The sequence below is a fragment of the Chenopodium album genome, chromosome 2, assembly GCF_948465745.1.
Source record: "Chenopodium album chromosome 2, dcCheAlbu1.1, whole genome shotgun sequence".
NCBI classification, from domain to species: Eukaryota; Viridiplantae; Streptophyta; class Magnoliopsida; order Caryophyllales; family Amaranthaceae; genus Chenopodium; species Chenopodium album.
The window spans coordinates 32,258,394-32,330,482 of NC_137835.1; the positions used below are offsets into that span (position 1 = coordinate 32,258,394).

A 72,089-nucleotide genomic window follows, 5' to 3' on the forward strand; every position below is an offset into this window, starting at 1 on the left:
AAGTTTATAAGGAACTTGTAAACCGTTCACGGATCATAAAAGGTAAACACGAATAAAGGGACAACGAAAGGCAACAACGATTGACCCGTGAAGGTTACACCCCATTCATAATCCATGAGATTACTAACTCCATATGGTTCGGAACCACGAAAGGAGGATCGGGGATGATGGTACGAAGTGAGTCATGGAGTCACATTCGCCCGTATTGGCCTCTTCTCGATTCTTCTACAACCTTTAAAAGTGAGAAGTTGAGAAAGATTAGGAGTTTTGGCAAAAATTATTGAAAATTAGTGAAAGGAATAGTGCATATACAATATTTTTCTCATACTTTGTTGGTAATTGCAAAAATGCTATCAAACCCTTTATTTTTGTTGACTTTCATCACTTTTTGATGACTTTTTTGACCTTTTTATCAAAAATAAGTTGTGAAATGTCCAAAATTAACTCCTTGTTTGTTGGTTATTGCAAATTTGCCATCAAGTTTTGTTGATTTTTTTTTACTTTTAATACTTTATTGAATTCATTAGTATAATTGTGGTTTATGTATTTTAATTAATATTAAGTGATGAGGTGTACATAGCTTTGTTTTTTTAATTAGTTTAATTTAATAACATAAAGTATTTAGCTTTTAGCTTGTTTTAAGGCATGTGTTTTTTAAGTGGGTTAGGTTTTTGTTTGTTTGTTTATATATATATATATATATATATATATATATATATATATATATATATATATATATATATATATATATATATGTAAAACTTCATTGTGAGATAACTTAAACACAACTACTGGAGCTTTTTCGATTGCAAAATTTCAAGTAATAGAAGTTATTTCAATTATCAAGCTATTTAACGAAAAAAACAGGTAATTTTGCATTCATCCATTAATTTAGAAGTTGATTAGTGCATGATTCTTGCAATTTGTATGGTAATTAATCGGTGAAATTTAGTGTGATTAATAGTTCTATATGATTTTAGTGTGTAAGTTCACTTGCACGTATAATTTTTTTGTTTTATTTTGATTTTGATGATAGTGTTTAATTGATTTTTTGAATGTAAGGAAATTTATGATTTTAAAATTTAAGAATTATGTTATGTGTTCGATTTTGATGTGTGAGTTTAGTTGCATATATTGTTTGTCTATTTGATTTTGATGTTTTAATATGGTTTTATTTAATATGAGATGCTAATTAATTTACTGATTTATTGCATGCATTTTAGATTGATGACATATATGTGTATGTTATTATTTGTTTGCATTTATTTTGTGTGATTTGGTTAGAATTTATTTGTGACACTAAGTTTATTCTTAATTTGTGCATGCATTTAGATTGGTTGATCAGTTATTAAGATAGAGGAACAGAAGAACAATATGCAAGTAATTTTGCAAGCATCCATTAATTTAGAAGTTGATTAGTGCATGATTCTTGCATTTTGTATGGTAATGAATCGGTGAAATTTAGTGTGATTAATAGTTCTATATGATTTTAGTGTGTAAGTTCACTTGCACGTATTATTTTCTTGTTTGATTTTGATTTTGATGATGGTGTTTAATTGATTTTTCGCATGCAAGGAAATTTTTGAGCTTAAAATTTAAGAATTATGTTATGTGTGCGATTTTGATGTGTGAGTTTAGTTTCATATATTGTTTGTCTATTTGATTTTGATGTTTTAATATGGTTTTATTTAATTTGAGATGCTAAATAATTTTCTGATTTATTGCATGCATTTTAGATTGATGACATATATGTATATGTTATTATTTGTTTGCATTTATTTTGTGTGATTTGGTTAGAATCTATTTGTGACACTAAGTTTATTCTTAATTTGTGCATGCATTTAGATTGGTTGATCAATTATTAAGATAGAGGAACAAAAGAACAATGTGCATGCATTTTTGGTTGTTTTTGTTTTTGAATGACTTGAGCCTATCTCTATTCTGAATATAATTCCTGAGGTTTAAAAGTTTGCATGCATGTATGTGGTTGAAAGTTTTAGTTTAAATTCTTTTTGAGATTGTAGTGTGATAGTGTTTTGAGTATAAGTTCTGTGTTCAGAGAGAAATTTTAGTGAGAGTGACACGAGTTTTTGGTTTTTTATTTTGTACTGGTTTATATTGACAAAGGCTTGAAATGGTTTACAAGTCTATAATTGTTGCATGCAGTTTGTGTGAAGATCGTGGATATTATTGAGATTAACATTATGTATTAGAAATTTAAAATTAACATTGTTTATTGGTCTATTGGTAGTAGGTTTATATGGTCTTAGTGTCAAGTGTTTGATTTTTGGTGTCTGTAGTTGTATTTGTTTTGGGCGGAATTTAGTCTGAAGTTAATTGATTGTACGTGAATTACATGTTATGGATGCTCCGCTCACACAAGTAGTGATATCATTTCGTCCTTTGTTGAAGCAAATTACCGAATGCTTGGATTTCCCTGATCCATAATACCAATATCTCAATCTCCGAAAAAGCATTGCTTGGGTGGCTGTTAGGAGCGAGAGTAGTGTTGTTACTACTGTTTATCTTGTGAAATTGCGGCTAAAAAGGCTATGTATGATCTTATAAAAAGATATGAAATAGTTGTTGAAGATGTAACTGCTTTACATAAGCAAATGTATGAATGTTGTGGTCGATTGTATGGATACAAGAAAGAGGAGTTGGAGGCAATTGAGAAAGGCAAATCAAAGGTTTATTTTGATGGAGATATTTCTACTGGAATTGGACACAATCAGAGGAAAGTTGTTATTGATTTCCTTGAGGTGTTGAGGTCTATTTTGAGTTGTGTTGATGTAAAGTGCACTCCAATTAAAATTATTGAACAATTTCCGAATCAATATGTTTCTTGGTTTACCATCATTCACCATAGGAACAATTTAGGATTTAAGTGTTTGTTTAGTGAATATTGTTTGAGTCAAGCTGCAGCTAAGCAAGATCTAGCTAGGAAAGCTGTTGATTATCTCATTGATGTGTGTAATCTTGAAATAGTGGATGCTAATTATAGGGCAACGACGTGTAGGTTTGATGCTTTGCTATGTGTTTTGGAGAGGGAAAGTTATTTAAGTGTGAAGGAACGTGTGTTGGGAGTTAAAGAACAATTGGAACCTTCTTCAGGTGTTGTAGAACAAGACTGTGTAGTTCCTGTTGGTGGGGAATTTCAGGTTTCAATATCTAATCCACCTGTTATAGCTTTCAGTAAGATTGAACTAAAATATCAAGTTCCAAAATCATTTGTTATTTCTAATTCCAGAATTGAAGAAATCCCAAAGGGGGAAGACTCAGAACATTTACATGGACGTTTTAAGCGTGTAAGGCTTTTAAAGGATTAGATGACTTGGGTTTAAGTTGGTATTGAAGAAGTTTTAACTGCTTGATGTGTGGTCTTTTGTTGCTTGTTGCTTCAACTGGGTTAGTTTTTTGTTGGATCATGTATTTGAAGTTGCTTGGCTTATGTATGTTGCACAAGATAGTTTTTTGTGATGCTTGTGCATTGAACTCTTTTAAGTAAATACAAAGATTAGAGTTCGAAGTAGATATTTTGGTTATGTAATGGTTGTAATGGATTATATGTAATAGTGATAATGAACACTTTTTGGTTGTTGCTATAATTTTCTTTTTTGAACTTTCTTGCAGTTTGTTATCTAATTTTGTGGATTTTTAAAGCTTATGGTATGTCTTGCTATGAAAATTATGATTACTTAGAACACAAGTTACGTGTAGAAAAAAAAAGGTTGCTTGATACAATGACACATGCAAGGGAGACGTATTGTGGAATTTGCAAAGAACAATAGAAAATGGGTGAGTTTTTTCATGTATCTAACAATGAAGATTTAGGGAAGTTTTTTTTATAGTGAAGTGATTTTAGGACAATAGTTTGTAAAATTAATGTTAATCACTGATTATGTAGATCGATTATTACGAGCACCAACGACATCATATAAATACAGGACTAAACGTCAAAGAGGGTTGGAAAGTGAAAGTAATGAAATAGAGGCTGTCAATGGGTCTAAAAAGAAAACAAGAAAAGGAATTCAAGTGCCGAGTAATTTCAAAACTCTCATTTGTAGTAAACATATTTTATATTGAATTGAATTGAGATGGAGATAATTGCTTATGAATTTGTTATTTATGTTTAATAAGAACCTTCATCAACAAGGAAAAACACTAATAACCACCTTGTAGATTTGGAGAGAAGATGTACTGAACAAATGCAAAGGTACTCAAAGGTTGAATACTTCGGTATTAGAGAAAAATTTATTATACTTTGTTATGTTACTGTTATTAATTTTTGTTTTAAAATTTAAACTGAATTTGTGTTTTTGTAATTTTGTAAAAAGGTTACAGGAGCAGCTTCATGAAAATTCAGGAAAAGAAAAAGGCAGCATAATTGAAGTTTCAAGTAATTTTAGTGTCTTCTTAGAGAATTCCTACATGTGTTTAAGAATAATAAAAATTATTAATGTCAACAAATCAGAATTAAAAATTTCATTAATCACATTTTTCATAGGGGTTCTTGATGCAGTAACTGGTGAAAGAGTTATTGTTCAGGTTTTTGCGCTACCTGCAATTCAAGTGACAAGTAATTTCAGTGACTTATTCTTGGTGTTGCATCTTGTATATACAGCTAATTTGAAGATTCTATTTTTTGATTTTGATGTTTACAATTATAAGCAGCTTCGACAGCAAAAGGTTACAAAAATAAACGTCGTACAAACGTGGAGGGTGAATGTAGTGATCAAATTCAAAGGTTATTTGAGACTTAATGGTATATTGTTGATATTTGATTTTAATAGGAAAAAATTATCGAATTTGTGTTTGAATCCTATTTAAAAGGTTACAGGATCAACCCAATGGAAATTTTCAGGAAAAGGAAATCAGCAAAGTCCTAGCGACAAGTAATTTTAGAGTTTTCTTTTTTGGTATTACATTTTTTCAATAAATATTTGTATTACAAATACTTTGTAATGATCATTGTTCATATTTTTCACAGAGGGATGTGATGCTCTAATTGGAAAAAAAAATTCCTACTAAGTCTTATCTGCTTCCTGCACCTACCTACTGTCATAAGTGTATGGCCAAGAAATTTGCTTTTGAATCACTTCACTTCTGCTGTGGTGATGGAGAAATCAAGATTGCTGCTAATGATTACCCTTCACAACTTGTGTGGTTATTAACTTCTAAAGATGAAGAAGCAAAAAATTCCAGGAAGTATGTGCGATTGTATAATAATTTGTTCGCTTTCACTTCATTGGGTGGTGATCATAAAGCTGAAACAAAGAATGGAATCTATGTTTTTAAGTTACATGGACAGATTTATCATAATATTCCCAGTTTAGTTCCTGGAGAAAAAGGGCTACAGTATATGCAATTGTACTTTTATGATGGAAAATAAGAATTAGCTAATCGTTTAAAGTGTTTTTCTACATTAAGAGAAAATATTTTGGCTATGTTGATGGAGATTACAAATCTAAATCCGTATGCCAGATTTTTTCGATGTTTGAGGGAGTTTTAATTAGTGATTTAACACAGATTTTACTGAATAAGACTACAGTTCCAGATCAGCGTGTTTATAATGCTCCAACTACAGATGAGGTTGCTGTTATTTGGCCAGAGAATACTTCTTCCAGTGAGTCTGAAAGTCTACACATATTGGTTACTGGTGTAGATGATTCTTTTCATATGATCCAACACTATTATGGTTGTTATGATCCTTTACAGTATCCTTTGCTATTTCCATATGGTGATTGTGGGTGGACTCAAGGACTAAAGAATATGTCTATGGGTGGAATACAACAGTTACAGTCTCATACAGATCCAGTTTCTTCATGTAGTATACATACTACTAAAAAGTTGTTAGATGAGGAAGCTAGGCGTATGAGTTCATATCTCTTATTTCTAATTAATAAAGTATATTTGATTTTATATATGTCATATACATGCTTTTATTGCTAATTTTATCCTTCTTTTTCCAAATATTGATTTGTAGGTGCAAATGGAGGTTCATCTAAGGCAGATAAACATATTTCGGCTCGAGAATATTGTGCATATAGGCTTCAGTGTCGTCTGGGAAATTACTTGCTCAGAGTTGGAAGATGTTTTCAACAATATATCGTTGACATGTATGTCAAGGTAGAGAATACACGCTTGGATTTCTTTCGAAGGAACCAACAGACAATAAGGGCTGATCTTTATCAGGGACTTCTTGATACTATAGATTGTGGAGAAGAATGTGCAGCAAATGTTGGAAGACGAGTTATATTGTCTGCAACGTTTATAGGTGGCCCTCAAGATTTGAAGAAGAGATATCTCAATGCGATGTCATTAGTTCAAAGGTTTGGCAAGCCTGATTTATTTATAAGAATGACATACAATCCTAATTAGCCTAAAATAAAACAAGAACTTGCTGTTGGAGAAGAAGCACAAAATAGGCCAGATATTGTTTCAAGAGTTTTTAGGACAAAGGTATTTGCTTTAAAACATTTAATTAGGAAGAAGCAATTATTTGGAGAAGTGGCTGCAATGATTTATGTTATGGAATTCCAAAAAAAGAGGTTTACCTCATGCTCATTTTCTCATTATTTTGAAATCAGAATTCAAAATAAAGACTCCTGATGACTTTGATAAGTTTCTTTGTGCTGAAATTCCATCTTCTGAAAATGGATATTTAAGAGAGATTGTGATCAAGCATATGATGCATGGTCCATGTGGTTATCTTAATCCAGAATGCCCTTGTATGAAACATAAAGAACAACGTGGACATTGTAAGTATGGTTATCCAAAGAAAAATTGTGAAGAGACAAAAAGTAACAGTGATGGATATCCTTTGTATCGAAGGAGAGCTACGTGTGATACTGTCAAAGTTCGGGGTGTTGAAATGGATAATTTATGGGTGATTCCGTATAATCCATATCTTGTAGCTTATTTCAATTGTCACTTAAATGTTGAAGTTTGTTCAACTATTGAAGCAGTGAAGTATCTGTATAAGTATGTTTATAAAGGCCATGACAAGATATCTTTCAATATTGACCAAACAAAAGATGGAGTTCCCATGCAAGATGAAATTGAACAGTATCAGTCAGGTCGATGGGTTTCACCCTGTGAGGCTGCGTGGCGTCTTTTTGGTTTCGATTTATATGAAATGTATCCTTTAGTTTTACCTCTTCCTGTTCACTTGCCTAATTCCCAGCTGATACAGATGAGACCTCACGAACAACTGACATCAATTGTTTCAGATGCTAACCGTACTAGAACCTGTTTAACAGAGTTTTTTCAAAATGAATTGTAAATCATCTTTGGGAACAGGATGGCTATATAGTGAATTTTCAGAGCACTATTGGTGGAATGCATCAGATAAACTGTGGAAGAAAAGAAAGAATAAAAAAATCCTGATTGGAAGGTTAGCATTTGTTAGACCTTCTGAACGTGAAAGATACTATTTGCGGTTGCTGCTTCACAATGTAAGAAGTCCGAAGTCGTTTGAAGATCTACGTACAGCCAATGGACACATTTATGCCACTTTTCAGCAGGCGGCACTGAAGTTAGGATTAATGGAAGAAGATAATGCAATTGAATTGTGCTTGACTAAAGGATGTGCCATCCAAATGCCTCATGTTATTCGAAGATGGTTTGCCACGGTACTTATCTTCTGCAACCTAGCGATCCTCTGTCTTTGTGGACAAAATACTATGATTCTTTTTCAGAGGATTACCGATATAAATATCTTACAGATGCTGCAAGAGTGAAACATTTAACCGTAAGATCGATTGAGCAATTAATTGAGTCAATAGGAAGTTCGTTGAAGGCTTTTAGGTTAGATAATTTAGTAGAAGATGATGGTTATGCTATACATGTTACGAAAGATATAGAAGATACATTGAATGCTCCGATACCAGAAGAGTGTTTAGAATGTAAAGAAAAGTTAAATCAGGCTCAACGAGTTGCATTCGATGTCATAACGGATCATGTTACAAAGGGGAAGCGTGGTGCCTTTTTCATAGATGGTCCTGGTGGAACGGGGAAAACTTTTTTTATATAATGCTCTTTATGCAGAAATCAGATCAATGAATAAGATTGTTTTACCAACAACAACTTCGGGTATTGCTGCAGCCAGTATTCCTTCTGGTAGAACTGCGCATTCACGGTTTAAAATCCCTTTAGACCCTTCGGGCTCACTTGCTTGTAATGTTCCTAAGCAGGGAAGTTTAGCTGCGCTTTTAAGGGAAACAACGTTGATTATTTGGGATGAAGCTTCTATGGCTAAGAAGGAAAATATTGAAAACCTCGATTCAATACTTAGAGATATTTGCAATTCAAGTGTATTATTTGGAGGCAAATTAGTAGTTTTTGGTGGGGAATTTAGACAAGTTCTTCCAATTGTTCCACATAAATCACAGAGAGAAGCAGTTGCTGCAAGTTTAGTTAGTTCTTCTATGTGGCCACAACTGCGGAAGTTCAGGCTTACTGAAAACTTAAGGGCTAAAGATGATCATGTATATGCAGCTTTTCTGTTGGCACTAGGAAATGGTGAATTGCAAAAAACGGAGGATGCGTTTGTTGAGCTGCCATCAGATATTGTTAAGCTTTGTTGTACTGGACTAGCTGATGATGTACATCTAACAGCTGTAGCATTTCCCGAAATGATATGTTTCCATTAAGTTCAGACATTTTTACTACAAGAGCTATATTGACACCGATGAATGAGGATGTTGATGTCATAAATTCAAGTTTGATTTGCAAATTCCCGGGTGAATCAGTAGTGTATAAAAGTTATGACACTATGATTAATGAATATTTTGTCGTACATCCTACTGAATTTCTAAAAAAACTTTGCCCTGGTGGTATGAGTCCTCATGAGCTTGAGCTGAAAGTTAATAGTCCTGTTATTCTATTAAGAAACCTTCTGCCAGCATCTGGTTTGTGTAATGGAACAAGACTCATATGCAAGCGGTTTTTCCGTAATCTCATTGAGTGTGTTATTACTGTTGGACATAATAAAGGTCAGCACATGTTGGTTCCAAGAATATCATTACGTCCATCAGATTCAGAAGGCTATCCTTTTCAGTTTTAGAGAAAACAGTTTCCTTTGAAACTTAGTTTTGCAATGACAATCAATAAAGCTCAAGGACAAACACTTAGTCACGTTGTGGTTTTTTTACCGCGATCCTGTTTTTCACATGGACAATTATATGTCGCACTTTCTCGAGCTCGCAAATCAGCTAATGTCAGTGTAATAACTAAAGCTAGCACTAAGCAACGGAAGGCGACAGAAGTGAAAAATATAGTATCTTATGATATTCTTCGTTTGGCAGGAATCATTTAGAGTGGCAAAAGATGTAAGTTATCATCATTCTTTTTCATTCATATTGGTTTTGAGAGTGTGTATATTTTCTTAAAAGCAATAATTTCTACACCATTACAATGAGTAAGCTTATTTTTATTTTTTAATAACTTTTATCTGTTTTCCTATGCGTTTGCAGTGATGGAACAACTAGGAATTTAATCTAAATAATTCATTTGTAACTTATTTTTCATTTTAAGTCATGTACATGAACATATTTGTAGTTCAAAATATAGATTTTAAAATCAGGAGAAATTCCACAAAAATGTAAATGTAAATAGTAGAAAATTAGATATATTAATCTTATTTTCATTATCAGAGGAAAAAAAAGAAAAAAAAAAGGAGAAAAAGGAGGAGACAAGAACACTATTACATGTTGAGATAGTTCATGTATTCATTTGTAAGTTATTTTTCATTTTAAGTCATGTACATGAACATATTTGTAGTTCAAAATATAGATTTTAAAATCAGGAGAAATGCCACAAAAATGTAAATGTAAATAGTAGAAAATTAGATATATTAATCTTATTTTCATTATCAGAGGAAAAAAAAAGAAAAAAAAAAGGAGAAAAAGGAGGAGACAAGAACACTATTACATGCTGAGATAGTTCATGCATGCAATCTCTTTTGGAAGGGGGTTGGAAATTTTTGTTATCAACTTTTGCATGCATTCTTTTCCCATCTATTTTTTCACGATATAAGCAATGTTTAGCATCATTTGTATTCTCTAAAAAACCAACTAATTCTAAACTTATGCTATACATAAAAAAAATTTCAAATACATAAACGATTGGTTAAGTTGTACTAGGTTCAGCACACAACAATAAGTCATCAACTACTTCGTAGGTATGATCAATCAAAATTTCGTGTTAACATAAATTTTGTTATCACTTCATAGATTTAGATAGATATGCATGTGTTGTTATTTCTTAGTTTATGGCTTTTAAATTGTCTCTGTTATATAAATTGTGCATGCTAAAAATTACTAATTTATGTCTGAGAATCATCTGTTTCAAGCATGCAGTATGAAACATTCAACTTTAAAATCATAACAAGCTTAGATAATTTTAGGGAATTTGCATAATAAAAAGTGTATTTTGAGTATCTACAAATGCATGCACAATTGTCTATCATTTATGTGTTTTGAACATCAATTTAAGGCATGAAAACTGATTTATAAATCATACACATTAGATGTTTTAAAGTAGGAGCAGAAGACTGATGTTATTTTTCATTTCTATCATTCTGCATGCATAGTCTAAGAATCATCTGTTTTAAGTATGCAGTATGAAACTTTTTCCTTTAAAATCATAGCAAGCTTAAATATTTTTAGGGAATTTGCATAATAAAAACTGTATTTTAAGTATTTACAGATGCATGCACAATCATCTTTCATTTATGTATTTTGACATCGGTTTAAGGCATGCAAACTGATTTATGAATCATACATATTAGATGTTGTATAGTAGGAGCATAAGACTGATGTTATTTTTCATTTCTAACATTCTGCATGCATAGCAATTGCTAATTAAAATTTGCAAAACATCTATTTCATACACGTAATGTGTTACTTATACATTAAAAAAAAAAAAAAATCCTTACAGGATTAGAAGTGTATTCTGAATTTGTACATGATGCATGCATAATTATCTCTGATTTTTTTTAAAAAAAAAATTCAGTTAAAAGCATGCAAAATGATTTTAAAATCATATAGATTAGATATTTTGTACAATTAAACAACATACAGGTACTATTTATATTTCAAACATTTTGGATGCATAAACTTGAACAAAAACTCTTTTACTTAAGGCATGCAGTATGAGACAGGTTTGTAGCATTTAAACAAGTTTTCTTTGATCATAATATTTAGTTATTTCAAAATTATCAAACAGAGAACATCTTCATGGGGCCACAACGGAAATTCCTAGATGAAATCAATACAACTACAAAAAATTTCAAGGTCAAAGTAAGGGTTGCCGAGAAGGGTCGTCCCCAAACGTCAGAAAAAAATACACGATATCAGTGTATGTTTTTCAAAGATGACAAGGTATATCGATTTAATTCTACATACATTTTGAAACTCAACATTCAATGTGCACAAATTGATAAAAGCACTTAAAAAATTAACAAATTCTTGCTTGTTACAGAATAACCGGATGAAGATGACACTTTTTGGTGACCAGATTCTGGTATACTGGGATGTTATTAGTTTCAGAGGAAACTATGAGATTGCTGATGCTATAGTAAGGAACTTGGATGCACAATGGAGGGCTAAAGAAGATGACATTCCATTTCATTTGTCATTATGAAGCAAGACTGTTATCCGATCTTTGGATCCTAAAGGAGAATCAATTTACCCTAGATATCAAACACTTGCTTTTATTCCAAGCATCCCTATTGATGATGATAGACATGGTAAACATAGTATATGAATTACATATACAACCATATAATTTGTCAAATACATCAAAGTGGCATAATACAAAATGTTAGTATTTAGTGTGATTTATTTTTTGTGTTTCAGATATACTTGTGTTAGTTCTTTACGTATCAGAAGAACCAAGGAGAATAGTGATATCATCTAACAAAGAGACATCAGTTCGAGATCTTATGGTGATAGATCACAGGTAATTGTTGTTAGAGACTTACTAATATCTTTGAATTCATTTCATTTCATATTATACTAACACAAAGTGAATATTAAAAAACCTCTAATTTCAATACTGATCAGCCAATGAAAGTATGGACTTGGAATGACCTTGTTGGAGAACAGTCTGAATGAATTGTCTCAAACAGTGACTCTTTCAATGTAATTGGTATCACAACTCTACGACCTATTACTCGACAAGGTAAGATAACAACTTAGATCATATTAAAATTTTCAAATAATAAACACATGTAAAATATCTGAATCACAGCATGAGTATTGACATTTTCCAAATAACAAGATTTTCGCTTGAATCAACCATGTCAACTTTCTTTCTGAAGGACCCCCAAGGCGACAAAGCAGAAGCTTTAGCCAAATGGTATAGTTTTGAAGAATTTTCTTTCCTAAATATTGAAAATGTTAGCATAGTAATGTTTTGAACACAGATTCAGAATTCTGAGAGAAACCCAAATTGTAATTTCTGTGATGTGAGTAAAGCATAAATTGATATTCTATTTGTTTGTTTGATATACTAATAATAGTTTGAATGTTGAAGTATTTCACAATATTGTATATACAATAATTTACGAAACCATAAATTTATGACAATTATTTGGTCTTGATTAAAAAGGGCAAAGAGACATCGATGTATGCTAATCTATGAACAGCAAAGAATCAGGGAAGCCTTCAATCTAACAACAGAAAGAACTGTAACAACTATTGGCCGCCTGAAAGCCAAGAAGGTATATTTTTGCAGCATATCTTTAAAATAATTAACAGAATCAATATGCATAGCAAGCACTATTTCAGAATATGTTAATATCGAATATTATAATAACCTTGGTTTATATATTAACAATGCAGTCAGCAAGTACACTTCCACAAGAAGTGTTTTGGTTAAATGTTGTAACTACCGATATAGAGTTTGAAAGATTAAGAGCATATATAGGATGCTCCCACTGTGGAAAGCGAACAGATCTTGCTCTTGGAGCTATCTACAGTTGCAAAGCATGCTCAAGGAAAGACATACATGCTGCCTACAGGTATAAAATTCATCAAAATAGTAAATTCATTATACTTTTCAACGATAATGTTGTTATACACCAAATCACACTAACACTATTGCTTATAATGAGCAGGACAAACATAACTTTCAATGTCTTTGATGGAACTGGATCATTGAAACTCACTGCATTCACTGATGTTTGTGATAAGCTTTTTCAAATGCCAATTCAGGAAATCTATGAAATGAAAACAATGGTATACAACATAATTTTCAATAATTATCATCTCGTTATATAACAATGACCTCACTACATACTACAAATGTGAAAATCTATTTATTTTTCATTTCTATGTGATTAGGAACAACTTGACAAATTCCAGGAGATAGTTTTCAAGTTAGCAACAAAGCATTTCTTGATCAAAGTTGGACCCACAACTGCACTGTAAAAGAACAAGGTCTTGCAATGGGGACTTAAGGGTGTATATATGGTGGTGGAACCAACAGCAGCTACTACTGAACAAGACAGCTCATCAAATGGTGTTTCTAGTTCTGAAAGCAAGAAAGTAGTTACAGACACCAGCACAAAAACTGCAGAGGGTGAAGTGATTCAGAAGACACTACTCAAGTCAGCAAAACATACAAACTCAGCTGACACGAAAGAAACACCACACAAGGATGATCTTAAAGACTCCAGTCAAGAGGAAGAAGATGCTTGTGTTTTTGCTGAAAGTTTGATTGCAGCAAGTGACAACAATAAAGATAGTGCTGAAGATTTTAGCCAGAAGCGAAAGAGATATGGAAATGAAGTAGAATTGGATTTCCACACACCAACGAAAGAAGTGATTGGCATGGCAGCTTAAGACACAGTTGCTAAAATAGTCACTGATAGTTTAATGGAATCAGATCAGGCTTCTTTAGGTGCGAAGGAAGGCAAGGCTATCGGGTCTGAGGAGCAGGTAAATTCTGAATTCAAGTTACGCAAAGTCAAGCAGGAGAGGGTTACTAGGTGCCGAACACTCATATTTCAAGATGATGATCAGGAAGATTCTTAGAATCATGCAACCACTCTCACAAAAGATCAAGTCAGCAGCAGCTTCAACAAGTATTAACAATCTTAAAAATATATTTTATAAATATTTGGTAATGTGTGAAATTAACTAGGAACAAGTACACTAAAATTACCTGTTCCTAAATAACACCACTTATTAAGGGATTAGCCTAAACTAGGCAATTAAATATTTTGCAATCGGCTAGCAACTATAATGATTTTGGGTGTTTAAATTACTGTAAATGCTATATAGTAAGCCATATATGTAAATAGGTAGCAATTTGCAGTATTAAGAAGTAGTTATATAAAAAATAGCAGCTATGTATGTACTATGCTTGAAGATGTAAACCATGTTTTCACTTATATAAAAATATATACTCGGATTATAGTATATCATTTTTTACATGAAATAAATATATATATATTATATAACTATTCAAAGTTGTGTTAGAGTGAAAAGTCTGATCCGCTAAAAACAATCATAACCATTATTATACCCAAAAAAAAAAAAAAAAAAAAAGAAAAAACATCCTAACAACAACAAGGCCATAATCAAGATGGTCATTCCATGGCTTTACATTGAAACTAAATCAACATCAAACACAATAGGGACTCCTTTCCTATATTTAGAAATTGAGAAATTTCACACATTGGGTGTTAAGACCAATATAATAACTATATAGTATGCTATATATGTAAATAGGTAGCAATCTACAATCTCAAGTATTAGTTATATGAAAAATCATCAGCAATGTATATATTATGCTTGAAAATGTAACCCATGTTTTCAGTTATATAAAAATATATAATCGGATTATAGTATATTATTTTCCACTTGAAATAGATATATGTATCATGTAGTTATTCAGATGTGTGGAACAGAAAAGAAAAGTAAGATCCACCAAAAACCATTTATAACCATTATTATATATATATATATATATATATATATATATATATATATAAAAGGGAAACCTAACAACAACAAAGCCTTAATTAAGATGGTCATTCCATAGGTTTACATTGAAACTAGATCAATGTCAAACACAATAGGGACTCCTTTTCTATATTTAACCAAGGCACCTACATCTACTTGAACATTATAGAAATCAATGAACTGACTAACACCATTTCTAATGGAACATTTACTGATAGCTCTGAGTTTCTTCAAGACTTTCAGCTGCACATTGAAATGTGTATCGGCAAGCTGAAGAATGACATCGGTAGTCTCAGAGATATCAATGAAATTCCGTTTAGCAAAATCGAATGGAATATTCTGTCATTGAAAATATAACACAAAATCAAATAATTATGCCAAGAGAAAGAAGAATAGAATGAAAAAAAAATAAACATGAAGATAGCTAACAAAAATCATACTATAATTCCTTGAGCAACATAGGCTGTGGTAAAAGTGAATAAGAAATGATGTTAACGACAGGCAGCTACAAGCTTGGCAAGGAAAGCATTGGTTTTGATCATTTTAGATGAGAGATTTTCAATAGAAGGTTTCCTCCCACGCCTTTTACCTGAAGTACCTGAACTTCCAAAATATCCATTTTCCTCAGCTCTCTTACTTCCCCTTGATCTGCAGATTTCAACATCAAATGAGCTATCCCCTAAATAAGTAAATATCAAAGCATCACCAGCATCTACACCATTATCCTCTACAAAATCAGACCACCCAGCATCAAGATATGTTCCCCATCCACTACCACACTCTTCATGCACTAAAGTAACGAACCATGACTTGTCATTACCATCCACTGACAACCCTATGTTAAAGAAACCATCATTCAGTACATCTCTGAAGCCATCTGGAATACGCTATTTAGAGGTACACAAGAAACACACACCACAGTACAGGTACAAAATCAAAATCCAAAATCAAAATTCCAAAAACTAATCATCAACAAAAATAAATTAAATAGTACACAAAAACAGAAACAAGAATGCATACCAATTTTTCATGTTGCTGAATATCATTTTCATACAGAATGGTAAACGAAAGAGAGATTCTGTCCATGAAAATTTCTAATGTCAGAATACTTAGAACTCGAAACAATTGAATTAAAATGTAATTCTATGTAATAGCTTAACTCAAAATACTCCATACCCTTCACAAAATTATTCAATATATAAGCTAAGTTAAAACTTTAAAACTACAACACCATTAATTAAATTCAAGTCTGAACTAAAACTAACACTTCTACAAGTAACCTTCACAATACAAATAAAGCTTCAGATTCCATTTCACCAATAATAACAACAATAAATTCATAAAGTCAAATAAATGCCACAATAGTCAGCTGCATTTTCATTTAACTTACAATAATTGATAAATGTTTTCTTCTAAATAATCTGTATTCATGGAAAAATTGTGATGTGAGATAGAATCAAATAGCAATCACAACATTCATACAGAGAAGAGCAGGAAGACTCCTTGTCAGCACATTCACACAAAACAATCTAAACAAATATTATCTTCTAAAACTAAGAGTTCTGCACCAAAATAAGAAATCAAATGCTACCGAAATCAGCTCCTTTAAATTATCTACACACTCAACAAACTACTGATGTGTAAAGCAAATTGACTTTACAAATTTGGATCCTTTTTCAAACAGTCTTTTGATTAGGCCTCACACTCCAATTATCAAGCATTCATTTTTAGCATTACCTATCAACAAACTTTTCATTAAGCTTAACACTCTAACCTCCTAGTCTAACTTATAGCTTCTAACTACTGCAATCAGACAACGAAAAAAGGAGCCAAACTTGAAGATATTGACACCTTTGACAAGTAATTTTAAAGATAACTAAACAGTAATGTTTTTAATGTCATTAAAACGACCTAAATGTTTGAAATGCTTTTAATATTTCACTATGTTTTTTTTCCTGATTTGTGCATGCATTTAGATTAATGTCCTATATGTGATTTTACTCATACTTTCTAGCCTTAAACTCTGAAACTAGCAAACTAACAAGGCGCGCGAGTAAAAAATGGTTAATATCGGGTGTTGATATTGTTGAACGTTTTTCTGAATTTAAATTTTTGTATATACTTTGAGAATTTAGTGATTTTTTTTAAATGTAGGAATAATTTGTATTGTACAATTCAGACATTAATTTCCTGATATTATACTATCTAATCACATTTATATATATTTAGCATTTACGAGTTATTTGTCACCACTAGCCAACTCTTCCTTCTTCTCCTAGCTATCTTAATGCAGTGAGTAATAGAAAAATCCTCAATATCTTGATGTTTCATTCTGATTTATCACTACAACCTTCCCTCTATCTATCTCAAAACCTCTTTTTCTCCTAAATCATCACTACATCCATCCTTTTCTTTATCTCACGACCTTTTTTTTTTCCTTTATAAATTTCTTTCTCCCTATATATCTAAATTATACATTTCTTTTTCTGTGAATCTTAAAATAACTCCTGATTATGGACAGAACGATAAATACAACAATATAGGTAGTGAGAATTTGGTACAAGATATATTTGATTAAAGATATAGAAGCAAAAATCTATTGCTAATATTGAACTCATATTGATATCGAAAATCTCAAAAAATAAAACTATTTAATTAATTGTACTGAAGTCATGTAAAACTTAAGCTTTACAAAATTATATAAACAAAAATACCAAAATCATCAAAAATCTAAAATTTATTAAATCATCAAATATGACAAGTTCAACACTTCTGCTTACGATATTAATACATCAGGAATCAACACTCAGTTGTAAATGTATATATAAAACAATAGGATTTCGCTTCAAAAACTCAATTACAGCACCTTCATCAACCTGAACTTGGTATTCATCGATCATTGCATCAACTCCATCCTTAATAAAACATTGCACAATTTTTTCATAAAAGTCTTTATTTTCAATTTAGCTTTGAACTCTGCATCATAAAGCTGCAGCACAACATCAGTCGTTTCCCCAAATCTACGAAAATTCTTTCTAGCAAAATCTAAGGGAATATTCTGCATCGCAAAAATAACGTGTTAATCCAAACTCAAAATATGATTGACAACAAAATAAGCAAACTACATTTTAAATATATTTGTGTTTCAACAACTCATACAATAATTCCATTTGAATGGTAGCACTCAGAAAATACAAAATGAAAATTTGCTTTTACACAACTAGCTGACATTCTATTCGCCCAAGCATTCGCCTCGATCATCGAAGATGACGAACCTTGAATCAGAGGCTTTCGCCCACGCTTTTTTACCATCCTTACCAAAAAATAACACAACACCAAAAAAATATACAGAAGTATTCAATTTATAAACAGGATTTCAACTAACAAGCAAAGAGTTTAGACATCAGTCAAACATGCAATTAATTATAATAACATCTCCAACATAAATATTTGACTTAGGATTCATGCAACCTGATCACACTCATCTAAAGACATAAATGTAGGAGTTTTTGTTTCAAACTTTGTAAATTAACAAAAAAATTAATCAAAAGAACTTAAATTTAGGAAGAAACAAATATTTTTTAAAGGCTGACATTCTATACCAAGCATCAAGTTCCATGGTACCAGCAAAAAAAGTCAAACAATAACATTCTACAAATATTAACCTTTCAAAGCCTTTATAACTTAGTTTCACTAAAAGCATGCATAGCATTAGACAACCTTTGAATTGTGTCACTACCAACATTTCTGATACAATACTTAACAGTGCTCAAATAGTCTAAAATTATTAAACCTTCTACCACTCCGCCGCAATAGTTAATTTAGACGACCTTTGAATTTTGTCACCACCAAAATTCCTGATCCAATACTTAAGAGTGCTCAAATAGTCTAAAATTATTAAAGCTTCTACCACTCCGACACAATAGTTAAGTTAGACCTCATTTTTGATTCCCTCGACACTCTCATCAGTATTTTTAGGATAGTTAATCACAACATAAACTTACTTGAAAAGCAAAACGATCCTAATAAGCCATACAAGTTCGAAACAACAAATCTTTTGAAAGAAAAACAATAGCATTCCATGTCAAAACCAATAACACATCTTAAAATACTATCACAGCACATAATGTTACAAAAGATACATATATTATTTTTAAAACAAAGGAACAGAACAAAACAGAACTCCAAAAACAATAATCTGAATATTAACCATATTTCATTTACTTAGAATTTTCAATTACAACCTACTACCTAATAAAGCTATATAGATTACATCTAATAAACTAAAAAGATACTAACAACTTCAAACTAATACCAAAAACTATAATCTAAACTTCAAAAGCTTGCCCAAACAAAAACCTAAACAAACTATTAAGGCGAGGGAAACCTGTATGCTTCCAAATCTACATCAGAATCCCCGGGAGAGTAGTGATATATGTTACCACCAATTTCATCCTCAGAGTTGATATCCCACTCCCCGGGATCCACTTGTTGTCCCTTTATCATCATCATCCCCTGCCTCTTCTTCAAACACTTCACCCTGCACCTGCTCCTCTTGAGGTTCACCCTCCTAGTTCACCTCATCTTCTTCTTCCTCATTACCTTCCTCATCTTCCTCATCTTCTTCATCATCTTCCTCCTCATCTTCTTCCTTATCTTCTTCTTGCTCCTGTTCTACTTCAGGCTGAACTTGCTCGTGAACCACCGATGGTTCCTATGGTTCTCGATGAACCACAACAATAGCGTGATAAGCACCTTGCACTTGCACTTCCTCAGCGACTCAACGAGGGACCTCTGCAATAAACTAAACATCCTCATCATTTAAGGAAATCTCCATATCAACAACTCCACCCTCGACATTAGCCACCACTCCCGATGTTTCTCCTACAACACCCACAGACCTAGACACCTTTAACTTCTAACCGACTTCAGCCTTACCATCGCTACCACTATCAACTTCTATAACACCAACACAATCACTATCAACCCTAACCCTCTTATGCCCTTTTATTTTTTTTTCAAAACCCTTAAATTGAGACATTTCAGCCTCCAACACATCCAACTCCCGCCGTAAAACTTTACATTTCCGATCAGCCTCTGTACGGACATGCTAATTCACGGCTAAAGAATCTTCAAGTTCAGATTTTCTCCTAGCCAACGACAGAAAATACGTTTTCTGATGTTCGCTCGAATTAGGAGGGAACTTTGACGAAAAATCGCCATTAAAATCAGCCATTTTAAGCAGCAAATGAAATTTCAGAGGAACTCAAAGTTTTTTTCTTTGAAATTGCTTTTGGGAAGTAGAATTTCACAAAGAAATCCACTTATGAAAATAAATAAATAACAAATTAAAACCATTATGTCAATTTCGTGTCTCTTCATCTGCAATTTGCTACAGTGAAATAGTGCAATTGAAATTCGTAATGCATGTATCTTCATATTCTGTTTGTAATAACACTGCAAACGTACTACACAAGAATAATAATAAGAACATTCTAAAAATAGCTAAAAAGCATAAATATACTACTACCTCCGTTACACATTATTTGCAACGATTTGACATAAAGTAGAGAGGAAAAATGTCTAATCGTTGCAAATAATATGTAACGGATGTAGTATATACAATCTGATTAATACCAATAAATTACTTGGTAACAAAACTTTTTTCGTCTTAAAAAAAAGGTACGAAAGTTTCAACTTATAACTAGCAAAACATTTACACACACTTTAAAATCACTCGATTTTTTTTGAATTTATTAAAGTAATAATATTGCGATGAGCATATATGTCGTTTACAATTGAATTAATAATCATTATCTTATATTATTATTCATCATTCTTTCCATTTTCACAAATTTCCCGTTTTTCATAAGGTTATAAATTAAAATATTTTACCTTAATTTCCAAATGTGTATGTAAGTACGGTCTCCCATTCTTCATCCGTTGAGAAATAAATATTACATAGTACTAAATACAATACTAAATTTAAAATCAAAATTCATAATTTTCCACAAGTACAAAAAGAAATTAAATTTACTATAAACAATATCGACAACCGATATTTACCATTTTGGACTATCGCGCGCAAGGCATGCAAACAAAGATTCAATTTGCTCCAAACTATTATTAAACTAAATTGGTTGAATATTAATGCAACATATAATTCTAAAATATTTGTGATCACTTGAATTAATAACAAGATTAAAAAGGAACCGAAACCGATTGTCCAAATTATCTTATTAGGCGTGATTTTCAATAACATATTCCCTTTAACATGCAATGTTGTGAGCAATAAATAATAATAAAATAAACATTAATATTGGAAGCAATTCAACAATAATAAGTTGGTCAAATCCAATAATAATAATAACCCTAATCATGATACTAGCAACAAGAATAAAAATAAGAGTAATTAAGTGATTAATTACTCACTTTCCGCGTTTCCTTGATTTGCTACATCATGAATAAACTGTTAGTAACTTCAATAAAAAATATAAATCAAATGGAAATTAAATTAAATAAATGTAGATTTGATTTGGTCCAAACCCTCAGTTAATTATACCTTTCACGCCTTGGTTAAAGTATAGAACTTCTTTGGGTATTGTACGGACTCCTTGGAGTGCTTAAAGGAAGGAATAGTGAAAGAATGGGAAGGCTAGTGTTTAGGCTAAATAGGGAGAAGAGAATTATTTTGTGACCAAGATTTTTTTATTATTGAAAAAGGGGTGATATGACCTCTATTTATAGAGAAAAAAAAAAAAGGGTCGAAGAATTAAGATAAGATCCGAATTAAATCGGAATAAAACTCGATAGACTACAATTTTTGCGGTTTTTGTTTTTATCATATCTTTTGATTTTGTAATCGGAATAAGATAAATAAGATATCATTGGAAAGATCTTGAAGTCTACTTTATAAAACAATTAAAATCATATTAAAATATTATGTATAATAAAAGATATGGCTGAAATAGTGAGACTGTGTCAGTTTTGGATAGAGTTTGACATTTTATTCATATCTTTTCCGTTGATATTATAATATATCATTGGAAAGATTATTTCAAGGGATATCCAACCATATAAAATTTGGATAAAAACTATGAGGCACGAAAATAATATCTGTCTATCTTTGAATGTCTTTCAATTCAAATAAAATTAGGACTTTCAAAAAAAGGAGTTTTATTCAATTTCAAACTCTTTAATCTTATCTTTTTAAAAAGGATAATAAAGATCTATTAGAAACTTATAGATGCTTCCAATTAATCCTAATTGTTTTAGGAATGGGATTAAATAAATTGGACCCTCCACATGATCATTGGGTTGTAGGTAAGGTGGGCTAAGGTTCGGTTTGGGCTCAATTTAATATTTTGGCCATAACTTATTCAATATAACTCGGATTTGGGCTTATAATATATCGTTGGAAAACTCTTTTACATCCCCATCAAACTATTCAATCATTGTACCCAGATTATGGACCGAAATAAACTGGATTAAACGTTTTTTTTAAAAAGGACACGAAATGCATGATTTTAAAGGACACGAAATGAATTATTTTGGGTTTAAAAGCACGAAAAGAGGATAATAAGTTATGGTTTGGGGAAATGGGATAGAAGTTGGGTTGGTTTGTGAAATATGGATACATGGATTTAAGCACTCCAAGATTAAATATTCAACCCGACCAATAATGGCGGTGAAAGGTTGTTCATCATCGGATTTGGTTTTGGGGGGACATTTTTAGGTGTCTACAGTAAGGATGTTTATCAAGAATCTCCAAGAGAAGTATTCGAATCATTTAAAATATCAACATAATTTGAATATTTTCAAGGCCAACTATGACTTAGGTATTAAAATCGAAGATGACCTTGCAAAGCAAAAAGCTACTAACTATAGTAACAATAGTGGCTGGAAGGGAAAGAAGAACGACAATCCTTCTTCTTACGAAAACGCCTACTCTAGTAACAGTGTTAGTACCTTTGATCTCAATGAAGTCTTAGCTATGGATAATCAAGCATCTAAAAAGAAAACCAAAAGAGAGCTCACACCTATTAGAATGACCTATGACGTTGCTTTCGATCGTCTCTATGGTCGAGGATTAATCAGACCTATCGGCCCTACTGAAGATCCAACGCCCGAAAATCGATCTTCGAGCTGGAATCCCAACTCTTATTGCAAGTACCATCGAGGAAACGGTCATACCACGGATGAATGCTACAGGTTTAAAAATCTCATTCAAGATCTCATAGAAGCAAATAAGATCCCATTGTCTCTAGCTAGCAAGAAGACTGGGTGATGATAAAGTAAACGACACAAGACAAGAGGCGAGCTTCAACAACAAGATTTGATGACCTATTTTTCTATTTCTTTTTCATTTTTTCCTTTCCCCAATAAGTCTAGCATAGTCACTTTTTTTTTACTTCCCTTAGATTTACTTTGTAGATTTTTTCTTTTTCCCTTTTAATAAAATGAGCATTTATTTTCTTGCATATGATCATTTCATTACATCGCTTTAAAAAAAAATTAAAAAAAAAAAAAAAAAAAAAAAAAAAAAACATGTCGAACTAAGAACAAGAAATACCAATGATTTGAGGCACCCCTTGTAGCCACATCATATCTCCTTTCACCTTTCAAATATACAATCCTTTTTGATAAACCACTTTGAGCCCTCATCTAACGATATACCTTTCTTTCTTCAACCCACACATACCTAACCTTGGGATGGGTCAGTGTGCAACTTATGCAATTTAAAAAACATGAGTGATTTCAAAAGATCAAAATAAATAAAAAAGCAATAAAAAAATAATAAAAGTGTTCCGATGTCTTTGATATGAAAATATCTTCGATATGAACACGTCTCAGATTGCGTCTCTTATCGAGTGCTCGGTACCGTGCCTGAGAAACATGAATGCCAAGTGAGTGGTAGACCTCATAATCGAGATTGCCCACACTTAAGAAAGGTTCAAAATAAAAAAAAATGCAAAAGCAAAAAAAGAAAAGAGAGCTGAAAAGAGTTAAAACCCTCAAGCATAAAAATATAAAGATTCAAAAGTAAGGTTGCACACCTTGGGGGTTTATCTAGGGTCTTAATCCCTTTCTTCTATAACCTTTAGCCTAACCACGTTACAACCCTTAAAAAGACCTTTCTGAGGTATACACACACTTGTGCGAGGTTCGGCTAGAGCTACGTTCGGCCTGATTCCTAAAGGATACGTAGGTAACCTTACATCGAGGTGCGGCCGTAATAAAAATGCATTCATATTTACTTTCATAATTGATCATATCCAGGGGATCTCCTATGCTCATCCTTATCCATTTAGAGCTATACTAGGGGGGATTAATCACTACATTATTGGCCTACCCAGCCTAAGAGTCTCCATCATTTGACTTTGTGGCCTAACCTTAGTGTCACTTTCACACACTCCACAGATACATGACCAAATATACTTCCCTTAGGAACCCTTTGTCATGAAATCTTAACACAACGTTGAATCATGCCTTTTCATATCAAGATCAATCATCATTACATCACAAAGTATGAAGTACTTAGCCTCCGCGCCTAAGTTACCTAAATACTTTCATTATCGAGTCAACTATGATAGTCTAAGATGTTACAGTCCTTGTACTGTGAGAGACAACGTTAACGGATTAAGCTCATCAAAATGCACCTTTAAAAACTTCTCTTCTTTCTTTTTTCGCGTCTTTCTTTTTCGGGAGAAAGTCGGTACCCTCCACAAAAATGACGGAAAATTTTTGCTTTTTTGCATTTTCGAGTCGCACGATCACATTACAATGCACACACGAGTCGTGTACACATTGAGTCAACACTATGCACACACGAGTCTCACGAAGTGAGTCATCATTAAGTCAAGTTTATACCTTGAGTCATGTCAAGTCAATGAGTCAAGCAACACTAAGTCTTAGGTCAACCCTAATTACATGAGAAAAGTCCTATAGTCTAAAATATAAATGCAGGTACATTCCAGTGAGCAAGAACATTCCCGGATTTTTTTGAAAAGAGCTTTCCAACCATATATTATAAGCCCAATTTCGATGAATAATGAGGAAGTTATGGCCAAATTACTGAAATGGGTCCGGTTTGATTTTTATATGCGACCCAATGATCTAGAGGAGGGCCTATTATGATTTATCATTCTTAATGCAATTAGGATTGATTGTAGTCTTCTAGAAACTTCTAAAAGGTTCCTTTGAATCCTAATGTCATTAGCATTGATAATTGAGTTTTATGAGTTTTATTTAGAATAAAAGAAGTGTTTTAAGTAAAATTATAGTTTTACCCCTCGTATGCTTAAATTTTATCCAAAATATGAAAACGTGTGAAAAAATTGCCTGCAGCGCCGCACCACAGGCCGTTGCCTAGCGACAGGGCTGTCGTCGCTGCGGCGGCACGTCTGTCGTTCGGCGACAAGCTTTGTCGCGCGGCGACAGAGGCTTTTGCGGCGATAGCGTCGTGTTTTATTCTTTTTGAAACTCTGATTCTTTTTTATCATATTCCGGCTGATTTTCGTTATAAATAGTCTCCTTAAACCTCCGTTTTTAATTACCAACTCTCATCAAGAAATTCTTGAGACTCTCTCTCTCTCTCTCTCTCTTATTCTAAACTAGCTTTTCACAAACAAAATTCCGCATTCACAAGATCTAGACACACCTAGCATAATTCAAAATTAGACATGAAAGGTAATTATTTCTGAGGGTTTGGTCCCAAATCTAGTCTAAACTTTCTTAATCTATATTTTAATTATTTAATTTAATTGTTTGATTTATATTTTCCTTGAAGTTACTAACGTGTGTATTTTGTTATTAGAAAGAGGTACGAGGCATCCAAGTTATTGCTTTAATTGTTTTCATTGTTATTATGATATAGAAATCATGTTTAGATTGTTTTCATTGATTCCTAGTATCATGTTAGGATGTTTTTCTTAGTATGATATTTCGGATGATTTGATTATATCAAGTATGATTTCTATGATGCTTCCTAATTTCTTTCCTAATAGCATGTTAGTATCATGTTAGGGATAAAGCTTTGATTTTTAATGTTTAGTGAGATGCTAGGGTTTGTTATTAATCTTGTTAGTATCATGCCTAGGATCTTGCTATGATTATGCTTTAGCTTTAATATTATTGTGATTATTTGATTATTATTATTATGATGATGATTAAAATTGTTATTATGATGTTGCGTGATTTATCATATTGTTATTGCTTGATCACGCTTTTTATGCATGTTTAAAGGGAATTTGTATTTGTAATCACGCTTAATAAGATAATTAATAATCTTGTTTAGGGTTAATTTGATTATAATTCAAGTGATTGCCAATAATAGCTTTATTTGTGCATTAAATTCAACCAACATAGATTAAGCAGGTTTCGGGTAATCCTATTGATTGCATGTTAGTCAGAAAGCGCGCATGAATACGAGAAGAATAAAGTAGAGGCCTATTATTAGGGAAGGTTTAATCTCTTTTAGGTTGGATTTGTACCTTCATCCCCGAACTTCCAATCATGGTTCCAGACCTATTGGAGTTAACAATCTCTTGGATCGTTAAGGGGTGTAACCTTCACCATGTGAACGGTTTACAAATTCCTAAAACTTGTTGGCGACTCTTTTGCTCTAGCTTCCTTTCCTTTGGACGCCACCATGCTTAAGTGTATGTTCACAGTGGTGTTCAAGTTTGGGGTAATGCTTGAAATATTCCCCACACCCACCCAAATCACCAACAAAATGTTAGGAGGACTATGTCATGGGTTAACACGTTGAGTGACTGATTTGTGCATCGTTACTTGCGATATGGTACCTTTGGACACCCAAGCCTTGACCTTAGAATGACATTGTATGCTTTTACAATCCCTTTTATATGCGTATGTGACTATATGGATATGTGTTGAATTAAATGCTTTGTGTCTAGTCTAATTAATTCCAACTTGTTACCTAGTGATATTAAAAAAAAAATATTCGTATAAACATTATGGTTCGACCAAAAAAAAAAAACCAGAAAAGAAAAAAAATATGTTCTTTTTGCGTTTTTGTAAAAAAAAAAAGATGTGGAACCTACTTGGTAGCACGTGCAACTATCAAGATGGCACGCGCAACTATTAAAGTTCAGCGCACTATCCAAACGCAAATCCAGAAGTTGTGCGCAGCTCTTCCGCACAACTCTGTGTCTTGCGCGCGCCCACTATACAACATTGACTTTGACTCATTACAAGCAATGTTATACAAAGAAAACGATATTACCGTTTCATGGTTAATCGTTAAGTAGGTTCTAATAATATCACTTTTGCTAACAATGTTGTCTAACGTAGTTGTTTTTTTTATAGTTCTTCTTTTCGTTTAAAAAAAATCTTTAATCGTACTTTGTTTTTTTCTTAAAAAAAACAAAACAACATGTCTTTTAATCGTCCTTTTCTTTCTTTCCTTTTTTTCTTTTCAAAAAAAAAAACAAAAATTCTTTTATCATTACTTATGCTTTTTTTTTGCCAAAAAAAAAAACCACATGTGGTAAGCGTTACTCTCGAAGTTGCACTTTCCACCTTAGTGCAAGACGAAAAATTGTGTGCAACACTGTTTTTTATTATGATGATTTATTTACATACTTTATAATTGAACTAATGATATTACTTCTCATAAGGTTCGTCATTAGAAGCTCACATCCATCGATAGAACGTCAGCAATATTCTCATTCTTAAATGTGCCTTTTTTTATGGTCGTCATCTTTTTGATGTAATTAGTAAACCATGACTTAAGAGCATAATTTATTTACCTTTTCTATGGTTTAAAAAGAGAATCTCGAGAACCTTATTCACGATGATTTTTCCACAAAAAAAGGAGAATACAACCAAAAAAAAAAATCACTCAACACTAGTAGAAAATTAGCAGTAGGCAGCGGTTCAAACCCGGTCTAAGGCACCGGTTTGAACCGGTTTCTATGTGGGGGGTGCCAATTACCCCCCTTTTTGGAACTGGTTCAAAAACGGTGCCCTAAATCGGTTTTAGCACCGGTTAACCGGTGCCTTTAATTATTTTGGCCACTGGTTAACCGGTGCCTAAAATAATCTCCCGCGTTATTTTTTTGGTGGCAGCTTATAATAAATATTTTTTTTTTTCATTTTTCGTGCAATAATATTAAAAAAAAAACACCCTGTTTCCAGCAATAATAATATCCTGTAATTCCAGCAATAATAATAAATAAAATAATTAATTTTATTATTATTATAATTACTAACAATAATAATATTATTAAATATTATAATAAAATACAAATGATATTAAAAACAAAGAATTCATATATATATAGATATAAATATTCCCAAACGCAATACAATAAAAAAAAAAGTGTTATATATATATATATACAAATGATAGTAAGTAAATAATGAATAATAATATAGTTCAAAAGTTAACATAAATTTACAATTAAAATGTCATTTACATGTTGAACGTGATAAAATATGCCAATATTTCACGAACATCATTAAGTTCCTTGATTGTCAACGGACCATCCTTTTGGACCTTGCAAAACTTGAAATACAAAAAAATATGTTAGAATTAATTAATTAGGCAAAACAATATGTATTTTATCAAATATGACTTCTATTTAGCCCATTTCCTACCTTTTTTATCAAATGAACTATTTCTTTTTCATAACATGTCAATGTCACCTAGTTTTATGTGTCTAAGCCCTAAAATTGATTAAAAAAATATATTTTTATTAAGGTTTAAGATGCTTTTTACTCAAAATGACCCAAATATGGCCTATATGACTTTACTTTGCCCATTTCCTACAATTCTTATCAAATAAACTTTATTTATCTCATAACATGTCAATATTATCTAGTTATAGGTGTATAAGTAATGAAATCACATCAAAAGAGCATATTTACACAAAATGGCCCAAATATGGCCCATATGACTTCTATTCTGCCCATTTTCTATCTTTCTTGTCAAATGACCTTTTAATTTCTCATAACATGTAAATGTTGGGTAATATTAGGTGTCTAAGGCTAGAAATCACATCAAAATAACATTTCATTAAGTTTAACAACGCATTTTACTAAAAATGGCCCAAATATGGCCTATTTGACTTCTATGTAGCCCATTTCCTACATTTCTTATCAAATGAAGTATTTCATTCACATAATATGTCAGTGTCACATAGTTTTATGTGTCTAAGCCCTAAAATTGAATAAAAAAAAACATTTTATTAAGGTTTAAGACGCTTTTTACTCAAAATGGCCCAAATATGGCCTATATGACTTTACTTTGCCCATTTCCTACAATTCTTATCAAGTGAACTTTATTTATCTCGTAACATGTCAATATTATCTAGTTATAGGTATATAAGGAATGAAATCACATCAAAAGAGCATATTTTCACAAAATGACTTCTATTCAGCCCATTTTATACCTTTCTTGTCAAATGACCTTTTTATTTCTCATAACATGTCAATGTTGGGTAATATTAGGTGTCTAAGGCTAGAAATCACATCAATATAGCATTTAATTAATTTTTAGGACTTACCTCATCAAGCTGTTGACTGTCCGTACAATGAGTCACTATGTCAAGCATGAATCTCATCACATACAAAGCACAATCAAGTCCATTTTCTTGTTGTGCGCACTAGCATATGACAAACAAATCACATCAGTTGAAACATGCAAAAGAAATTAGAAAATATTTACTAACATAGATTTTGAAGATAATCACAATATCATGTTAATTACCAACGGTGACTTCCATGTTGGACCCTGTGGAGCACGACAATGTTGCTTCTTCATAACACTGTAGTAAATAAATTACATTCAAATTTGATTAGTCGTTTGACTACTAAATTAGTTATTATTAGCAATAATCATCACTATGTAGCTTTATATATTTACTTTTGCAATATAGACTTCACGAGCCACTTCTCCAATGATCGAGCTAAATCAAGGTAATAAATTGTGTTATTGGAATTACAAATCACCATGAGGCTCCAATGCTCTCTACATAAGTTCACAATAGACAAGCAAATTAATATTTAGGAGTCAACATATAATGAGGCCAAATCGATTGAATTTGACATGGTTAGACTTACTCTTTATAACATGGGGCTAATATGAACTTGTCTTCCGCATGCGCTGATTCCCTTATACTCTGCACAACATAGTACAACACGTCATGGGGGTTGCCTATGATTCTAGTAGTGGATAACTGCTCGGGGCATAACCACCCAACTTTACAAGGAGAATCAGTTTCAGTTCAGTGCTCCTATAGTGCTCTACATGCATGAACATTGAATAATTAATCACATGTAGGATAATAACCATAAATTTGAATAACTTAAAAAAAGTGTAGATTATGTGGGCATTGAAGTACCTCATGAATGTTTGAATGAGGGAAATGTTAAGCTTTGCACCACGTAGAAATTCCTTCACATCTTCTTTGCTGATCCATGCAACTGCATCCTCATCATAGTGGAACATTGCCTTAGGAAGTGCAACTTCCATGGGATCGACCAAATGACAAGCACGGTTGTGAAGAAAGGTGATGTCAGCAGAGAGCGATTGAAGAACAATGTCTTTAACTAGTGGAGTAGGTTGCATGGGTGAACCTTTGTGCAACTTCGACGCTTGTTCACTCTTGAACCTTTGTTCACTTAGCTTCTTCTTAGGTTGATCAATGCTTTTAGGCATCTCCACCCTCTTTCTCTTTGAAGTTTTGCTTCCATGTAAAATCTGAAATAGTTTGAGAAAGAATAAGTTTATAAGTTGAGAAATGAACAAAATAGGCATATTACACTAGTAGAAAAATGCTCATTTGCGTCGCCTTATTTGCGTCACTCATAGAAACAAATGACGCAAATAAGATATTTTGACAACCTTATAAGTAATTTGCATCAGGCATTTGTTATAAAGCGACGCAAATGTCAAACATATTTCAACTTATTTATATTTACGTCGCTTTTATAAGTAGGAGCGACGCTTAGAACAATGTTATTTGCGTCACTCGTTTATTGACAAGTGACGCAAATAACCTTTGTGAGTCAATTGCGTCATTTCTTTCTTTACTGAGTGACGCAAATGACCATTACGACTTATATTAATTCTCGCTGCCTTCTGCTGTTCGAACTTCAATACTCCAAACCATAGAAAATTCAACCCCAAAATTCCCAGAAATTCAACATCAAAACCCCAAAAAATTGATCGGTAAAACCCCTGAATTCCCCATTGCTGCTTTGCTGCTGTTCAACCCCCTAAACATCAGCGAATTAAGAGTAATACCTCGAGAAATTCGTCTTCATAACCTACCAATTTGACCACTAATAAAAAATCCCAGCAAATGTGAGGCAAAACCCCTTATATTCGAGCAAATCCGAGCAAAAATCCCCTACTTTCTTGCAAAAAATCTACCCAAAATCCCCACGAAATTCAATTGCAAAAAATCGAGCAAATTACCTTAATTAAATTTGAGCAAAATAGCAATTGAAAGTTAGGGTTTGTACTCAATAATATGGAATTTTGGCTCTATTATTGCTGAAGTTGCATATGCAAAATCGATTTCAAGCAAGGTAAGACCTCTTCATCTCTTTTCTTTTTTATCATGCACTTCAATCTACATAGATATTTGGATTCAATTGTAAATTAACTTAGTTTCATCTACCTATTTTGTTGTTGTTTTTTGCACGAATTCTAGTTTTACAAGCATGTTTATAAATAACAGCTTTTTGGGGTTCATATTCGAATTTAGGGTTCATATTCGAATTTAGGGTTCGTCAAATATAGGATTTATACTCGATTCTAAGGAATTTTGGTTCTGTTTTGGTGAATTTATGTAGTTGATTTCACTATTTTGGTTCTGTTTTGGTGAATTTATGTAGTTGATTTGGTGAATTTTGATTTTACTATTTTATTGATTTTTCTCCAATCTGACTGTATTTTCTTTTATGTTTTGCTGCTCATTTTACAGTTTTTTAAATCTGACTGTTTTTTTTTATTATTATTATTTTTTTTTTAATTTTTATGTTTTGCTGCTCATTCTGGATGATTTTTCCCCTGCTACTACTAAGAGAAGCTCTTTCCCATTTTTTTTAGCTCAAAAATGTTCCATGATATACTTGGCCGTGAAAAGATAAACTATGACATAGTGTTTGTAATGAAATAATTTTACCAGGCCGTTTTGTTAAAAATAAACGACCACTCCTAGCCTTGCCTTACACCCCTCAAGAATATGAGCATCTGAGTTTACTTTAACACACCCAAGGCACGGTTTCTTCCAGCTTGTAGCAGCATCATTTTGTCTCAGAACAGAGGGGGGCAGCAGAACCTTTTTAGCATAGCCATTGTAATCATGAACTATCCTTGCAAACCCCGCAGCCAGCAGCACACTATTCGGATAATAAGGAAGACTCATGTACAGTTAATAAGGTTTAAATGCTGTTTGTTTGCTCTAATATTCTGGATATTTTTACTATTTTAGTCTGAGACTTTGAGTCTTCCTTAATTTAACTCTGAGTATTTCTTTGTTCACAGTAGTAGTGTAGAACATAGAGGGGTTAACTATTCCCTTTTTTTTAAGCACTGGTCATGAGAGAAACATCCTATTGTAATCACGAGGTTTGCTGTAGTAATTTAATTTGTCTTTCTCTGAGATTTTAACGTCTCAATAATTAAGAAGAGCTAAAATTGCAAATTTGGAGTTGTGAACTGTAAATGTTTTGTGCTAGAGGAGATTTTCTTTCTAATATTTCTTTTTCCTATTGCACCATAAATATCTTGTATGTTAATTTGATATTCCTAAATATCTGACTTGTGTAATTGAGCAGGGTAATGGATGAACTACCAGAAGCAAGGATTGCTTTTATTGGTGATGGTCCTTATAGGTAAATCTCATTGATATCTTCTTTGTGCCTTTGTAGTAGATAAGGTCATGCATTAGTTCATGATTACAATGGCTATGTCACTCTTGGTTTTTGCATTAAGAAAATCCTGATCGAATCGTATAAATGCCATTCTTGGTTTTTGTATTAAGAGGTTTTGCAAATAATTGGCATCAATCCTTTATTCCTCTGCTAGTATACTTAATTAGAGGAACAACTATTAGTATTTTCTTGGAAAGGTAATGTAGTTGTTTAAATAATTGTAGAATATTATTTTGTTGCTTTGATGCTTCATTCTCAACTCTGATTGTTTATTGATTAATTGTATTTGATATCAGGAACTGGTTACTTTATTTAAACTGTTTGCAAGAGAAAAAGGAAGTGGACTTCCATTATGGACTTGTTCGATCGTGTTAGGGAAATGAAGATTTTGTCCCTAAATTGAATTACGCTGGCTTCAAATTCCATATTATTTATTGGATTATTTTGTTATAGTTCTTAGGCTTGAAATGAACGCATTTGATTTACCAACATTTTGGTTGGTCTGGTGCTTGTGTTATACTTATTAATGATGAAGAGGTCAATATTGTTTTGTTGTAAACTTAGCGCATGTTGGACTCTTGTTTTGGATTATAGGCTTGAAATGAAATTTGGTTAATTGGTGTTGGGATGATGAGTATAATTTCTATGATATTGAGATGTAAATTATTGGACAGGTTGTTAATATAATGTCGTCATTCCCAAATTTATGGGTAGGCCAAATTACAAAGGAGACTATGCCGAAATTTACATTTGCATTATTCAATAATATTGCATTTTAATTTCAATTATATTAGCGTTAGCATATTACTTTATACCACTACTGAGGAAAACAGGTACTACAAACATATACAAGGCAATTATTATAATTAAAAAAAAATCACCTCATTTGCGTCACTCATTAAACAAACAAGTGACGCAAATACATCAATTTTGTATTGTCTAGTAAGTCATTTGCGTCACTCCTATATAAACAAGTGACGCAAATAACAAACAAGAAGTTTATCAGAAGAGTCATTTGCGTCGCTCCTTTATAAAGGAGTGACGCAAATAACAAAAAAGAAGTTTATCAGAAGAGTCATTTGCGTCGCTCTTTTATAAAGGAGTGACGCAAATAAGAGTCATTTGCGTTGCTCCTTTATAAAGGAGTGATGCAAATAACAAAAAAGAAGTTTATCAGAAGAGTCATTTGCGTCGCTCCTTTATCGCTCCTTTATTGCTATACTTTTACAAGCCGCAATTGTAAAACGTTAAAACAATTCAATAAGAAATTATCATGCAATACCAATAATCAATAATAGTCAATCATCAATGCTTCAATTACCCAGATTGTAAAGGGCTTTCGCTACGTATTACAATCACACAATTAATTTACCGGTATTAAATTTCATCTCTCGAATCTCGACTTAACCATTTATAAATTAATCTGCCTATTGAAACTAGACCTAAACATTAATTCTCATCTGTCGAATCTCGAATCAATGTTGTGAAACTCATGCATAAAAGATAGGCCTAATCTAGTCACAGAGCATTAAATCAATCAATAGGAAATAAATCTGGCATTGATAGTTAACAACAACAAATTACCCCTTCATATTTTTTATGGATCCCCATAAACCCTAGAAATAGAACTACTCACACATATTAAAAACTAAACTAATCAAAGCAATAAAATAAATCATGATAAAAGGAATAAAGTAAATAACTAAGATTAAGAGAAGAGAAATCGTTACAAAACTAATCTGTATTAATGGAAAATAATCAAGAACAAAAGTTGAGAGAAGAGTTAAGCGAGAGAAAAATACTAAGTAGAGAGAGAGAGTCTAGGAAGAAGATAATCTAATAATTCCGTACAAAATCGTCTTTAAACGTTTTCTAAAACAAGAATTAAAACTAAACTTAATCAGGTCTTCCAAAAACGCGCGCCCGATCGGGCGAAGGGCCGCCCGATCAGGAGCGCCTTTTTCTTCGTATTCTTCCCAAGCAGCATCGTCCGATCGTGCTTGAGGCTCGCACGATCGGGCACGCTATAGCACGCTCACCCTAATAGTCCTGCCGCACCCGATCGTGCTAGAGGTAGCCCGATCGGGCGGTTGCTTCTCCTTGAGCTTGGACTTCGATTGGGCTTGATTTCTCGGCCCAATCCGGATTTCCTCCTCGGGTCTTGAGAACTTGGTCCAAATGCCTCGGGATCCCAATTACCGAGCCCTTAATCACCGGCTCTCACCGATCCTGGGCTCCAAAAGTGGTCGTGTCCTTTTAGCTTCCGTAGTTGATCCATAAAGCCCGGGAAAATGCTCCAAGAGTGCAATTTCCTGTAGAATACAACTAAAACTACGAAAACACTAGAACACACAAATTAGTAATAAAAGTGGCTCTAAAGAGCCAAAAACACTACTAATAACGACCAAGGGACAAGGGTAAAACACTATATAAAATGGACATATCAAACTCCCCCAAGCCAAACCTTTGCTTGTCCCTAAGCAAAGATCTCATCAATGAATCAATAAATATGCTTCACCCCAATCAATAAAAATCAAGCACAAACGATCCAGGGTAAATCAAATAAACATGCTTCAAAGTCAACCAATCAAATCCATCTAATCACCAATCTCCCTAACAATTGTCAAAACAGAGCAAACCACAAGAGCATATAGAATTCAAGACTAGTGCTCACACACTACACTCTCATTTATGTGGCGAGTAAAAGATGTACTCGATCGCTCTCCATCCAACCCCTTTATGTGAACAATGTCCTCCAAACTCACACTCTCGTGTGTATAAAACAATGAACGCTCAATCCTACTAGTCGACCCTAAATATGCCAAATCATAACTTCCATTGATAAACAACACTTTCACATTCATACAATTCTATGCACAAAGGTCGGAAGGTCTTTAACGTAAGGCTAGGGTAAAGGGTAGGATAAATTTGGGAATAAGTGAGAGAAAAGCTATGCTTAAAGGAGCCATATCCTAATAAAACCCATGATAAAAAATAACTAATGATCAACATCTCCTACATAACCAACTCTAACATCAACCAAGTATACTCCAATCATAATAAATAAACCCAACTCTTACAATTTCACTCATAAGATATAATAATGAAGAAATAGAGTGAATAAACAAACTTTATTTTCCAAACTTGAATTTTTTTTTCATTGAAGCTCTATTATTTCCTTTGATCAACCTCCAAATAGAACATTTGAACATTTTTTTTTCTTTTGAAGTTCACTTATTTTTTCACATTTTTTTCTTGAACTTCTCTCTTTTTTTTTTCCATAAAATCATGCTTTATTTTTTCAAGAAAACATATCTCTCAAACTCATCAAAAATAAACATGAATAACAACAAAACAACTTCTCAAATCCCACCCAAATTGTGCTAATAATAAGCACACTACAAACTCCCTCACCTCACTCACTAATAGCTCCCCCAAGCCAAGCTTGGAACTAGTAACCAATGGGGCAAAAAAGGCTTGTAATGCGACTAATAAACAATAAAAAAGTCAAGGCAACAACATGGGTAGCAAGAAGGGAACAAATGTATCTACAATCTCTGGAGGCCACCTAAAAGAACAAATGCCTTCGTCCTCCACAATGTGCATAATAATGAATCATATAAACATTACTTATAGTTGCAAACCAATACTCAAATTCATTGACATACCAGGAATTATGGAACTATCACACATTCCTTACCAGATCAACTAGTCAAGCACTATATTCACAAGTAGTTGGACAAAATTGTCGCATGTTAAGGTTTCAAGGCAACCAAACATCAAATCATGGTCAACTAATCCACAATGCTTATCATCAAATACCAAGAATCAAAATAATTTACTCAAGTAAGGGGCACAGGGAAGCATAATTTACAATTCATTGGAACGTATTTTTTGATTTTTTTATTTTTCAATTTTTCAATTTTTTTTTTATATATATAAGAAAGCAATAAAACTAACTTAAAAAGAGAGAAATCTAACCTAAGAAAACACACCAAAAATAAAAGAAAAGAGAAAAATAAATATACCAAACAAAAATCTCCCCCAAGCCAGAATCAGACAATGTCCTCATTGGCTCGGAAACTAGTCCATCATAGCTAGTCCTCATCATCATCCATCCTCTCATATCCTCCTCCATGACTCGAACCGGCACCACCCTTGCTTGGCCCAGCACCACCATAACCCGAACTACCTTCAAAGTAGTTATGGTCCACATTCCCACCCATACTCCCAAAAGGAGCATCACCCCCACATCCGTAGACTGAAGAGTAGTCCACATAAGTACCATACGCACCGGGGTGAGAATACCCTCCTTGGGGTATTGGAACCAATTGGGAGTAAGTGAATCGGGAGGAATAGCCCCCCGACGGGCATAATCGTCATACATGGGGTATAGGCCCCTCCCGAGGTTCCTCTCTATGTAACCAACCCGCCCATCTATGGTGCTTAACCTAGAATCTAGGTTTTGCATCATACCCTCAACTCTCCCTTGCCTCGTCTCGATGCAGTCTAATTGGCTCCTAAAAGCCGAAAAGTCATAAGGGGCATTGGGGTCGACGTTGTAGTCGACCGAGGAAGTGGGCATGCCATAGGTGAAGGGTGGAGGTGGTTGGTAGTGTGGTGAATGGTGAGTGGGGGAATGGTCTAGGTGGGATTGGTGGGGTTGTGGTGAAGGTTGAGGTGGTAGAACCTCACCTTGACCATTAATCTCGAAAGTATAAGAAGGCTTCCCCTTCTCAAATTTGGTCAACGCGGGGTTGGGTAAGGTAAAGGCTTGATCCCTCCTACCCGATTGTCGGTGGACTATCCACCAAGTATCACTCCCCACGGGTTGCACCCAGTTCAAACTCCCTAAATAGGCTAGGTCCATGAGGTTTGATCCTACAACTTTCCTATGCCCATCCGGGTTCCAACCTAGGTGTTTCCTAGCAATGTGGGTCACTAACCCCCCAAAATAAATAGGTGCCCTAGACCTACTAGCCTCAGCCGCGTTGGCCGCCCTTTGGAAGTTATTGGCTATCCTATGGGGTATGTTCAATTTTTCGGCGGTAGGAATTACATAGGATGCCAAAAGTTCCAATTCATCTCTCCTAACATTTGCCGGTTCATGCCTCCCAAAAATAGTGAGGCCGGCAAATCTTTGCCAAAATTTTGGGACGGGATGTTGAATCCACGTCCCTTTGGCATGCTGGAGGTTAACTAACTCCTCCCCAGTTAGCCTCTTATAGACCACGGCGGTGTGGTCTTGAGAGGGTTCAATCGGTTTATCCGATTTTAAATCAAACAACTTTTCGAATTCTATAAGAGTTAGTCTCACATCATTATTTAATAATCGGAATTGTACATGAGTAATTAGTGCATTCATTTTAATAACATTAAAACTTGAAATAAATTCCAATGTTAAGTAGTCATACGTATCATGGCACATTTGAAAGAAACCACTCATGCCTATACCTTTGAACAATTTTTCCAAATATTTATCTAAGCCTAACCTAGCTAGTGTGGGATGATGAATAAAACGGGTAGATATTACCTGGCGATCGATGAGGTTTAGCATCCTAGCCCGTTGCTCCTCCGAGGTAATGACAACCTCCTCCCATCCCGGAATTTGAAGATCCGGGTTGACCGTTGGTTATGGTGCCCTCGAACTCTCACCCCTTTGTGTCCTTGAACGTTTTGAGTCCATTATATGAGGAAAAATTTGATGCTTGGAGCTTTCTCTCTCTAGGGGTTTGAAGGAAGTATGAGAGAAAGTGGGAGAAAATAGGTGGGAAATGTAGAGGAAGATGTGAGAATTAATAATATGTAAAAATTTTGAGGTTTTGATGGATGAATTTGAGGAGATCTTGAAAAAGAAGTGAGTTTGAAGGTGTGAAAATGGAGGTTTTAGAGATAGAAAGTAATGGGGAAGAAGATGAAATAAGAAGAAAGTGAGGAAAGAAAGAAGAGGAAAAGTTTAAAGGGACGGTCAAAATAGGCGCGCCCGAACGGGCGAGCCTCGCTCGATCGGGCGGATCATTTGAATTTCCAGAATTGAAGTTGCGCGCCCGATCGGGCGCGAACACGAACGAAAAATTCGCCCTATGGCTCGCCCGACATATCTTTTCCTCCACTCGATTTGCGCCCGATCAGGCAACCTCGCCTGATCGGGCGAAATTTGCTTGAGTTTCTGACGGCACTTGCGCGCCCGATCGGTTCGCCCGATCGGGCGAATTTTGCTTGATTCCCAGCTCTCCTTTCGCACCCGATCGGGCAGCCACGCCTGATCGGGCGAATTTTAAGGTGGAAATATATCATGCTTGCGCACTCGATCGGGTGAGCTCCGCCCGATCGGGCCCGTGCCCGGTCTGAATTCCTTAGCTATTGCTTTCTTCTTTGTCTTCAAATTTCTTCTAAGTTTTTCGACCTCTTAAACCTATACCTGTACAAAAACACTTTTAAACGGTAAAATTTCACTCTCTTCGCCTCTCAAAATAAAAATAAATGAAAAGGAAAAATAGTATAGAAAGCAAGAAATACGGGTTACCTCCCGCAAAGCGTTGGTTTATCTAGGTCCCGCACGACCTTCTTACCAAGTACAATATCTAGGACCCTTGGCCTAACGCTTGATCGGGTGGTTTCTCACCCGGTCTAATGGTGTTCAGGACGCCAAATCACCTTATCTGGTGGATCCTCCTTGACTTGGACTGGGGGATCTTCAATGCTACGCACTAAAAATCCTCCTTCGATCGAAGGCTGCTCCAAATTGTCATTGCGTTCAACACTTGCAACTCGATCTGGCGGAACACTTACTGTAGGCTCGATTCGCACAACTTGCTCGATCGGTTCCCCTTGTTCATCCTCAAAACCAAGACCAACATTGTAGAGTGCTCTTTCTATTGCATCGACTTCCTTCTGCCATTTGTCTATCTCATCTGAAAAGGATGCAACACAAGATACCGCCTCTAAGGGATCTTTTTCAAGAGCTTGGGGCTTGTTAGAATAATTTACAACCACATTAACACTGAAACATTTCTCCTCAGTCATGGAGCTTTTAGGGGCATTATTAAGATTAAAAATAACTTTATCATTCCCTACTGATAGTGTTAACTTACCACTTCGTACATCTATGACTGCTCCTACAGTGTTAAGGAATGGTCTACCCAAAATAATTGGGGTTTGCATATCCTCAGCCATGTCAAGAACAACAAAATCTACAGGTATATAAAATTTAGTTACTCTAACGGGGACATCCTCTAAAACACCTAAGGGGTATTTGAAAGAACGGTCGGCCATTTGTAGAGTTATATTGGTAGCTTTTAATTTACCCGTATTCAACTTAGAACACACAGATAATGGCATGACGCTAACACTGGCACCCAAATCACATAATGCATTATCAATCAAGAGATTGCCAATATGACAAGGGATAGAAAAACTACCTGGATCATTTAATTTAGGTGGAGACTTTTTTTGAAGTACGGCACTACACTCTGCAGTGATAGCTACCGTCTCTACCTCACTAATAGACCTTTTTCTCGTCAATATTTCTTTCATAAATTTTGCATACGAGGGGATTTGTGTGATTAATTCAGTAAAGGGAAATGTTACCTTCAAATCTGTAACCACCTCCAGGAACTTACCAAACTGCTTATCCAAGTTTGTCTTCAATTGACGATTGGGGAAAGGGAGTTTGATAATTGGCTTTGGAGCATTATTATTCTTGTTTGGAGTATCCACCTTCTCTAGAGTTGTACCCTGCAATGTATAATTAGATATGTTAGTATTATCCTTTAGCCCTGCAGGGCTATCAACTACATTGTTTGGTTTAACGGAATTAAGATTAACATTATTTAATAAAATAGGTTCATCAAATCTGGGCATAGAGGGCCCTTCATAGTTTGAACCGCTCCACAGAGTAATTGCAAATGCTTGATCCGTAGGCCTAGTCGGCTGTGCCGGCAGATCTCCCTGTTGGCGGGCTTGTAGAGTAGCGGAGAGTTGCGCAATTTGATTATCTACAATTTTATTATGCGCTAGAATTTGATCAATTGTCGCATCTCTGCTCTCCATGTGCTTTTGCATATTGGCCAACATTGCTCTAATTTCCACCAGAGAAGGGTCAGAAGATGAGGAGGGTTGTTGTGGTTGGTTCTTCTGGCTAGCATTGGGATGATAATATTTCTGCTGCTGTTGCTGTGGCGCCTGTGGTTCTTGTGGTGGTGGATTTTGAACATTAGTGCTCTGGTAGGAAAGGTATGGATGATTCCGATACCCAGGATTGTAAGTGTTGGAGTATAGGTTATTCTGCCTATAAGCTTGGAAGGCATTAACTTGCTCCACGGAACTCCTGCAATCCTGCTCCCAATGACCTACAATACCACAATTTTCACAGAAAGCCTCATTAGAATTATTATTAATCGCATAAACATTAGCTACATTAGTAGTGCTCAGATTATCTAATTTTTGGCAAATAGAGGTTAGTTGGGCCTGCAAAAAGGATACAAAGTCGACACTATGCTTCCCCTTGTTAGCAAATCCTCTAGGGTTCCCATATTGGAAATTGTGTATCGCCATGTCTTCAATAACCCGACCTGCATCATCAACATCAAGATTCATAAATCTTCCACTAGCTGCAGAGTCTAAAACTATTCGAGAAGAATTTCCAAGGCCATTATAAAAGGCTTGGATTAACTGCCATTGTGCTAAATTATGGTGAGGGCAATCTCTTTGTAAATCTTTGAACCTCTCCCAAGCCTCATATAAAGATTCATCGGCTTCTTGGACAAATTTCTGGATCGCACTCCGTAGTACGGCTGTTCTCTCTGCAGGATAATACTTGTTATAGAAATTCAAAACAAGTGTTTCCCAGTCAGTTATACCAAGTGTAGTTCTATTTAAGCCATTAAACCACAATTTAGCTTTTCCAGTTGAAGAGAAGGGAAAGAGAATCTCCCTGATTTGGTCTTGAGTGACCCCGGCTTGCCTGATGGTGTTGCAATATTGACAATAGTCGGCAATGTGAAGATTCGGGTCTTCACCCTTGGCTCCACTGAATTGCTTCCTCTCTATCATCGTTATAAATTGAGGTTTAATTTCAAATTGAACCCCATCAAGAGCCGGAGTAGGGGTGAGATGTGGAAAATCCGTAAGCTTCGGTTGTGAATAATCACTAAGCTTCTTTGGAGCCGTCATCTCTGATTCTGCGTCTGATGATGCCTCTAAATCGCTAGAACCAGTTGGAGGATCGCGGTGATTATTGTTATTATCACCAGAATCCGCCAGGATTTGCTTGTAGAAATTTTTCTGTCTATGAAAGGAACGTTCGATCTCAGGATCGAATGGGATGTAACTTGATCTGGAACACCTGGGCATAAACAAAAAAAAAAAAAAAAACTAGAAGCAAATGTGAGATTTGTCTCAGAGAACTAACGCTCTCTGAGACAAAAGGGAAATAATCAAGACTACAAAAACAATAAAAAAAAAATAATAAAACCGTCTCCCCGGCAACGGCGCCAAATTTTGACATGGTAAAGTCGCATCCCCTAATCAAAAATAATTCCTAAGTGCTCTAAATAAAGTAGATAGGGAAGTAGGGTCGATCTCCACAGGGAAACAAGTCTTTTTACTCCTAATTAATTATTATAATCTAAATTATCTAAGTAACCAATATTAATATTCGAACAAGAAACTAAACTACTAAGATTGAGAATAGAGAGAAAACAATATGTGAAAGGATCTAGGGTATAGGTTCACCAATAAATAATATTCCAGGGTAAACATGGTAATCAATCATTAACATTGCATAAATCACACGATTAACAGGCTCTCGCAATTTATTAATCACCATAGATCTAACAGGCTTTCGCAATTTACTAGATCTAAGTTCTTATTGAAAATAGCCTTTAATATCAAATTAACATCTGCTCGATTCATCAATTTAATATTGCTATACTTTTACAAGCCGCAATTGTAAAACGTTAAAACAATTCAATAAGAAATTATCATGCAATACCAATAATCAATAATAGTCAATCATCAATGCATCAATTACCCAGATTGTAAAGGGCTTTCGCTACGTATTACAATCACACAATTAATTTACCGGTATTAAATCTCATCTCTCGAATCTCGACTTAACCATTTATAAATTAATCTGCCTATTGAAACTAGACCTAAACATTAATTCTCATCTGTCGAATCTCGAATCAATGTTGTGAAACTCATGCATAAAAGATAGGCCTAATCTAGTCACAGAGCATTAAATCAATCAATAAGAAATAAATCTAGCATTGATAGTTAACAACAACAAATTACCCCTTCATATTATTTATGGATCCCCATAAACCCTAGAAATAAAACTACTCACACATATTAAAACCTAAACTAATCAAAGCAATAAGATAAATCATGATAAAAGGACTAAAGTAAATAACTAATATTAAGAGAAGAGAAATCGTTACCAAACTAAGCTGTATTAATGGAAAATAATCAAGAACAAAAGTTGAGAGAAGAGTTAAGAGAGAGAAAAATACTAAGTAGAGAGAGAGAGAGTCTAGGAAGAAGATAATCTAATAATTCTGTACAAAATCGTCTTTAAACGTTTTCTAAAACAAGAATTAAAACTAAACATAATCAGTTCTTCCAAAAACGCGCGCCCGATCGGGCGCGCCTTTTTCTTCGCGATCTTCCAAAGCAGCATCGCCCGATCGTGCTAGAGGCTCGCACGATCGGGCGCGCTATAGCACGCTCAGCCTAATAGTCCTGCCGCGCCCGATCGTGCTAGAGGTAGCCCGATCGGGCGGTTGCTTCTCCTTGAGCTTGGACTTCGATTGGGCTTGATTTCTCGGCCCAATCCGGATTTCCTCCTCAGGTCTTGAGTACTTGGTTCAAATGCCTCGGGATCCCAATTACCGAGCCTTTAATCACCGGCTCTCACCGATCCTGGGCTCCTAAAGTGGTCGTGTCCTTCTAGCTTCCGTAGTTGATCCATAAAGCCCGGGAAAATGCTTTAAGAGTGCAATTTCCTGTAGAATACAACTAAAACTACGAAAACACTAGAACACACAAATTAGTAATAAAAGTGGCTCTAAAGAGCCAAAAACACTACTAATAACGACCAAGGGACGGGGGTAAAACACTATATAAAATGGACATATCACATAGCCTGCACGTCCATGCAGAGTTCAGCACGTCCATGTAGAGTTCAGCACGTCCGTGCAAAATATTCAGCACGTCCGTGCCTTATCTTGCACGTCCGTGCAGTTTGCTCAACCCAAATCATTTTCAAAACTGATCTACTGAACAAGGCATGCACGTTTGTGCCATATTTGGCACGTCCGTGCTATATTTGGCATGTCCGTGTAGGATGCCCTTGCCAAAACAGTACATTCTGCCTCCCTGCTTTCAAAGGTGCACGTCCTTGCCTACCTTGGCACGTCCGTGCAGGTATGGTGCACGTCTGTGCCAACCTCAGCACGTCCGTTCTGACTTGTAGCTGTGCCCGACTCTTGTTTTCTCCGTCCTTTTTATTTGGGGGTCTTTATAAATAACCCCTTGAGCTCATTTGTACGGCATCCAAGTTTTTAGTGCTTCCTCTTAGTTTGTAATTGTAGAAACACACATATTCTCAAATCATTAGTTAGATTATAATTATTAGATTGGAAATTTCATTCTCAATCATTGTAGAAGACAAGTTCCGCCATTGATTTTTAAGTTCAAGCTTCTAGTAATATTTTTTCTCACTCTTCTCTTCCATTTTAATTGCTTTGATTGTTAATTTTCTTGATTAATTCTTGTATGCTTAGATTGTTATTTAGCTTAATATTTAGTTAATTCTTGTTCATGAGTTACTTTAAACCCCTAATTTCTTTAATCTCCATGGATTGTGAGTAGTGTAATTTTCTAGGGTTTGGGTAAAACCCTCAATGTAGTCACTAATTACTTGTTGCATGTGTTAATTTGGTAATTTTTGGGTGTTAATTAGTTGAGCTTAAGTGGTTTTATTGCTTAGTTCTTGTATATGGCCATTGTTAGAATTATTATATAAGCTTTCTCAACAAAGGATCGAGAGATGAAATTGAGTTAGCTGCCTTATGCGTAATTGACTTGAAATGCCATGAGAATAGGAATTTCCAGTCAAGGGAATATTTTTGTCATCGTGATTATGCTTTAACACTTGTTTTATTCTTTGTAACCACGAGAGTAGGTTGTATTCATGATTCAAGTAATCCCTCTAGCTTGAGAGAGTAGTTGGGTGCTTTAGATAATTTCCCCTATATTATCCCCTTAATTTATCATTGTTTGCTACATGCCATTTGTGATTTGTGACGAATTTGAGTGGTATATCCCGAGCCCTAGAACTCTCTAATTATTGTTAATCATCCCTTAGTATTAGTTGTTTTAAATTAGTACATGCTACATAAAACCAAACCAATTTCGACTTCATTTAGCTTGTTTAAACGCTAGTATCTCGGTAGTTGATTCAACGCCTCTCTTGTGTTCGATCCTATCTTACCCTTGCTATTAGTTAGTGAGACCAAGATAGGACTTTATATTTGGTAGGCTCGACGACGGCCTATCAAATTTTGGCGCCGTTGCCGGGGAGGCAAAGTCACATTGAATGTATTATTGTTGAATGAGTCTAAGTGTGTGTATTTGTATCATAAATTTTCTTATTTATTTTTGTATATTTGTGTTTTCAACTTGTGATTTGTCATTGCTAACGTTTTTCTTAGCTTTCTTTGACCTTGCATGACACGGAAGAGTAAGCAATCACCGATTATTCCCGTTGATCCAGAGTTAAATAGGACTTTGAGAAACGTGAGAAGGCTTTTGCAAGGCACACCCGAGTTCTCTATTCTATATTCGGATTCTGATCCGGAGGAAATATTTGCAACCAACGAAGAAGATAACATGGGTGATAACAATCCTCCTCCACCATTGTTACGAGATTATGACCACCCCAATGCCTTCACACTTTGGAGTGGCATACGTCACCCTACTAAGAATGCAAATAATTTTGAGCTTTCTTCTCAACTCATCCGTATGATACAAAGTGATCAATTTGGTGGGAGTTCTAATGAGTGTCCTTTTGCTCAATTGGACAACTTCCTCGAATTGTGCACAACCATCAAGCAAAACAACATTACGGAAGAGTTCATCAGTATGCACATGTTTCAATTCTCCCTCTGTGACAAAGCAAAACATTGGTTGAGAACGGTAGAAGAGGGATCATTGACCACATGGGATGAAGTCACTAGAGCTTTCCTTGGAAAGTATTGTCCACCCGATAAGACCGCCGAACTAAGAAGGAAAATCACCAATTTCAAACAAGAGATTGATGAAACCTTAAGTGAAGCTTGGGAGCGTTTCAAGGACTACACTAGAAAATGCCCACAGCATGGTTTCACTTCATGGATAATTGTTCAAAGCTTTATGATGGTCTTACTCCTACTTCAAGGGCCAACCTTGATAACGGAGCCGGTGGTAGCCTTAAAAAGCTATCGGTGGATGATGCATACAAGATGATTAAAGAAGTGACAAAGCACTATGCATACGGAGGTGATAGGCGGCAACCTCAAGCAAAGAAGGGCGGAATCCACGACCTTAGTGCAATAGACCTTATTGCATCAAAGTTTGACATGCAAGCTTACAAGCTAGATCAAGCCACCCTTACATCTCTAAGCTCTTCTTCACAACAAGTCATGTCTTGTGAAACTTGTGGAGGAAATGATCACCTGTCCTCCTATTGCAACTCAACTAACCAAGAGCAAGCTGTGGCTATTGGGCAAAGAAACGATCAATACTCTCAACCCTACAATCAAGGTTGGAAACCCCAACAAAACACGGGTTGGAAACAACAAAACCAAGGCCCCCCTCAAAACCAATACAACCAATGTCATCCACAAAACCAACAAGCTCCTTACCGTCACCCTAAACAAAGGGACCAAAACCAACAAAGGAAACAATATAACCAACCTGCTCCTCTACCTCCTCAAAAATCTAGCCTTGAAGTAGCACTTGAGACCTTCATTACACAACAAGGATAAAGCAATGCGGATATGCAAGCGAACATCCAACAACTTCAAGCACAGAACAAGATAATTGAGAATCAATTGGCTCAAATTGCGCAACAAGTTGGAAGTTCATCCTCCAATCCTAGTGGTCACTTCCCAAGCTCAACGGTTGTGAACCCAAAGAAGCAAGATAAGTCCATTACTTTGAGATCGAGGAGAGGTTATGAAGGGCCGGTTATGAGTAAAGAGGAGCCACAAAAGAGAGATGAGGGAGTTGTGGTGAGAAATGAGGGTGAGTTGAAAATAAGATAGTTGATGTTGAGAGAAAGGAGCCACAAAAGAAGAATGAGGGAAATGAGGAAAAGGTAGAAAAGCCCCCCATGAAAGTTTACAAGCCTCCCATTCCATTCCTTCATAGGATTGTTGAAAATAAATTGAATGAAAAGTTTTCAAATTTTCTTGAAATCATGAGAGAACTTCAAGTGAATATCCCCTTTCTTCATGCTATGTCACAAATGCCTACATATGCAAAAATTTTGAAGGATCTTTTATCCAACAAGAGAAGGCTTGAAGAGAGTGCAACCATCTCCCTTCCTAAGGAGGTGAGTGCAATCATTCAAAACAAGCTTCCTCAAAAGCTTGGTGAGCCCGGTAGCTATGCAATACCGGTGAAGATTGGAGACTTGGAGGCTATGGATGCTTTATGTGATCTTGGGTCAAGTGTGAGCTTGATGCCCTATTGTATTGCTAAGAAATTGAAAGTTGGAGACTTAAAGCCAACAAGAATGTCCTTACAATTGGCAAACCGCACGGTTAGGCTACCTTTGGGAATTCTTGAAGATGTACCGGTTCAAGTTGGAAGAGTATTTGTGCCATGTGATTTTGTGGTAATGGAAATGGAAGAAGATACTACGGTTCCCCTAATCTTGGGAAGACCGTTTTTTAACACCGCGGGTGTTGTGATTGATATGAAGCAAGGAAGATTGACCTTGAATGTGGGAGATGAGAAAATATCATTTTCATTCCCAGAAACATTGAAAAAGCCATTGTATGATGAAGTTCATAGAGTTGATACATTGGAAAGGGACTTAGAGAAGTTCCAAGAGAATTTGTTTAAAGGAGATCCTTTACAAGCTATCCTAACGGGAGGCTTAGTTGAGGAAGGTGAAGAAACAAGGGGGTATGATCTTTTTCTTAACCAACATTTAGTCCACAATGAAAAGAAAGTGGAAGTGCTTAATGTGGAGGTAAAAGAGGAAAGGACTACGCCTCCTCACAAGGTTGAACTTAAACCCCTTCCTCCTTTAATTAAATATGCTTTTCTTGATGATAGTGAGAGTTATCTCGTTATTGTCAATGCTAATCTTGATGATACCTCTCTTGGGAAACTCCTAGTTGTTTTAAGGGAGTATAGAGGTGTCATTGGGTACAAAATTGATGACATTAAGGGAATAATTCCTACTATATGCATGCATAAGATTTTACTTGATGATGATCATGCTTCCTCGATTGAGCACCAAAGAAGGCTCAATCCAAACATGAAGGAAGTTGTGAAAAAAGAAGTTTTAAAACTTCTTGAAGCGGGCATAATTTACCCTATCTCCGATAGTATGTGGGTTAGCCCGGTTCAAGTTGTGCCTAAAAAAGGAGGCATGACCATCATCAAGAATGATAAGGGTGAGACCATTTCTACGAGGTCGGTCACCGGGTGGAGGATGTGTATTGATTATTGAAAATTGAATAAGTCCACCTGAAAAGACCACTTCCCACTCCCCTTCATCGATCAAATATTGGAAATACTAGCATCACATAGTCACTATTGTTTCTTGGATGGATACTCGGGATTCTTTCCAATCCCAATCTAACCCAAGGATCAAGAAAATACTACATTCACATGTCCTTTTGGCACCTTTGCTTATCGAAGGATTCCATTTGGACTTTGTAATGAACCTTCCACATTTCAAAGGTGTATGATGTCTATTTTTTCCGACATGATTGAATCATCAATTGAAGTATTCATGGATGAACTTTGACATTTGCCTTTCAAATTTGATTAAAGTGTTGAAAAGATGTCAAGAGGTGAACTTGGTCTTGAATTGGGAAAAATGTCATTTCATGGTAGAAGAAGGAATTGTTCTTGGTCATGAAATTTCTAGTAGGGGCATTGAAGTAGATCGTGCCAAAATTGGGGTCATTGAGGGCCTCCCACCTCCTACAAATATGAAAGGGATAAGGAGTTTTCTTGGACACGCGGGTTTTTACCGCCGGTTCATAAAGGATTTTTCAAAAATCGTAAAGCCGCTCACTCAATTGTTGTTAAAGGATGCCCCTTTTGTGTTTACTAATGATTGTTTGCTAGCATTTGATAGGTTGAAGGAGACATTGATTTTGGCTCCTATCATTCAACCCCCTAATTGGGAGATCCCTTTTGAGCTTATGTGTGATGCTTCGGATTTTGCAATTGGGTCCGTTCTTGGACAAAGGAAGGATAAGAAGCTCCATGCTATCTACTACACTAGCAAAACTTTGGATGATGCACAAAGGAATTACACAACCACGGAAAAGGAGTTTCTAGCCATTGTTCATGCAATTGAGAAGTTTAGGTCATACTTGTTGGGGTCTAAAGTTATAGTCTTCACCGACCATTCGGCCTTGAAGTACCTCTTGTCCAAGATGGAACCAAAGCCAAGATTGATACGGTGGGTCTTGCTCTTACAAGACTATGACATTGAGATTAGGGACAAGAAGGGTGTCGAAAATGTGGTGGTCGATCATCTTTCACGGTTGCCTATCTTTGTAGGTGATCTTGATAACTTGCCAATCAACGATTCATTCCCGGATGATCAACTATTTGCTATTCTCCAAGCACCGGCACCATGGTTTGCGAACATTTCATACTACTTGTCTTGCTCTATTCTTCCTCCCGACCTCTCCTATCAACAAAAAAGGAAGTTTCTTCATGATGTTCGCCAATACTTTTGGGACGACCCCTTGCTTTTCAAACAAGGTGTTGATGGCCTTTTTAGAAGGTGTGTCCCGGATAATGAAATTGAAGATGTTATCACAATGTGTCACTCCTCACCTTGTGGAGGACATATGAGTGCCAACAAGACCTTGGAGAAAATATTGTAATGCAGTTTCTTTTGGCCAACAATGTTCAAAGATGTGTGGGGTGTAGTGAAAGCTTGTGACCGGTGTAAAAGAACTGGTAATATTTCAAAAAGAAATGAATTGCCTTTGAACAACATCCTTGAACTTGAAATTTTCGATGTATGGGGCATCGATTTCATGGGGCCTTTCCCGAGATCTTTTGCGAACAAGTTCATTCTAGTGGTCGTCGATTACGTTTCAAAGCGGGTGGAAGCGGTTGCATCTCCTACTAATGGTGCTAAGGTTATGGTCAAGCTCTTCAAAAGAGTAATTTTCCCAAGGTTTGGAGTGCCCCGGGCTGTGATTAGTGATGGAGGTTCACACTTTGCAAAGCGATCCTTTCTAGTTCTCCTTGAGAAATATGGTGTGAGGCACAAGGTGTCATTAGCGTACCACCTACAAACAAGTGGTCAAGCTGAAATTTCAAACCGGGAGGTAAAAATGATTCTTGAGAAAACGTTGGATAGGTCTAGAAAAGATTGGTCTACAAAGCTTGATGATGCTTTATGGGCCTATCGCACCGTGTTCAAAACTCCTATTGGCACCACACCATACAACCTTGTTTATGGGAAGTCATGCCACTTTCCGGTAGAACTTGAGCACCGAGCTCATTCGGCTAACAAAACATTGAATTTCGACCTTCAAAGCGCCGGTGAGAATAGGTTGCTTGACCTCCACGCCTTGGAAGAATTGAGAATGGATGCATATGAGAGTGCAAGGATCTACAAAGAAAAGACCAAGGCTTGGCATGACAAGCATATTAGCAAAAGGGAGTTTAAAGAAGGTGACAAGGTCCTACTATTCAATTCCCGGTTGAAGTTGTTTCCGGGTAAGCTCAAGTCAAGATGGAGTGGGCCTTTCACCGTTAAGAAGGTGTTTCCATACTGAGCAATTGAGAATTCAAATGAAAATGGTGAACCGTTCTAAGTGATTGGTCAAAGGCTTAAGGCATACTTTGATGGTTTTGTGCATGAGGAAGCCAAGATTGTTCACCTTGATGAGTTTGATGTTCCTTACTCTCATTGATCCCGCAATGTCGTCAAGCTAGTGACGTTAAAAGAGCGCTTCCGGGAGGCAACCCGAGTTTCTCAACTCTCTCTCTCTTAAAACATTATTATTATATTTCCATCACTCTTACTATTACTAACTTTTCTCTCAATATCTTTTGTAGGTGTTGAAGAAAAGAGAAGTAAGAAAAGGTTTTTGTGGAAGTGAAGTAGTAGGTAATTATAATGATAATAATATTTGTAATGATAATAATATTATTATTATTATGCCTTACTATTATTATCCAAAAAAAAAATAAAAAAAAATGATGAGAAATCCGTTAAGAAACAGGTCTCCACAGACGTGCAGAACACCGCACGTCCGTGCAGAGGCAGTCAGAAGCAATCAGGAAGTTTAAAGTAAATTTCTCCAGATTGGCATGGATGTGCCAAATTAAGCACGTCCGTGCCAAATAAGTCAGTAAGCTATCTAAGTTTCTGTCTGAGGCTGCACGTCCGTGCCAAATGTTGCACATCCGTGCCACCCCAGTTTCAGCAGTCAGCAGCACGATTTTAAAATATTTTTTTTTTCTCATATTCTCACATTCTCACTCCACGAAAATCACTCCTCTTTCTCTCTAAAACTTTTTTCCTCCTCCTCCATACCCTCTCAAATCCCCTTAAACACCCAAATTCTTACCAAAATTCAACAAACTTCTCCAAAGTCTTCACTCCTTTTCAACAAATTCACAAACTACTACTCCTTTTCTCACATTCAAACCCAAAAATCACCCAAAATACTCAAACCCTAACCTTGAAAAATAAATTTGGGGGTTTTCTTTGGGATTGAAATTTGAAGCAATTGGTTGAAGGAGCTGATCGAGAATTAGATAGGTCGTTAAACTACTAACCCTAATCAAATTAACAATTTATAATACCTAAACTACCCTAATACGAGTATAGGGGTAAGTAAAGGGTCGAACCCAAAAGGACTAAGTGTATCAATCTATGCTAATTAGACTACTAGGAAAGCTTGTGAGGTAAAGAGAGGTTCAATTAAACACTACTAAGAGCAAATAACTAAAACTAGGGAAAGTGGAATCCAATTACATCAATGCATTCAACAACATCATACAATTAGATGAAAATGACCTTGATTAGGAACAATCAACACATTTAACTCACTCTCGCACAATTAAGCATGTTAATTATCCTATTAAACTAATTCACTCTCGTGCAACTAGCCTAGCAAAGATATGGAGGAATTTAGGGTTCTCAAACAACTCACTTTCGCACAATTGATTGAAAACACAATTAAAAGCATAGAATCAATTAGGTAGAAAGATTCTAATCCATAAAAGCATCATCCATACACAATAATCAAGAAACAATTTCATACTAACCACAATCAATCATTCAATTTATTAACATAACCTTCATCCATTTCCCTAGAACAAAACCTAAACTAACATAATGAACAAAAATATGGAAAACAAGGTAAAATAATAATAAAAGCAAGAATCAACAACTAAACTAATTAATTTACTCAAATAAACAAATAAATAAACAAAAACAATAATAAATGAAAGCAATAAAGGTGAGAGAAAGTTAGGAAAACTCATTGAATTTATGAGAGGAAAAATCCACAAATTTGCTTCTTCAAAATCCCAAAAATTCCATGAAAAATCCAATCTTTCTCTCTCTAAACTACTCCTAACCCTAAGAGAGAGAAAATAAAGGCTAAACTAATCTAATCTAATCTAAAATAAAATGTTAAGAGTTTTTTTTTTAGAGAAAATAACCCCAAAGGGGTATTTATAATACAAGGCTAAATAAATTAAAATAAAAGAGAAAACTAAAAAGAAATAAAAACTAAACTAAAATAATTAAAATAACTAAACTTAAAAACCAAAAATAAAACTAAACTAAAAATAAAATAAAATAAAAGGAAAAATGAAAAGGAAAAAGAAAAAGAAAAAGAAAAACCAAAACCCCACTATCCCATACAAACCCACGAAACAAATCAGCTTCCCAATTTCTTTCCCCTCTCGATCTTGGCTGCTCTGATTTTCTTTCCATCATCACCATCACGCATCATCAATCATCACTCAATCACCACCGTCAATCCTCATCGTCATCAATCAAGCATCAATCAAAGCCGTTCAATTCTCATTAAAAATCACGTGAAAAGCTCGTGATTGACCCACAAATGCGCGCCCGCGAAGACACCGCGCAGAGGTCGCGCATAGCTTCTGCCTCGACTCTGATTTTGGACTCAATCTCGTGCGCTTTCTGACAGGGCTGCGCGGCCGCGATGATATGGGTTGCTGCAATTTCGAATTCGGGCCAATTGATTGCGGTTTGGTGATGCGGGGATGAGTTGGGACAAATCGTGGCTGCTGTAATTGGGTTTGTTGGTGAGTGTTTGACGATTGCTGGGACTCGAATTGGGAGTTGGCGGTGGTGATTGCTGGTGGTTGCTGTTATTGTTGTGGCTGGTGGTGTGAGAATCGCGTGGTGGTTGATTGTGAGCTGAGGGAGCAGGGGAGGTGCGATTGGAGGCGGTTTTGTGGTGGCTGGTGTTTGCTTGGGTGAATTGGTTGCGGTGGCTGGAAATTGGTGTTGTGTGGGGTGAATTGCGAAGCTGATTGGAGGCGTTTTGGTGGTTCTTGGTGTGAGGTGAGCAGGGGCGCTGTGGGTGGTGATTTTGGTGGTTTTGCGTGGCTATGGATTGGAGTAATTGGTGAATTGGTTGCGGCTGAAGGTGTTGTTGTGGGGTTGAAGGTGTGTGGTGGTAAGTGGTGAGCTGCGTGGTGTTGGTGGTATTGTGTTGGTGGGTGGAGGTTGCTGTGAGTGGGCAGAGAGGTGGTGTTGAAGAGCTGGGAGCAGGGAGAAGGAGAGTTGGAGCAGGGGAAGTGATGTGGTGGAGGTTAAGGGATGGTGTGGTGTAGGTTAAGAGGTGGGCAGCAGCTAGGTCGGTTAGGGGCATTGTGAAGTGTTTGACTTGAGTTCGAAACTCCATTTATGACTCAAAACTTGAGACACGTATATTGAACCTCGAACGTTGGACCTCCGAACTCGAACATGACTTTGAAACCCGGAACGCCTACAACCAAAAACAACACGAGGGTGAATTGGAAAATAAAATAAAAATAAATAAAATAAAGTAAAATAAAGTAAAATAAAATAAGATAAATAAAATAAAATAAAATAAAATAAAATAAGATGCTAAAACTAAAGAAATAATAAAATTAAATGAAATAAAATAAAATAAAATAAAATACGAAACTAAAATAAATAAGAAAACGAGATAAAAAGAGAAATTATTAAAAATATAAACTAACGACTTAAACTACAAACATTAAAAGAAAGAAAAATAAAATAAAACACGAAAATAAACTAAAAACTATAGAAAATTACAAAAATACTCAAAATAAAGAATAAAAGACAAGAATAATAAAATAATAGAAATAAAGGATAAAAAGGGTGAAATTATTGGAAAGTAAGCCGGAATACGACTCAATAAACACCCTAAAAGTGACATAAAAGTCACTTATCAGGAGCAAGTTTAAGCAAGCAAAAGGAGGGTTAGAAAGGTTCATTTGCGGGTTTTACACCCACGATAAGCTCGGTATAATCGTTCCTCCCTTTCACCAATTTCATGTTTAAATCCTTGAATTTTTGCATGAAATTGCTTGAGAAAGTTTGTTTGAATTGGTTGTGAGTGATAGATAGTTGATAATTGTCAAGCATTATTGATTTTGAATGAATTTTGGTGTGTTTTAAGAATCGAAATTTTTGTAAGTATGAAATTAAGGAATTGATTTTGGTAAAGGAAGAACATGCTTGTTTAGGTGAATTGTTGTGTTGGTTTGTTTGATAATAAGTGCATGAAATTGATGTAGAATTGTTGTGGATGCATTATTAAAGTGGACTTTGTTGTTTGGTGATTTGCTCGTCTTGTTTTAGGTGGGAGACTTAGAACTTGACTTGATTGTGTTGTGTTTGTTGGCCTTGCTTGAGCTTTGGTTGGTCGACTTGTGGACTTAGTCTCTTTGTGTGGTTGCGAGGTAATTATTTTGTCTTAGTTTGTTTGATTGCATTGCATTAAGACCTACCATGTCTAGAAGAAATCGACCTAGAAACACGGATGCTAGGTACCGCAACCCCTCTCCTCCTCCTCCCGTTGATCCACCACAAGTGGACACTATGGGAAGTGTGTTCAATGATCCAACCTTTTTGAACAACTATATAAAAATAAGTAGAAGGAGAGTTCGATCTACCAAGTTCTATGACGAGAATGTTGCCGAGGCTTTAGAGGTAGGGGACGATGTTAAGATGCTTTTCGAGGGTTATGGCCTAGGAAATGGGATAGATTTAAGCGCCCCGACCTACAAAAGGTTGACACTTTAATTCCTCCCACCCTTCAAGTGCAACTAGACAACAATAGATCCCCCCGCCGCCTTACCTTCCAACTCATGAACACCCAACACAACTTGAACATAAGGAGGGTGAATCAAGCTTTTGGGTGGCCAACTAACGGCACCATAGGACAAAGGATACCCCCCCCCCGTAACTATTGTGCGGGTGAGTTTTGGAGGAAGATCACCGGCCTTTTCGACTACAACCCTAGGACTGATAAAGCTACGACCATAATCCACCCCGCCTTTAGGATGTCACATCGCACCATAGTGAACACGACGTTCGCTAGAGGTGATAGTTCGGGTGTAGTGTCCACTAGGGAGCTTCACTTCCTATGTCACTTGAGCGAGGGTAGTACGGCCCTAGATGTAGGGGCCTGGTTAGTCGACCACCTAGAGGATGTTGCCACTGGGTCCGGCAACATCACCATAGGTGGCATGATCACTATTATTGCTTCTACTATTAACCTTGATTTTGCAGATGAGCAAGTTTTCCCAGGGCCGACGGAGCTAGACACGGAATCTCTTAGGACCATGAGATGGGTTGCGGACGCGCAAGGGCCGCATCCTTACTTGTGGCACGTGAGTGGCCACCCCTATGCCTACCTCCCCAATCCGGAGCGGACCTTCATCTACGACGAGAGCAACTGGATCTTCGAGAGGGACCACCCTTGGATTCCCGGTGATGATGAAGAAGAGCATGAGCATGAGCAAGAGCAAGAACAACAACAACAACAACAACCGCAACAACAACATTTCCAACAATAATTCCAACAACAACAACAAAAATATGAGCACCAACAAGGGTACCAAGAAGGGTACCAAGGTCAAGGCATGGGTGAGGGCAACCCACCGTTTCCTTCGAGCAACAAATGCATTTGACGAATGCCGGGTTCAATCGCATGTCGACCGAGTTCGAGACTATGAGAAAGTCTCACGAAGACATGAGATCCTCCTACGACAACATGAGGACAAGCTTCGAAGGTCTTCGGTCGGAATTGGATGAATTCCGGAATGTCTATCGGCATTGGTACACCGGGGGCTCAAGCTCCCAAGGAGGCCCGAGCCAATGAGTTAGTTCTTTTCCTCCCCTTTCATGTGCTTTAATTGTTTTAACATTGGGGACAATTTTTATGATAGCTTGGGGGGGAATCTTTCTCTTTGGTTCATATGTTGGTTCTTGTATGTTCTTGTTTCGGTATCAACCTTGCATGTTGTTTGTTCCCTTTCCGTAACATCCAAACCCCTAAACATCCAAATTTGCTCCCTTTGAAATCAAACACCATAAATCAAAATCTCTTAATTTGTGAATACTTCTCTCCTCTCTCTTTATTTAGATGTCTAGTCATGCTTAGCTTAGTTTAACTCAACTTTGTAATTATTCATTTTCTATTGCTTAAAAAAAAAAAGAAAAAAAAAGAAAAAATAGCCCTTGGATGACAATTAAATGATGATGCTTATATGATTTGCTTGCTCGACTCTTGAGTGATGAGTAAAAGTTCTTTTAGAAGGGTGTGTGCAAGAGTTGGGGTCAATTAGAGGCTTATTAATCTTGATTGCATTAGAGCATATGAAATGAAAACCGATGAATGCTCAATTGCACGTCTAGCATAGGATATTGTCAAATTTGCCCAAAGTAGGATATGTTTGAATCAAATTGCGGTCCCTTGTGCCCTTGATGTGGCTCCCCTCCTCCCCAAAATGAAACTCTACTAGGGAATCGGTTCTATGTGTATCTTGTGTAATAAGTGGCATAATAAGCCACATGTTTCGAATAAAATAATGAGCCGCTCAAAGTTAAAAGAGGCGAGGGCAATGAATGTTGAAAAAAAAACAAAGAAAAAAAATAGAAAAAGAAAAGGAGATCAAAAACTCCTCCAAAAATTCACAAAATTTTTCTTTTTTCTAATTTAGAGGTTAATTTGTGGATGCCTCCCACACATTATCTACTTTAATGTTTCTTGTGTAAATTCCCAAGTTAGAGTGTAGTTGAAGGAGCTTGGGAGTGCATTTTGGGAGGTGGACTTGCATTTTGAGATTTTATAACCGAAAGAGGGCTTTTTGTAACTTTGGAATATCTAGACGTGTTCTAATGAACTAGTAAAAGGTATAAGGAAGTATTCTAGTGCAACCTTGCCTAATTCTCCTCTCTATCCCCAACTCATGTGCACATTTGTATGATCGGTAATTCTTGAAAGTCACTCACTTGTCTTTCTTGTGATTTATATCCCGATGAGTTGACGAGGGCAATAAAAACATTGGTTTTAGTGTGTATTGATCACCTTGATGATGATGATGTGTTATGACAATTTTGGCATGGTTTGTGTTAGTTGTGGGTTAAGCTCAAGGGAAACCCTCACGAGATAAAAACTCGTCCTCTTAGGCGACTTAGGGGTTTAAATTGCTTTTCACTTGTGCTAAAAGTGTTTATGGTTCTTGCCATGCAGATTTGTGTTTGTGTTTTCTCTTTAAGTATCTCTCCTTGGTTTGATCATTAGCAAGTAATCTTCCTTCTTGATTTGACATGTTTGTTTTGCTCGAGGACTAGCAAAAGCTTAGCTTGGGGGGATTTGATAACTTATTATTTGATACGATTTTAGAGTGATTTCAAACCTTGTTTACTTGGTATATTGGCATTTTGGTTCACTTTTACTCTATTTTTGTTCAACTTTTGTGTATCCCTTGCTTCACGGGTTGTTAGTGTTTTTGTTGAGTTTTTAGGTTTAAAGACGACCATTTGAAGCATTTGGATGATAAACCGAGGTTAGAAGCCGAAACAATAGAGCGAAACCAAAGAAAAGTGAAGATAAAGGCCTTAGAGTGTCTACACGGACGTGCAAAGTATGGCACGTCCGTGCAGGAGTGCCCCAGCACGACCAGAAGCTATTGCCTACTGCTTTCAAAGCCTACACGTCCGTGCAGAGTTCAGCACGTCCGTGCAGGATATTCAGCACGTCCGTGCCTAATCCTGCACGTCCATGCAGTTTGCTCAGCCCAAATAAGTTTCAAAACTGATCTACCGAACAAGGCCTGCACGTCCGTGCCATATTTGGCACGTCCGTGCAGGATGCCCTGGCAAAAACAGTATATTCTGCCTCCCTAATTTCAAAGGTGCACATCCGTGCCTACCTTGGCACATCCGTGCAGGTATGGTTGCACGTCCGTGCCAACCTCAGCACATCCGTGCTGACCTGCAGCCGTGCCCGACTCTTGTTTTCTCCGTCCTTTTTATTTGGGGGTCTTTATAAATAACCCCTTGAGCTCATTTGTACGGCATCCAAGTTTTTAGTGCTTCCTCTTAGTTTGCAATTGTAGAAACACAAATATTCTCAAATCATTAGATAGATTATAATTATTAGCTTGGAAATTTCATTTATCCCCTATATTATCCCCTTAATTTATCATTGTTTGCTACATGCCATTTGTGATTTGTGACAAATTTGAGTGGTATATCCCAAGCCCTAGAACTCTCTAATTATTGTTAATCATCCCTTAGTATTAGTTGTTTTAAATTAGTACATGCTACATAAAACCAAACCAATTTCGACTTCATTTAGCTTGTTTAAACGGTAGTATCTCGGTGGTTGATTCAACGCCTCTCTTGGGTTCGACCCTTTCTTACCCTTGCTATTAGTTAGTGAGACAAAGATAGGACTTTATCTTTGGTAAGTTCGATGACGGCCTATCACCTCATATAGAGTTTCATCGGCTTCTTGGGCAAAGTTCTGAATTGCACTCCTTAGTACAGTTGTTCTCTCTGCAGTATAATATTTATTATAGAAATTTAAAACAAGAGTTTCCCAGTCAGTTATACCAAGTGCAGTTCTATTTAATCTGTTAAACCATAATTTGGCTTTTCCACTTAAAGAGAAAGGAAAGAGAATCTCCCTGATTTGGTCTTGTGTGACCACAGCTTGCCTAATGGTATTACAATACTGACAGTAGTCTGCAATATGAAGATTTGGGTCTTCACCCTTAGCTCCACTAAACTGCTTCCTTTCTATCATTGTGATAAATTGGGGTTTAATCTCGAATTGTACCCCATCAAGAGCTGGAGTGGGATTAAGGTGTGGAAAATCTGTAAGCTTTGGTTGTGAATAATCACTAAGCTTCTTAGGTACCGCCATCTCTGATTTTGGATCTAAAGATACCTCTGAATCGCTAGAATCAGTTGGAGGGTCTCGGTGATTATTATTATCACCAGAACCCGCCAGAATTTGCTTGTAAAAATTCTTTTGTCTATGGAAGGATCGTTTGATCTCAGGATCGAATGGGATATAACCTGATCTGGAACACCTGGGCATAAACAAAGAACTAAAAGCAAATATGAGACTTGCCTCAAAGAACTGACGTTCTCAGAGACAAAAAGAAATAACCTAGACTACAAAAATAATCAGAAATAAAAATAAAACCGTTTCCCCGACAATGGCACCAAAATTTTGACATATTCTTAATCATCTCTCCACCCTCTACAATAGTACATAAAAATTTTCCGTTTTCAATAAAATAATTTTATACCCATTCTCTAAAATAGCGGCAAAGAGGGCAAGAACAGTTCTAGGGGGAAGCTTAAGCCAACAATACGACCCGGCGTTGCAACTACCACAATGGCCGACGATCAAGATAGCAACCCCAGAAAAGAAGGAAAAGCTTGAGCAGCTCTACGGGCGAGAGGTAATTCCTTCACGGTGGTACACCGCCCTACTCTAGAAGCATTGGGATTAAATGACTATGTTAGGAGATTTTTGAACGATATTGGTATGAGGAACTTTGTTGATATGCATTATGCCACTTATCCTGAATTAACCTGTGAATTTCTTTCTTCTTTTCATGTTCATAACCATAAAGCTGGGCCAAAATTGATATTTAGGTTAAATAATAGAAATATTACTTTAACTTTTGTTGATTTTTGTAAATTATTGATTTAGATCCTGATTTGCCTCACCAATGGCATGCTGAATATAAAATGGATGATATTTATACTGCTTTGACTGGTTTGTCGGTGCCTAACGCCCAACGTTCTACTGCTAAACCAATCCATCACCCCGTTCCTAAAATATGGCAAAGATTTGCGGGTGTTAGCTTTTTAGGTAGGAACGAGCCCCATAACTATCAGACCAATGAACTTGCTGTTATTGGCCATTATGTGTACGGGTTCGGGAAGCATAACAATTACGATGGGAACACCCTGCTTACAGTGGCGACTCCACTGGGGACTTAGAGGTTACAAGATTTGTTTGTAGTTATGGTTCAAGGTTTCCAACACTAGGTTCCCTATGGATTGTAACGAGAACTAACTTGCATAATCTCTAGTTAGAGAGCGAGACTTGAACGCATAATATCTTCCTTTTTCACAAAAGTAAAAATCAAACAAGCAACAATGCATCATGCATAATCATAGCACAGTTTAACCATTGGAGATCAGCTCATTGACTAGGGTTGCTAACACTAGGCTTCTATCCCAACATCAATAACAATCAACCCACCCATATCACCAACAAAATGTTGGGAGGGCTACGTCGTGGGTCAACACGTTGAGTGATTGATTTGTGCATCGTCCCCTTAAAATATGGTACCTTTAGACACCTAAGCCTTGACCTTAGAATGACATTGTATGCTTTGAAGGTTCCTTTTATGTGCTTATGTGACTACATGAATATGTGCTTCATGTCTAATCTAACTAATTTCAACTTGTTACCTAGAGATATAATAAAATAAAATAAATTCACAAAAATTATGGTTCGACAAAAAAAAATCGTTCTTTTTGCATTTTCGCAAAAAAACATATATATATAAAATGTCCAACCTACCAGGTGGCACGCGCAACTGTCAAAGTTGCGCGCGCCCTCCTAGCACAAGTTCAGAAGTTTTGCGCGGCACCTCCGCGCAACACTATGTCTTGCGCGCGCCCACTCTTCAACGTTGATTTTGACTCGTTACAAGCAACATCATATGGAGAAAACGATACTACTGCTTCAAGGTTAATCGTTAAGTAGGTGCTAAAAATATATCTTTGGCTAACAATGTTGTCTAACTTTTACTATGATCGTCATTTTTTTTGTTTTTTTTTTCGAAAAATCCAAAAAACATGTTTTTTTATTGTTCTTTTTCCATTTTCGTTAAAAATAAATAAATATATATATATATATATATATATATATATATATGGTAGATGCTACTCTTGAAGATGCACTTTCCACCTTAGCACAAGACAGAAAATTGCGCACGATACTATTTTTTATTATGACGATTCGTTTACATACTTAATAATCAAACTAATGACATAACTTCTTATAAGGTTCGTCATTAGAAGTTCGCATCCCTTAATAGAATGTCATCATAATGTTTATTCTTAAACTTGCCTATTTTCGTGTTCATCATGTTTTAGTTGTAATTGATCAACCTTTATTTAAGAGTATAATTTATTTACCTCTTCTATGGTTTAAAAAGAAAATCTCAAGAACCTTACTTGGGATGTTTGCCTCACACAAAAAAAAAATGATACAAAATAAAAGAAAAAATATATTATAATTCTCAAAAAAATAGAGAGAGAAGATAATGAATGATAAAACCGAGAAAATGATTTAATTATTTCTTGGATTTTACATTCAGAGGCCATCATTCTTTTTAAGCAAATATTAAAATATTATCCTTTAAAGATGAGCAATATGAGAATCAAAATTGAAAAAAATGATATTGATCTCTATTGCAATCTAAGTGATCAATAAATACCGTACTATATTTGATCATTTTAAGGAGTATGTTAGGGTTGATTAGTATTCCTAAAATTTGATGAGAATTTTCAATCCAACTTTCTTACCTTTCTCTTCTACCTTTTTCGAAAACAATTCATTTAAAGTAAAATCCTTAGATGATTACCTTGTTGAAGTCAACATGAATCATGACATTCCGTTAATGATTGTTCGTGAATTTTTTGACGTTCTTCATCAACAAACTTGCTTTAAGTAAATTTGTATTACAAGGATTAAAAAAAAAAAAGAAATAAAACAATCATTTTGACTTTGGTTCATTGTTTGAATGCTTGGCAGAAAAGGTTTAAGTGAACGCGCTCAATTTCTTGTGATACACATTACTAGATCATCTTCCACATTCGCATACTAGTCCAATCATGGGTGACAAAGCAGCATTGGAGAAACTTAGAGAGGAACTCCAAAACCTAAAGGCCCTACAAGAAGAAGAAGCCCAAATAAAGGCTCATAAAAAAACAGATGAGGCTAAAATAAAAGCAGAAAAAGAAAAAGAAATTATTCTGCAAGATAAAGCAAGAGCCGAAAGAGTAAAGGCCTTGGAGAAACTTGTCCTTCGAGCTAACTCAGGGAATGAGTACTTCAATTATGAGCTTGCACCACAACCTAGTGGCAAGACTCTCCCAGAAAAGTTCTTGACTACGGATTTGCCAACCTTTAAGGTTACAGACAATCCTAGGACTCACTTAATGAGCTTTATTGGAATGATGGCATTGAAAGGGGTTGAGCCAAGCTTATATGCATGGAATTTTCCTCTTTCATTAGACCTAAATGCTAGATCATGGTTTTATAACCACAATGCAAAACAAACTTCCACTTGGAGTGATGTTGTAAAAGCGTTTTTAACCCAATATGGAGATAACATCGAGCTCACAACTACCTTGCGCGATCTCGAATTGCTTAAGCAAGAGGAAGAATAAGGCTTCATTGACTTTTTTCCAGGTGGCGATCAAAGGTTACTCTTATTCCACAAAGACCTCCGGATCATGAACTTGTCCCAAATTTCATAGACAATATGTCTCCACCATACAATTGCCATTTACAATACATTGGTTTAGACACATTTCAAAAGGCCTATATTGTGGGAATATTAATTGAAAGGGACTTGATAAATGAAACCATGAATCATATAGATGGACTTGATTTTTAGAGAGGATTTCACCTACGTTGAAAACGGACAAAGCTCGAAGACGCAATCTCAAGAAGTTGTCAACAATTCAAGATGTAGCACCCTAGGTCTTATTTTGTTTCTTTCCTTTTTTTTTTTTTTTTTTTTGTGATAGACTAAGAGATTCATGCTGTCGAATCTACTTATTTTGCACTCTCAGTTTTTAATGAATAAAAAAATATATTTTCAAGTACGTCTATCTTGTTCTCTTTTCAATCTCTTTATTGTTATTGACTTGAATTAAATAAAACGTATACATACAAACAGGCAATATCAAAAGGCTTACATACTCAACACTTTAAGAATCTAGATGAGCTTTGGCTTACAAGATGTATTGAATGAAAAGAGGCCCATATTAGGCCTAAAAAGAAAGGATATGATGATTTCACTAACACAGGAAGCAACTTGAAACTCCACAAATATAATCCCATGTTATTAACCTTAGAGAAAATCCATGTTTTTGGCAGCCCTTTTGAGCCTCGTCAATTGAGCCTTAGTCATCCAACCTACATTATTCCATACCTTGGGATGGGAATGGTGCAAAGATACAATTAGGAAATTGGGGGAACGAAGCATAAGAGGGGGACACAAATTTAGTCTAAACCCAAAAGAAAATATCAAAAAATCATTCCGAACCCAAAAAAAAACTTGTCTAAATAAAAGGGAAAAAAACAAAAGAGAGATGACAAGGAAAAGGCACCCAATGTAGAAAGTTGCCACACAAAGCAAATATGTATAAATTTGAGAAGCACCAAAAGTAAGGGGTTTTGGAGTATACTTAAGCCTGCCCATTGTTCATAACCTTAAGCCTGGCAACCTTGGAAAGGCCCTCCTTGAGGTAGACCATAACCATATACCAAAATCATCATTCCATGAAAATATGGCTAATATTAGGCCTTTGCACATATGTCCTACTTTCGAGTAGTCATGCCCATATATAAAATGCATGAAGTGTTGAGTTATGATCTCAAGATCATATAAAAAATTCAAATGACTTGGATGATTTTATAGCCATTGGCTTGATTACATCATGTTAGTAAAGCAATCGAATCAAGTAAAATAGTATAATTTTTAGGGGGTAAGTCAGGATGATCCCTCCCATTTGGCAACTAAAATACTCGAAAATAGTATAATTTTTCCACTCTTTGCCTCAAATTGGGGGCTTAAAAAAGCCAGGACATCCCCACTTCTCTCTATTTATGCTGCGAAATCAATGTCATGCAAAGCTTTATTACGAACCACCTTAATAACTTTAAATGACAAAGGGAAGAATACAACTTCCTATTATTTGACCAAGATAATTAATTATGTTACTTGATCAAACAATTTATGATAAACATATGCAATATTCCGCTAATTGAAAATACAAATCTTGGGGCCTTAAATAAACATGAGAAACATCCTGAAGCATATGTATACATGAATTCCAAAAGCCACCTAAGTCTACACTTGGGGGCTTCAAATTTAAAATATAAGTCTCACCTTAGCTTTCATTTTAAAATGAGACCTATTTTGGAGACCGAAATCAATGATTGATAAGAACAAATAAAATATTTGATGTTCACTACTACAAAATTGGCCAAAGAGACCAGTTCAATTTAACCAAAGAGACTGCCTTAGAGGCGGTCTCTAGCGCAGCGGTCTCTTTGGCAAAGAGACTGCTTGTTAGAGGCGGTCTCTAGAATGTGAAAGTTGAGACTGCCTATTAAAGATAAGCGGTCTCAATTTTGAGAAAGTTGAGACTGCTTTTATAAGAAAAGCGGTCTCTCTTTTAAGAAAACTAAGACCGCCTATCTTAATTAGGTAGTCTACTTTTAAGAAAATTGAGACCGCTTTTTCAGCTTAACCGGTCTCTATAGTCTCATTTTAAATAAAAAAAAATAAACGTATTTAATTTGATTTTTTAAATTAAAATTAAAATTACAATATGTGCTATATTTAAAAAAAAAATTGGTGTAAAATTGAAAGTATCAAAGTACAAAAAAAAAACTTGAAATTCCACAATAAATAATGTACTTCGTATACAAATGATTGTAATCTACAATACAAAAATAATTACATCAACAAAAAATGTAGTTGAAATACTCCTTTCTTGTGAAAACATCATCTGTGAAAGCAAAAACCACATAATTAATAAATTATATATAATTGAGATTATTTAGAAAACTTAACTGAAAAATTGAACAAATATATAACTAGTGAGTAAAAAATTAACTCACTAAAGCATCAATTGTTTAACAAATCCATAAAAGGTTAACTGATATATAACGTTAGTAAAAGATTAACTCACTAAAGCACAAGATTTCTTGAATATTCTTTTTTTTTTTTTTTTTTTTTTTGAGATGGATTGAATATTCTTTGAATATATAAAGAAGATGAAAATCAAAGAAATAAAAGATGGAGACCCATATTGTTCAACAAATCCAGAAAATATGTTGATACTCCTTAGTTGAGAATCAAAATTATTCCAGACCCAAGTAAATAAAAAAAAATCATTAAACCAAAATAACTTACCATTAAACGATGAATGCCCGCTAAACAAAAGCAAAATCAAACAATAGATCTACAATCAACGCGGATTCTTGCAGTGGAATTGCAATTGTTAGTGTCTGCGGCAAGGTGGAATTCCTCCATACAACCCAAAATTAGTAAATTTTCTAAAAATCTAAACAATTAAAAAAACCCGGAGATTCTTAATCAAGCGAACAAGGTTATGGCGGATTTGATAGAGGTGAATGCGGGTCATTATATTCATTTGACTTGGTCGGATATAAATTGGGTGAGAATAGAGATTAGGAGGAGGTAGATCAAGGTGGTGGTAGTTGTTAATTTGTCTGTTGAAAAGTTGGAGAAAGAGGGGAGTGAGAGAAGGAGATGAAGCGGCGCCGCAGCGGGATGAAGACTGATGAGGTTCGTGAATTATTAGAGACTTAGGGTTTAATTTCCTTTTTATATATTAAAATTAGGGAAACCAATTAATTAAGTTGTCAGTTGTCACGAGTTTCTATTAAATAAGTTTTTCAATTTGTTTTACAAAAATAATGAGAGACCGGTTATATACTAACACAGGTCTCTCTTTTCTAAATTTAAAATATAAAAATTCAAGAGAGACCTGTTATGTACTAACACAGGTCTCTCCTTTTTGAATTAAAAATTAAAAAATTACAAGAGAGACCTGTTATCTATACTAAAAGGTCTTTGTTTAATATTTACCTCTTAAGACTATACCAAAGAGACCGGTTATTTGTAATATTGGGTCTCTTAAAACAAAGAGACCGGTTATCTACTTAAATGGTCTCTTATTTACGGTCTCTTTGAGCATTTTTGTAGTAGTGGTTCTAAATAAACTTTGAGAATAAAATCACCACAATGATCTTTACAAACGTTTAGACATTAGGTATGATATAATAAACCTTAAACACAATTGTTTTGGTTTATAAACAAGAAAAGAACTAACTTGGTTTCTCGAATATGACTTTAACTAAAATGTGAAAGGCATGTCATTGTCCTAAATATCTCAAAACAAAAATAGGACATATACATATGTCCATCTCAATATCATGATTATATGAATGACCTAAACAATAGCAAGTCATTAGAACTAACCCAAATTGGGGGCTCCAAGACTTGAGAAATAGCAAGAATGCGCATAGCCCGACACATGGGGGCTCCAATATCCACAAAGAAACAAAATGAGATATTCATGTCATTCGAGCTACTTTCAAGAATCGCCTAAATAGTTGTAGATCTCGAGTCTTATAAATTTCAAATGCATCACAATGATTTAATAATCATTTTGTTCCTTTGAAAACTAAGTTTGCAACTGAACTTGTCCATGAAACAAGTTACATATTCGAGCCATTTTCAAGTTCAACTTCAAGAACTAATCTTAGTGCATAATTTTTGTTTCAATACTTCAATTTACTTTAGAGATTAAAGAGTATGACTAGTATAGAGAAACAAAATCATGATACTTGCTCATACGAAAGTTTAGTACTTAATCATTTATCATGAAAATTGTATCAAGACACATTATTAACGTAAGACAAACAATTTCATGAGTTAGAATGTAAACAAAAGACTCCTAAATTCGAAATTAAGGAGTCTTCATTCTAAATTATTCTCCATTGTTGCACACATTGGAATTTTGCAAGGAGGATAACATCTACTTTCTCGAGCTTCAAAACAGTGACAAAATTTGAACTCAAAAGAAAGAATTCAAAAGTATCAAGAATAAACGGAAAATTTGAACAACATTTCATTTTTCCCCTTACTTGTTCTAATGAATGACCAATATTACTAGACTTAGCAAATTTCTTTGTTATAACTATGAATGGTCAAAAAACGGTTTAAACACACTAGTTTAATCGTTTCCAAGATCCTAGTTGTTATCATGATAAGATGAAACACGGGATTTATAGACCCATCTTAAGCAACAAGAAAGGGTCTAATTATTAACAACAAGCAAATCATCAAAGTCACCCAACACTGGGGGCTACAAGATTCGAAAATGTAAAATGGGGGCTTACGAACCCGAAATATAACCAAGCCACACCAGTTCGATGATCTCTTCAAGAATTTCCTAAACTAACTAGTTTCATGCAAATCTTGAAATCACAGTTTTATTAGTTAATAATAACCATCGGTTATTTTTATCATTGATAAAGCCAATTTTGCAACTTACGCATGAGAAAAAAATGAGTCGCAAGAACAAATTCATGCTATTATAAAAGTTCAAAATTCTATTTATAGTTTTAATGCATAATTGTTGTTCTAAACACTTCAATTTACATTCAAATTAACAAGTATAGTCTCTGTGAGCAAAAAAGAGAGAGAAATAAAGATCAAGCACAAAGTCAAAATTAGAATGAACAAAAAAAATACATATATGCTTGACATGCTCATAAAGGATCAATACTTTATCACTTCACATGAAATTTGTTGCAATATATTGCTTAAACATGTCACAACAACAAACAAACAAATTCATGACAACAAATCGAATTAAAAACCCCAACTTTTGTTAGGATTCTTCATTCGATTTCTCATTTTATTAACCAAGATCAAACTCTCGTAGAATAAAGGGAGAAAGATTTACTTTCCATAGCTTCAAACGACAACCAAAAATGGAAAGAGATCAAAATTGGAGAAAGATGACAAGAAGAAAGTGATATGGAGATCGCGCTTCTTCAAATCTTTTACTAATTCAAATGTTGCGCGCGGCATCCCGGCGCAACCCAGTTTCTTGCGCGCGCTTGGCCAGCGCAACTTACAGAGTTGCGTGCGGACACTGGTCACTTAAAAGACCAATACTCCGATTTCGATCCGTTTTGAATTTTTCTCAACGGTTTTGTACGTTGTTAGACATAATAACGCGGGAATTATCGAAATCTTTTAAAATTGCTTTGCATACAGTAGTTTCTTTTCTTCTTTGATAGTTTTTTGCATCATTTTGCATGCACACCGTGCTTTGTTCCTTCCCTTAGCATACGTTTTGAACGTTTTTCGTAAGAGTGTCTTAAGACGTTCCGTGGTGGTGCTTTACGTAAAAGCACTCATAGACATGTTTGTCATTTTACTGTACTAACGTTATAAATGTCCGGCTTTTATTCTTTTTTCACGTTCGAAGCTAAAAGGAAGACGTTGTCATGCAACGTAAAAATGCAAAAGGCGTATCGTACGGCACAAAATTATACAGCATAGGTGTTGCGTAAAATTTCACTTCAGCCCAAGCTTTGCGAGATCTACCTCTCGGAACTAAAAGGTAGAGGATAACTTTAGGCGTTAGCTCACGAGTCGACAGGCGCGCCCAACCATTAGGAACAGACACTTCTTGATTGGAAGCAAATACGGTAGTTAGTGAGCTTACTAGCTTACCGGGCAGTTAGGGTGTCCGTCCACCCTTGTATAAAGAAGCGACGAGACGATGTCGCGCCTATGTAGTCACGTGCCCCTAGTTTTGAGATACGTGTAGTCATCTAGTGGACAAAACTACTCAGAGAATTGTTGACTTTCTTCCCTCGCACTGGATTTGGATATGTGCCCCCAGTCCTGAGACATATATTTCTATCTTCTGGACATCCGGCTCGAATACCGGACTGTCTAGGCTCGAATGCTGAAAACACCTTTTTCATCTTTTTACTTTGTTAAAGTCAGGCTAAAGTTTCAATGACATATCGAGGGACTTTAGACCAACGATGACATGATTGAGAGGAAATCATTTCCTTTACTCCTTTTTTTAAACTGATCTCTTCTCATGACTTGACATCACCTTGAACACCTTTACTTTTAAAAGTGTTCTATAAATGCAAAGGATCAATCTAGATTATTTAGCGCGTGGAGAATATAGATAACTTTTTCTAGCCTTAATAGCTACTTGTTTCGAATACTTAGCGAATCAACGATCGTTTCGACATCCTTAACATTTTTGAAAGATTCTCTATTCTTTGATAACTTCGCATAATGAGTCTCGGATTTATTTCCTTGACAACTTCGATCATCGTCTATTCTAGACTCGATCAAAGTGGGGCTAACTGTATACACTTACTTTTGGCCTCTAATCCCGAAAGGAAGTGCGAAGATGTTACAAAAATCCATTATTCATGCTAGATTAAAGTTGAAGTGTTTATGGACTATGAAAAGAATTATGAAGTAAGTTAAAACCCATATTTGAGACCAATTTATCTTAGACCCTTGTCCAATTACTAATTAGGCCTAAAATATGTTCATACATGTTTAAACTTGATTAATAACGGACCCAAATGCGTCAAATGCAATGATTGGATCCAATGGAACCTACATTGTTGAAAAATCAAGCCAAACAGATAAACCAACCATAAAATTCCCATGCAAGGCCTATAGAGATAGATAACCCTTTAAAAGAGCTTTCTAACGGTATGTGATAAGCCCAATTCCAAGCCAAAACGAAGAAGTTATGATCAAAACACTAAATCGAGCCCTAAAACCGACACCCTTGCACTCCAACGGCTTTAACTTTTGATCCATAACATATTTTAACCTATTTCTATCAGAATTGAAAAGTAGACATGCAGAGCTTTCCAATGATATCTCACACTCCTTAATCCAACTACACAATCAAAAGTTGTAGAAGTTTTAAAAACGCATTTTCGTATGAGAGAAACACCAAACCAGCACAACTCAATCAGTTGCGCGCGCGACTCATTGAGATGCGCGCGGAACCCAACGCAACTCAGAGAGTTGCGCGCGCCACCTGACGGCGCGTCTCTAAAATACTAAACCTAGAACCCTATGCCTATAAATAGGGGTCTTTGTTCAGCATTACGGGGACCGAAAATTCAGAATTAAAACCCAGTATTCTCAAAACCCTAATCTCTCAACTTCTCTTACTATCATACTACTTTTTCTTCTCTCTTCCCAAATACTTTCCAACCCTAATTGAATCCATTGAATTCCTTGGAGGTACGAAGAAGAAAGAAAGTCCATAAACACATTAAACGGAGACTTAACATAAAAGAAGAACGGTTAGTTTCCTGAGCACTTAGATAAATCACTTTTCCTTTATTGTTAAAATAACTTTAATTGAATAAATAGTGTTATTTGATCAGTTTAAACAAATTTTTAATTAATTAATTCACATAGTACTCTTTCGTTAATCAAGACTAGAATTTGAATAATTAATTGTTGTTTTATCACTTAAGACAAGGCGAATATTGTTTATTTATTGTTCTTTCACAAATATTGATTAAATAAGAATAACGACTTTTGCAATGTAATTCCTACATGATTAATGCATGTAAATAAAATCAACTAACTTAATTGTAGGTATTGCGTTGCATATATTGTTGGGTGATGAAATTGTGAAAAAGGAAGGAGCTAGTAGAGGCTGCACTAGGGCTAGAATAGCGATTCCACCCTAAAATGAACGTTTTTTTTAGTACCCTCGCTCCCAAACTCATTTATGGCTTATGTAGACCAATTTGGGCATGGGTAAACTTACGATTCATGCTAATTATCCCATGAACTCCACATGGGAGAAAGGCATGAACGAGGTCTATGAGTTTTCCTAAAACTCATTGGCGACTCCGTACTTGTTTCTTATAAAAAAGCGTGATGACAAGATCAATTCTAATTCAAGGTCCCCCAAACAGTCAGGAATTCAAATCCTACTACACCTTAAAAAGTATAAAGTTCTAGGATTTTAAAGGGCCAATGGGCATCTAAGGAAGTATCCCCTTACGATGGGAACTCCCACCTTACAATTGGTAATGCGGTTTCTATCTTCATTTAGTTTATCAGCCCAAGTAGTTATAGTGTTGCGTCTAACAAAAATGCTTAGTAGAAAATTGAGTTTCCAACTTCTAGACTACAATTAGTGCCAGTTTTTACATATATTCTTTCTTTGGTATATGACCCACCTCCCTTTCTCCATCCGTCATGTCCATTAATTACTTTGAATGTATCAGCTGGCTTGTTAGCAGTTCAGTTATTTTTTTCTAAATTTTTTATGTTGCTATTGTCTTGCTTGATGGACTCTCCACATTGGTCTTCTAAAATTTAAATATATTCACTAATTTGTGTTATTGATTTAACTCAGGGTTCATGGTTTGAAGTCTGGGAAATCGTTAAAGGAATTTTGTGGGCATACTTCTAATGTGAATCTTGCGATATATACAAATTATTGTAACTGTGTGATCAAAGCATCTTTAGATGTTTCAACTAGTCTTTTTTTTTATA

At 35.3% G+C, this 72,089-nt stretch overlaps 3 protein-coding genes, 1 long non-coding RNA gene and 2 other non-coding genes across 6 annotated transcripts; 5 read left to right on the forward strand and 1 right to left on the reverse strand.

The window, feature by feature from the left end:
- The first annotated feature begins 5,493 nt into the window (after nucleotides 1-5,493).
- On the forward strand, nucleotides 5,494-8,654 carry LOC145571253 (uncharacterized). Its single transcript, XM_081630320.1, has 6 exons — nucleotides 5,494-5,872; nucleotides 5,987-6,337; nucleotides 6,591-7,241; nucleotides 7,303-7,634; nucleotides 7,703-8,000; nucleotides 8,050-8,654. The coding sequence occupies exons 1-6, from the start codon at nucleotides 5,494-5,496 to the stop codon at nucleotides 8,652-8,654; spliced, it is 2,616 nt and encodes an 871-aa protein (XP_081486446.1).
- A 22,343-nt stretch (nucleotides 8,655-30,997) lies between these two features.
- LOC145585059 (uncharacterized) lies at nucleotides 30,998-33,516 on the forward strand. The gene is made up of 3 exons (XR_014100543.1): nucleotides 30,998-31,535; nucleotides 32,790-32,846; nucleotides 33,182-33,516. It is a non-coding gene; the product is annotated as an uncharacterized LOC145585059 (long non-coding RNA).
- Nucleotides 33,517-41,571: 8,055 nt separating this feature from the next.
- On the forward strand, nucleotides 41,572-41,678 carry LOC145607270 (small nucleolar RNA R71). The gene has a single exon (XR_014105535.1). It is a non-coding gene; the product is annotated as a small nucleolar RNA R71 (small nucleolar RNA).
- Nucleotides 41,679-46,166: 4,488 nt separating this feature from the next.
- LOC145607381 (small nucleolar RNA R71) lies at nucleotides 46,167-46,273 on the reverse strand. The gene has a single exon (XR_014105552.1). It is a non-coding gene; the product is annotated as a small nucleolar RNA R71 (small nucleolar RNA).
- Nucleotides 46,274-47,349: 1,076 nt separating this feature from the next.
- Nucleotides 47,350-50,014, forward strand: LOC145571259 (uncharacterized). Its single transcript, XM_081630326.1, has 3 exons — nucleotides 47,350-48,308; nucleotides 49,252-49,347; nucleotides 49,486-50,014. Exons 1-3 carry the CDS (start codon nucleotides 47,350-47,352, stop codon nucleotides 50,012-50,014), a joined length of 1,584 nt encoding a protein of 527 aa, XP_081486452.1.
- Nucleotides 50,015-50,035: 21 nt separating this feature from the next.
- On the forward strand, nucleotides 50,036-50,920 carry LOC145571263 (uncharacterized). Its single transcript, XM_081630332.1, has one exon. The coding sequence runs from the start codon at nucleotides 50,036-50,038 to the stop codon at nucleotides 50,918-50,920; it is 885 nt and encodes a 294-aa protein (XP_081486458.1).
- Nucleotides 50,921-72,089: the final 21,169 nt, after the last annotated feature.

Excerpts from the sequence above, each read along its gene's own strand:
- LOC145571253 (XM_081630320.1), top strand. The coding sequence starts at position 5,494 with ATGTTTGAGGGAGTTTTAATTAGTGATTTAACACAGATTTTACTGAAT. Across the intron at positions 6,338-6,590 it reads GTCATTAGTTCAAAGGTTTG|AATTCAAAATAAAGACTCCT; the intron begins GCAAGCCTGATT and ends TTTTGAAATCAG. Across the intron at positions 7,242-7,302 it reads AATTGTTTCAGATGCTAACC|GATGGCTATATAGTGAATTT; the intron begins GTACTAGAACCT and ends CTTTGGGAACAG.
- LOC145571259 (XM_081630326.1), top strand. The coding sequence starts at position 47,350 with ATGAGAGAACTTCAAGTGAATATCCCCTTTCTTCATGCTATGTCACAA. Across the intron at positions 48,309-49,251 it reads GAGTATAGAGGTGTCATTGG|GTTGAAGGAGACATTGATTT; the intron begins GTACAAAATTGA and ends AGCATTTGATAG. Across the intron at positions 49,348-49,485 it reads GCTTCGGATTTTGCAATTGG|GTCATACTTGTTGGGGTCTA; the intron begins GTCCGTTCTTGG and ends TGAGAAGTTTAG.
- LOC145571263 (XM_081630332.1), top strand. The coding sequence starts at position 50,036 with ATGTTCAAAGATGTGTGGGGTGTAGTGAAAGCTTGTGACCGGTGTAAA.